The sequence below is a fragment of the Rhipicephalus sanguineus genome, chromosome 3 (assembly GCF_013339695.2).
Source record: "Rhipicephalus sanguineus isolate Rsan-2018 chromosome 3, BIME_Rsan_1.4, whole genome shotgun sequence".
In the NCBI taxonomy this organism is placed as follows: Eukaryota; Metazoa; Arthropoda; class Arachnida; order Ixodida; family Ixodidae; genus Rhipicephalus; species Rhipicephalus sanguineus.
The window spans coordinates 27814011-27886099 of NC_051178.1; the positions used below are offsets into that span (position 1 = coordinate 27814011).

General features: G+C 46.4%; 1 protein-coding gene across 1 annotated transcript; it reads left to right on the top strand.

The window, feature by feature from the left end:
- Nucleotides 1-28931: 28931 nt before the first annotated feature.
- On the top strand, nt 28932-43439 carry LOC119385342 (cuticle protein 10.9). Its single transcript, XM_049413959.1, has 2 exons — nt 28932-29039; nt 43080-43439. The coding sequence occupies exons 1-2, from the start codon at nt 28932-28934 to the stop codon at nt 43437-43439; spliced, it is 468 nt and encodes a 155-aa protein (XP_049269916.1).
- Nucleotides 43440-72089: the final 28650 nt, after the last annotated feature.

Below are 72089 nucleotides of genomic sequence, written 5' to 3' on the forward strand. Positions count from 1 at the left end.
GCACACAACTGCCGCGGCACATCGGGGAGAAGCTTTGTGCCAGTGCTCACCGTCTTGCATGCGTATTCATTCAAACCGCAATTAACCTTTGCAGCAGGATATCTTGCGGCACTGACATGCTAGAAGAATTCTTAGAAGTGGAAGTGTGGAGAAACGTGACTGCCTCCAACTTTTCAATACAAACATGCCCGCTTGCAGCACTCACTAAGAAGTTCATTATTCAATCTTAGTTAATTCGACGATTGACAGCGATAATAATTGTCTCACTTTGTGTCCGTCTGGATACATAACTTATCTGCAAAGGTGGTTTTCACGTTCTTCTCAGTGCTGAATTTTAAAAAAACCATAAAGCTTAATTTTGAACACCCTGTACAACGTTTTTTTTTTTCTAACGGATCACCTGTCTCTGCCGTAAAATTCATCTTGCGTGCTCCTCCACGAGGCAGGTAATCTGCCGGCTATGTAATGCTTTCGTGCCTTGGGCGCCAGCACCATGGAGGAGGCCACAACTGAGCTGGGACTCTAAAGCGTTGAAATATTTCGTTCTATCTTTATTCTGTTTGACCTGACGTCAAACTTACACGTCCGGCCACGCTAGCCTGTGTGGTAACCAGCAACCTATTTTTTTAACTTTTCAGTCAAACAAACACTGTACCTATTTACGTAATGTTGCTTTTCTTTCTTTCCTCGAAAGCGAGCAGCTTGCTGATCATCTCTCCGGATGCCCTCGGTCGATCAGCGCGTAGAAGTTCCGAGTGTTTCAGTTTGGCGAAATCGTAGAGCTACAGCTTAGAACCAGACGGCGAACGTCAATCTTGCGTCACCAATTAATCGGCGTTAAAAGAACGCTTTTTTGGCAAAGAATGGTTGACAGAGAGTTGCCGTATATGCGCACAAAAATTAAAAACATCGACCTACTGCTGAAATTATCTATTATATGTTGCTGACAGTCTTTCTGGGCGAAAACCGAATACAGCAATAGCGATAATAAAAAAAGGCACGTGGCAATATTCTAACTTGATGGTATTAGAAACAAGTGCATGTGTTAATCTCATTGCGTTCCCAACATCAAACTCAAACTGGAACGATTGCACGTGACTGCTCAGACGAGACACCATTTAATTGTGGGGCCTCCATATGAGCTTTTCGGGATCTTTTCTGTCACTACGTGTCTTAATATAAATACGTGTCATAGTATAATAGTGCAACAAAAACATTGGGGGACGCTTAGGCTTCGCCTTTAAGAGAGGAACGCGACAGCGATATCTGGCCCATCCTCATCGTCCTGTGTTTGCTTGTCATTATGTTCAGTCGCCCGGTCTCCAAGACACGCACATACACACACACACACACACACACTCGACATACCTATAGTAAAGGTAAAGGTCTCGCCCTCTTCAACAGCACTTTTATCACAACAGTGTACCCGCTACGTGTGTGTAAGAGAATGCGCGCACGAGAATGCGCGAGAATGCACATGCCCTTTGTAATGGGTGGCATGCTTTAAACCAGCAGCAATTACGCGCGTGATACTTTTTCGAAGTTGCGATGCACCCACTACGTGTTCGTAAGGGAATACGCGCAGTAATGTGTGTGCCTTTTGTATTTTTGGCTGGCCGGCTTTAAACCAGCAACTCGTTATTCAATTCACATGGTGTGACGCCCGATGGCAGTATACGCTTGTGCCCCGTTTTACTGCGATATTACATCTCGTACTGTGACACCTGAACGCAGGACGCGTATGTTTGTGAAGCATTAATGTTACTTTCAGTGCATTTTCAAGCAATGGAGTCGCTCTGTGGTAGAACACCTGATTGCCACGCAGACGGCCTAGGTTCGATATTAGGTTAGATTCTCACTCGAACCTAATAATTTTTTATTATTTATTTTATACACGATGATGATTTTTCGCTCACTACCAACGACGCCGACGCCGACACCGACGCCAACACCAGAATTTCTACGCAACGAGCTCTTGAACGCTATCTCGGTAAACCTATATTTCAGAATGAGCGTCCAGATTTCAGTCATATTGTAGATCAGTGTCGATATGTTGCTCGAAACCTGAAGATTCCAATCCCGTTCAGAAATGACACGCATAAGAGATCAAGGAAAGGCCTTTCGCAAATGGTGACGTTAGCTCACATTTTGTTCAAATTCCCCCAACAAACTCCCCTGCAACATTTGTCACTGCACCGGCAGAAGGCGTATCTACCGGTGGGGCAAGGGGGCGCTAGCACACCACTGAGGAAATACAGGGGGGCCGAGGCTCCCCGCTTTCGACAATGGTCACTGTTGGCTGCACACTGGGAAATGAACCACTGTGACGAAGTGTTCCTTCAACACAGCAATCACGTCATTATATAAAGAAATTTGTGCCACACTTCTGCTGTGAAGATTGTCTTCCGCGTCTTAGGACCACGCACTGTACGCTCTGTGCGGTGCAGGCCGCCTATCCGACGCTTTCTCGCCTTGCGCGAAAGCGTCGCATAGGCGTTCTAAAGCATAGGCATTATAAAGGAGGCTACCGCTGAGCCGGGGCACTATAAAGTTAGAACACTTTGTCATTCATTTAATCTGCTTTACCTGGCCTGAAATTTACATAATCGACGACGGCAATACAGGCGGGCACCAGTAAACGCATTATGGCCCTATGAAATGCTCTTCCTGTTTCAGAATATTCATCTTCTTTCATCGAAAAGGAATAGCATGACCGCTGTTCTATATCAAAGCTGCTGTGGGTCGATCAGAGCGCAGAAGTGTTCAATGTTTTAGTTGGACCGATCTGGGAGAGCTAAAAAAAGGTTTCCGCTTTACTCTCCAATCAACCTGACTCGCCTTGCTTTTCATATGGCAGCTTTCAGCGATCACGGCTGCTAGCGAAAATGCGACGAATAAGGCAGTGGACTTCAGCACATTGGGAAGCCCAGTTGTGAAGCTTGCCCCGCACTTTGTTCTACTGGACCAGAAAGATCGTCAAGGTCCAAGTTTTTCTGGACTAAGGAGACTGAATTTACAGCCGGGCTACTTGGCCTTTATTCATCGTAAATTGACTTGTACAACAAAAATACAACTCGGGTGGCAAAAAAGCGCACATGACCAGCGCTGTTTATCTCTCTCTCTTCCCCTCTCTCAGCAAAGCTGCCTGCACAGAATTGTATATGCACAGAAACAGCTCAACATCGTTTACTACAACGGAAAATATTTATTATACTGATATGAATTCTTCTCGCCAGCTGCTATAATTAGCCTCTGCCTGTGTGAGCGGCGGGCAGCTTTCCTGAATTGCGTTCAGAATTAGACACTATCCCGCTATTCCGAAAAGTTTAGGTGTAGTTGAGCATAGTAATGCGATGTTTAATGTGCGCACGTGATTTTAACGCCGCGAGATTTCGCAGATTTATGACGCGCCGTAAGAAGCAGGCGACGTTATGGCACACTGAAACCTTTTTGACGAATGGCGAAGAACCAATGGTCAAAAAATATGCTGCATTGAATTTAGTGCATGTGTTCTCTTATTTCTTTACGCAATCGTGGATAAGTGGTCACTACGCGAGTGATCATTTTCGCGTCATTTGTTGCATCGTATTACGAGCAGGTGTTGCGTCCATGAGCCAGAAAATGTCGACCAATCATAAATAGCTAACGACCAATGCGGAAGAAAACAATGCGGGGTATTTTAACATTATATTCGCCCACATTTGTTCAAAGATTCGCGCTTACACTGTTAGCATAGATGCATTTACTTGGAGGGGCCATAAGGGCGTCCAAGAAAAGTCGCAAATGCAAATACGTTCAGTATAAAGAATGTACTGCGCCTCTAGTGTCACAAGTTCTTACACTTTAACAGAAACTTGTAGTTGACAAGTTAACAACAATGGTGATATAATAATAGTATCATTTAATAATAACAACGTGCTAGAAATACCATTTAGACGAAGAGGAAACAAGGCAAAAAATAATATACGCAAACCTGAATATGCGCAAGAAAGTGCAGTATGGAATAATGAAAAGAAACGGTGCACTCATTACTACCTACATTTAAAACGCAAATATTAGTGAACAGCTTTTAGACATTAGCGGAATTTTCTTGAATGATACGAGTCTATACTATATACTGGGAAGGCCGCCATGATCATAATTGTATTCATGCGTAAAGTTGTGTCGTATAAAATGTGTTGCTTGTAATACTATATAACGCGCATAGCATATGTATGGTTGTGCCAGTGTATGCTACGTAAAACTTACTTTACTTCGTCTATAACGTTATTAAACACGGCTAAACAAATTCTCGTTGTATGTCCGAAATCACATCAAAATGAGAGCTAATGAAGATGTTCTTCATCTCCCTCCGTATATATAAGTATATATATATATACACGCACGGCCGATGGAGTGGGCGATGCCTGCCCCACCACTCGCGGACAAGTTGTTGCGCTACTGGCACCGGCCCTGGCGGGAGAAAAAATTTCGTGACTGCGGCCCGCTAGCTTAAGTGCGTTTGAGACGCCTGATTTACATAAGCTTGATGAGAGACATTGAGAGCAACGCTATATGTATAGGCAATGAATACTAGGCGAGTTCATTTTCTGTAGGCAAAATACGTAGATTTAGAAAAATCATCGCACTGATTGAACATTATTGCATTATTGTCCGGTATATAGTCGCCAGTCACCTACCTTTTCCTCATTCCTCTCCCTTCTGTTTCCTCTTACCACATTTGCGTGTAGCAAGCCAAACGTAGTGACGCCAACCTGTCCACCTTTGTTTTATGCAGTTGCGGTCTTCCTCGTCGTCGCTTGTGAAGCTTACACACCTAGACGGCATTTCTGGCGACGGGGTATATTCAGTTTACCCTCCTAGTGCTATTTTATTAAGGCAAGAAATCAAAATTAATTATTCCTTGTATATTGGCCCGCTAGAAATTTCAGGTTGAGAAGTATGTTGGTTATTCGGTGGTTCAATCGATTGCGCCCCTGGTATTAAAGCGGCCTCAAAATGAATTCATTGTTGTAATAGCCATATGACGCATCTACACGATCAAACCAGTAAATTATCCGTGAATAGGTTGAATTCGCGCTATAGTAAAGACGCATTGTTATTCCACTGTAAAGGGGGACAGAGCCTGCTTGTGCGCCACACGGCAGAGTGGCGGCGGCGCTGTACTTCCTTATGGGTGTGCGAAAGCGACGACCGTGAATGATTGCCGAATGCTATGCCTGCGGCTAACACAGGCGAAAGATACGCATACATTCCTGCTCCCCATTCTTTTCTCGGTTGGATATCGAGGCTGTCATCAGATGACCAACGTTATATGTGCTGTTGCGGTACGCACACGGAAGTCAGAAGCCGTGACGACGTCTTGTTAGCCATGGCGCTGCTAGAATTGAAGCACAACGATAGACCAAAATAAACTTTCAGTACAACCTGGCACTGAGGACTATCCAACATGTCTTGAAGCGTGGCTCCCCGATCGCGTTCATCGTTTTATTATTCCTGTTGTCGCCATCTGCTTTGAATATAATTATTGTTTATTACTAATGTATCAGACGTGGTATAGGGTAACGTATAAGATTGGGATACATATAATCAAAGTAAACAAATCATTTTTTAAATTGCAGCTGTTCTCTCTGTGTAAGTAAGAAAAAACCCGTTCTCAAATGAAATTCGATAGAATTGCTTTGATAAACGAGAGAAGAAAGTGGCGTTTTGAGACATTAGAGTGCACTGCTATAGTCCCTGTATAAACCAAACGTAAGAAATTGCAACAGATTTTTTCGAAGAGATTTAACTACATTTTGCAAGTACTTAATTATGAAAAGCATGAGGTTTCAAACAATAGGAACTTTTCTGCGCATATGCACGTGATCGATCACCGCATCATTGGCGGACAACACTGACATAATAAATCACTACAGGCAAGTATTTTTTTTTTCAGTAAGTAAGTTCCCTCTGTGTGTTTCAGCAGCATATACGCATTACTAAATTTCCGAGTATCTCAAACTATAGATGCGAATATAAGCGGGCAGAAATTCTACAACTAGGCCACGTGTATGATCGAAAACCCTACTATGGTATATTTCAAAGTGATTACGGTCACTTTCACATGAATCAAGCTATTGCGAAAAGACATGATACATGTTGACATAGTGCATTTATAGAGGACTTAAGTGTTCTCGTCGAAACATGACATTGTGGGAAACTCCGCAAGCAAATCACAGTATAGAGTATAGAGTTATAGAGAAATAACAGTAAAGAGTTACGCCGTCACCGTAGTAAGGGACTCCGGATTTAGTCTGACATCGCGCAGTTATTTAACGTACAACAATTTCACACCGGCGTTTAATTCATTTTCCACACTCGAGATGATGCAGTCATGACCAAGCCTAGAAACCCAATGCTTAGCAGTGCAATGCCGTAGCCCCCACGCCACCGTAGCCGGATATGTCCTGGATTGCATATATGAAGAGGCGCACGATTAATAAAAAAAAGAATGCGTTACTAACAATGCGGAGCGGGTGGAGCAGATTTCATCAGAGTGAGTACGATTATAGGACGCCTTCCTCTTAAAACATTGAACGCGGCAGGGATGCAGTCTTGGGTACACGTAGAAGGACACGTTGGGGCCATGTGACAGGCTGCCAATGAGTAACGAGACCGGACTGTGGCCTATAAGGTATCTCAAAGGCAGAACCGCTCCCACCCCCGAGGTTAATTTTGCACGGTGGTACCAGGAAGCCCTTTTGCATCCCCGCTGCAACCAGTAAGCGCATAAACCAGTAGTCCGTTGCACCGTGCACTGCAGCGTGCACGGTGCACGGTATTATGCATATTGTTACGGAGATGAAGTGAAGGAAGACGAAGTGCTGGACAGCCCGACTGGCGCGCGAGTGTGCTGGTCAGCCAGCTTGACTCGTCTACCAATTCTTCTTTGTAAATATACATTGTATATACCAAAACAACCCCGTATCATATTGGTGGAAGTGCGGGGTACTCCAGCAGGCAACGGAGCTCCGCAGCGGACGTCGCATCGCCCTCCCAACCATGGCTAACGTTGAGGCTTCCGCATCAACGTCGCTGTCTCCATCAACGTCGCCGTCCCCACCACTTGTTTTCGTACCACCTAAGGATCCGGGTACGTTCTGTGGGACCGATGGCGTCGACGTTGAAGACTGGTTGGCCATGTTTGAACGCGTGAGTGTACCGAACAGATGGGACCCCACACTTCAGCTGGCCAATGTGTTGTTTTACTTGAGAGGCACCGCAAAGGTGTGGTTCGAAAACAACGAAGAAGAACTTACTAGCTGGGACCGATGCAAAGAAAAGTTGCGAGAGGTATTTGGCAAACCCGCCGGCCGTAAGATCGCCGCCAAAAAGGAATTGGCCTGCCGTGCCCAATCTTCCACGGAATCATACCTCTCCTATATTCAGGACGTGCTGGCTCTCTGCCGAAAGGCCGACAATGACATGACGGAAGGTGAGAAGGTCGGGCATGTGCTGAAGGGGATCGCCGACGACGCATTCAACCTCCTGATGTGCAAGGGCTGTTCTACCGTGGATTCGATCATCAGGGAGTGTCGTCAGTTCGAACAAGCAAAAAGCCGCCGCATTCTCCAACCGTTCGCCAGACTTCCAAACACCGCTGCCACGTCGACGTGTGAAGACAAAGTCGACACCGCAACATTCTTCGCCGCCGGAAGACCTTACACGAATTGTTCGTCGTGAACTGGAAGTGATGGCGCCCTCAGCATTCTATTCACGCAGCTCCGATGCCCCTGTTACCGTTCCTCTCGTTCAAGCCATCGTTCGTCAGGAGCTGGAAAATATCGGAGTGCATTCCGTGTGTTCTGTTGCCACGCCCAGAGTCAGCGAGCGCCCTTCTGCTATGTCCTTCTCAAACCGACGATTCTCTGCACGTTCTCGCAACCCGGCTGAGTGGCGAACTGCAGATGACCGCCCAATATGTTTCACCTGCCACCGCGTTGGACATATTGCTCGTTACTGCCGCAACACATGGTCCTCGGTGCCTCGTGCAACGACCAATATTACCCGTTTTGACGGTAATGCTCACCATTTTTCTCCCGCTCCCGAGTCCAACGCCGCTGACAATGCCGCTAGGAACACTTGGTACAGCCGCTCGCCTTCGCCACGTGGACACCAATCTCGTTCGCCGCACACACGTCGCCCATCGTCCCGTTCGCCACAGCCACGACGTCTCTCGTCCCCCGTGCCTTTCGGCCGCACCATGTCGGAAAACTAAGAAGTGCAGACCCCGGAGGTGGTGCTGCATTGACGACTAAGGCAGCAAATCCTCTCTCTGTACCCACTAGACGAAGTGTCATTGACGTTAAAGTAGACGGCGTACCTGTCCAAGCACTTGTCGACACTGGAGCGAACATATCGGTAATGAGTTCAAGCCTACGCAAACGTTTAAAGAAAGTACTCACACCAGCAGCTACGCAGGTGCTCCGTGTGGCCGATGGCGGCACGCCGTTGGTTCTTGGTCTGTGCACTGCCCGCTTAAGTATAGTCGACCAACCTACTTCATTCATCTTCGCCGTGATTGACCGCTGCCCTTATGACGTTATCCTTGGACTGGACTTTTTATCGGATCATTCTGCTCTCATCGATTGCGCTACCGGCGTCCTTCAGCTAGAACTGCCTCAGATCGTCGCTGCTCCTAACACTACACCACCGCGACTGTGCTCTCTGCAAGATGTGCGTCTATCACCTCAGGCAGTCACCTACGTCGTTTTGACCGCAGAGTCGCAGGTTCCCCACGGTGAATACGTCCTCTATCCCCTCGTTGACGTTCTTTTGAGCCGGAACGTCGCCGTTCCACATACACTCGTGACTGTCACCGCCAACCGTACTTCGCTACCACTTCTAAACTTCAGCTTGTGCCCTCAAGTACTTCCCCGTGGCATGTTCTTGGCCAACATTTCTGATGCTGACGAATTTGAAATTGCGACTCTCAGCACCGAGACTGATTTACTTACGCCTACTGCGACTAACAGCTCATCTTCCTTCCCGGATGATTTCTCGAAGATGATTGCACCAGACCTCAACCCTGCACAGGCCAATGACATCCGTCGCCTTCTCGCGTCGTACAGTGACATTTTTGATCTTGACGACAGACCTCTAGGCCAAACGTCCGTCGTTCAGCACCGTATAAACACCGGTGATGCGAGTCCTATTCGTCGGCGCCCCTATCGTGTCTCCCACACTGAGCGCAGAGTGATCCAAACGGAAGTCGAAAAAATGCTCAGCAAAGGTGTCATCGAACCTTCCGACAGTCCTTGGGCCTCCCCTGTCGTCCTTGTAAAGAAAAAAGATGGTAGCTGGCGCTTCTGCGTTGACTATCGCCACTTGAACAAGATCACACGAAAAGACGTATACCCGCTACCACGCATCGATGACGCGTTGGACTGTCTGCACGGAGCTACATACTTCTCGTCTATTGATCTTCGGTCCGGCTACTGGCAGATTTCTGTCGATGCAATGGACCGCGAGAAGACTGCCTTCATAACACCTGATGGCCTTTACCAGTTCAAGGTCATGCCCTTTGGCCTATGCAATGCCCCCGCGACATTCGAACGGATGATGGACTCTCTACTGCGCGGCTACAAGTGGTCTACTTGTGTTTGTTACCTTGACGATGTGATTGTCTTTTCTTCCACCTTCGACAGCCACCTCACGCGTCTCGCCGCAATTCTCGCAGTCTTCAGAACGGCCGGGCTTCAACTGAATTCCAAGAAATGCCAGTTTGGCCGCCGTCAGATTACCGTACTGGGCCATCTTGTGAACGCTGACGGCGTGCAACCAGATCCTGAAAAGATTCGCGCCGTTCGCAGCTTTCCTGTGCCTCGCTCTACTTCTGACGTGCGGAGCTTCATCGGCCTCTGCTCTTACTTTCGCCGTTTCGTGAACAACTTCGCCGATGTTGCTAGGCCGCTAACAGATCTGCTGAAGAAGGATATCACATTCTCATGAGGCCCTGAGCAGGCTCAAGCGTTCACCGCTCTCATCGGCTTCTTGACTACTCCCCCCATACTTGCCCACTTTGATCCATCTGCTCCAACAGAAGTCCGAACCGACGCAAGCGGGCACGGTATCGGCGCAGTTCTCGTTCAACGGCAGCACGGTAGACAGTGCGTGATAGCGTACGCCAGTCGCCTGCTCTCTGCCCCCGAGAGAAATTATTCCATCACCGAAAGAGAGTGCTTGGCTTTAGTCTGGGCTGTCGCCAAGTTCCGCCCATACTTATTCGGCCGCATGTTTACCGTCGTTACGGACCACCACGCTCTCTGCTGGCTCACTTCTCTGAAGGACCCGACCGGAGGTCTTGGTCGCTGGGCTTTGCGGCTCCAGGAATTTTCGTTTACAGTCACGTACAAGTCTGGACGTTTGCACAAGGATGCAGACTGTCTTTCACGTCATCCGGTGGATCCTCCTGACCCCGCTGCACATGATCCGGACAGCTGCGTAATGGCTTTTACTGACGTGAGCGATATGCGCACCAAACAACGTCGATGAGTCATTGCGCGCTATCATCGACGCCGTCCAGTCTGGCAGCACCAACGCCACATTCCGTATGTTCGTGCTGTATGACGGCATCCTCTACCGCCGCAACGTCAGCACTGAAGGCCCTGAGCTCCTGCTTGTCGTTCCTCGCCATCTGCGGCCTGTCATCCTTGAACAACTTCACGACGCACCGACGGCGGGACATCTCGGAGTTACGCGCACATACGACCGCGTGCGACGTCGGTTCTTCTGGCCTGGACTATACCGCTCTGTGCGTCGTTATGTTGCTACTTGCGACCTCTGCCAACGCCGGAAAATGCCTCCTCTGCCGCCTGCTGGATTTCTCCAACCAATTGAAGTTCCCTCTGAACCATTCTATCGCGTCGGCCTTGACCTGCTTGGCCCTTTTCCGACGACGACTCTGGGAAATAAGTGGATCGCCGTCGCTACAGATTATGCGACACGTTACGCCATCACGAAGGCCATGCCAACTAGTTGCGCCACTGACGTCGCGGATTTTCGTCTTCACGACGTCATCCTCCTCCATGGTGCGCCCCGCCAGCTCCTGATGGACCGCGGCCGCTCTTTCTTGTCCAGAGTTGTCGACGACCTCCTTCAATCTTGCGCCACAGAGCACAAGCTGTCTACTGCCTACCACTCGCAAACTAATGGTCTTACTGAACGTCTTAACCGCACACTCACGGAGATGCTTTCGATGTACGTCTCACAAGATCATCGCGACTGGGACGCCACGTTGGCCTATGTGACTTTTGCGTATAATTCCTCTCGACATGACACCACGGGATTTCCCCCTTTTTATCGTTTGTATGGTCGCCACCCCATATTGCCGTTTGACACCGTCTTGCCTTCCGCGCCATGTACTACAATGTACGCTCACGACGCCATTGACCGGGCTCACATGGCTCGTCAAGTCGCCCGATCTCGTCTCGCCACGTCGCAGGATATTCAAAAAGCCCGCTATGACCAACGTCATCGTCATATGAAGTTTGCCCCAGGTGATTGGGTGCTCCTTTGGTCACCATGTCGCCGTGTAGGGCTGTCCGAGATACTCCTGTCCCGCTACTCAGGACCTTACCAAGTTCTGCGTCAAGTTAGCGACGTGAATTACGAGCTTGCGCCGTCGCACTTCAATTCGTCAAGTCCGCCACCTGTTGACATTGTGCATGTTTCGCGGATGAAGCCGTACTTCTCTCGCACTTCATCGCCGGACTTGCGCCGAGACGGCGCTACAACGCCCGGGGGTCCTGTTACGGAGATGAAGTGAAGGAAGACGAAGTGCTGGACAGCCCGACTGGCGCGCGAGTGTGCTGGTCAGCCAGCTTGACTCGTCTACCAATTCTTCTTTGTAAATATACATTGTATATATACCAAAACAACCCCGTATCAATATTGAGGTTCGATAAATACAAGTGGTTCAATAAACGAATGCACCGCTGCATGCAGTGCCCAACTGAATTTAATGCTGGGGGAGAAACTGCCAGAAATGTTTTGCTATGGTAGTTTATCGATCTTTGGTCTATTGAAAGGAAGACGTCATAATTAATAATAGATGAGATGAGTGAAAATAACACAACAATAAAAATTGGGGGACGCTTATGCTTCGCCTTATGAGTTGAACGCGATAGCGATATCCAGCCCCATTCGCATCGTGCTCTATTTCGCTTGTCATTATGTTCAGTTGCCCGGTCTCATGCACGCAAACACGCGCGCACACACACACACACACACACACACACACACACACACACACACACACACACACACACACACACACACACACACACACACACACACACACACACACACACACACACACACACACACACACACACACACACACACACACGCACGCACGCACACACACACACACACACACACACACACACGCACACACACACACGCACACACACACACACACACACACACGCTAGACAAACCTATAGTAAAGGTAAAGGTTTCCGCCCTGTTCAACGGCACTTTTATGACAGCAGTGTACCCAATACGTGTGTGTAAGAGAATGTGCGCACTAATGTGTATGCCCTTTGTAATGGGTGACAGCCTTAAACCAGCAGCAATTACACGCGTGATACTTTTTCGAAGTTGCGATGCACCCACTACGTGTTCCTAAGGGAATACGCGCAAAAATGTGTGTGCTTTTGTGATGGTTGGCCGGCTTTAAATCACCGACTCGTTATACAGTTCACATGGTGTGACGCTCGATGGCAATATACACTTGTACCCCGCTTTACTGCGATATTACATCTCGTACTGCCCCGCCACGGTGGTCTAGTGGTTATGGCGCTAGGCTACTGACCCGAAGGTCACGGGATCGAATCCCGGCAGCGGCGGCTGCATTTTCGATAGAGGCGAGCATGTTTGAGGTCCGTGTACTTAGACTTAAGTGCACGTTAAAAAAACCCAGGTGGTCGAAATTTCCGGAGTCCTTCACTACGACGCCTCTCATAATCATGTCGTCTTTTTGGGATGTTAAACCCCAGATATTATTATTATTATTACATCTCGTACTGTGACACCTGTACACAGGACGCGTATGTTCGTGAAGAATTAAAGTTAATTTCAGTGCAGTTCGAAGAAATGGAGTAGCTCGCTGGTAGAACACCTACTTGCCACGCAGACGGCCGGAGTTCGATTGTCACTCAAACCTAGGACTTTTTATTATTTAGTTATTTGGTCCCGGACAAGATAACGATTTTTACTCAAAACCAGCGGCGCCACACCGACACTGGATCTTCTGCGGAACAAGCTCTTTATTGCTATCGCAATAAAATATTTGTAGTTACGGAAGAACGTTTGTCGTGGCAGCAGTTCAAGTAGGACATCATCATAACGAAGGAGCAATGACCTTATTATGCTTATTGAGGCATAGTTTCCATAGAGATTTGCTTCTTGGCGCACACCTTGCGAGATTAGTCTAATTATTTTTTTGCAATGTCTCTAAGGTTGAAGGCTCGCCTATGGACCACAAGCGGGGGTAAATTAAGGACTGTCATGCCGTAACCTTTCGCTGTAATGGAGCTATGTGTGATCATTACAGAGAGAATGATTTATTTTAGGGCCGCCGGCTTGTTATTGAGTTCACGAAGGTCAAGTTTATCTGCGCATAGCTGAATAGAGAAGGAGGATACCGGTGGTGTATTCGATGCTTACGAAGTTGTTCACACTTCAAAGCAAAGTCTTCATTTTTAGTTCATACCCCCTTGAAATACAGAACTTGTATGTATGTAATTCCTGTTTTGCAGTGATTTACGTGTCTACTATAACAATGTAAATATCGATGCTGACTCGTTTGTTTTGCGTAAACTGCTGTTGTGCGCATTCTGCTGTACAAATTTATGTTAACGTCAAGAAAAGTAATGGTAGCGACTGAGCACTATCTGAGACTTGGCTTCGGGTAATTAAGGATTTAGAAAAGGCGTCGCTTTTTTTCTGTAAAAAGATCAGTGACGGTAATTCGGACGACATCCTTAAAGTAGGAAGTGAAGTCTGTGTCAACCTGTGTCAGCCTCGTGTTTTCGATATAGAGTTCGGCGTTGCTTATACGGCCACTGGTGTTCATGGTTTAAGTGATGCCACTTTGTCCGCGGGATCTTTAAGCATGTGTGGTATAGCCCATGTTCCCCAGTGCCGCAGCTTCGCTTCTAGTGAGGTGTCCGAGGAAGTGATATTCATCTCGGAACTTGCATTACACATCTTAAGTTTGAACTTGAGTGTATATGTCTAGGAATCTATCAGCCTGAGTCGTAGGAATCCAATTCCTGGCTGACGGCAGCTGATAACTTTTGTCTGGCGTTTGAACATTGCTGTGACAGTATTGCTTGTTTCTTAATTGCCATGCAATTTTGTCCGAATCATTGTATAGCTAGAGCTCATCATATTATCGCTGGCGGGAAAAAAGTTTAAGTCATTAGGCAGATATTGACACTCGCAGCCAGGAGGTGTTATATCAGACAAATTCACTAGGATTGATTTAGTGTGTGCCTTCTCGTGACAAACGTTGCTGCTGGACGGAATGTTGCGTGTTTGGGTGCGACTGGAGAGAGCAGGGGCGTTATCACGTCCCAGCTGCCGTTCTTTACATACGCGCACGTATTATGTTTGACAATCCAGCCCAGATTATCCTTTAAAGCTGCACGATGGATTACATTGGGCAATTTTGATACTGTTTTTCATCAGGGACATCCCTGTCAACTCTTATATTTTTGCCCGTTACCAATAAAAATATTTCTAGGATCTACTCCTGACACCATGCTGAGCGCCGATGAACGACTATAAATCCCTGACATTTATAGAACACGAACAACAAAATCCTTAAAACTTTATTCATAAAGAAACTCAGCCAACCAACTATATCTACTGAAAGTTTCAAGTTGCTATGAGGTTTAACCTACTAACCCGCGCTAAGCGTTTCGTCGATGGAGCGGTTGCCTTGCACACAAGTTCGCAAAACTATTTCACGCGTGCGAACAAAATGCAAGGCCAGAACAGCAGAGCAAGCGAGTCAGAGCGTGGTAAATACGTCTGCTGCAGGGGCACAGCCACACACCGAGGTCGTGCCTCCGAGTGAGGCTGGCGTGAAAAAGGACACGGAGATTGAAAAGCTGCGAGCGGTTGCGTCTGCCGGCGTGCTGGTTGTTTACCTAATGCGATTTGAAGCGGGTAGGAAGAACGCGTGAAAAATCGAGCGCGCCGTAAAGCAGCAACGATGTCGACAGCCACAGCAGAAGCAGTAGAAAGGGAAAAGCCGGCAGCAACAATGCGAGTACCGGCACTTGGTCAAGCCGCTGGGTCACGCTGGGTCGGACGCACGTCACTGGCCTCCTTGCAGCGGAGGCGTTACATTATAAAATGCTTCCTGCAGCCGCAAGTCGGCGCAGTTGAAACCGACACTGAGTTCTAGTCTTCATACACACTCGGGATATTAATACAGACCTCAGCAGACGAGGGATCCTCCACACGCCACCCAAAACATTTGCTGCTCACAAAGGGACATTCCGCTGCCGCTATGCTCGTTCAGGTGAGTGCACCGCATTGAACGTAGAAAATATGAACGTAGAAAATAATGAATCGATTCGTACGCTTTCTCTGTCACCCCACTGACATGGAGGTTAGGTTATCGATACCAGCAAATGTCCTAGTTTTTGGCGCCTCTCTTAAGCACCGAAGAATTAAGCGTAGTATGATGTAGTACTCATTGCAAACCCAGCAGTATAAATTATGTTGTGAAGTATGGTAATCGACTTATGGAGCAGTACAGCACGTCTTCCCTCAGGTATCACGTAGATACACGGAACACGGAATCTCACACTTCCTTAGAAGCTTCCAGCTAGTACGATATAATAACAGTATGCGAGGCTTAACGTCCCAAAACCAAGATATGGTTATCAGAGATGCCATAGCGGAAGGCTTTGGAAATTTAGGCCACCTGGGGTTCTTTAACGTGCACCTAAATCCAAGCACATGGGCCTCAAACATTTTCGCCTCCATCGAAAATGCAGCCACCGCGGCCGGGATTCGATCCCGGGACGTTCGGGTCAGCAGTCGAGCGCCATAACCACTAGACCACCGTGGCGGGGCCTGCTAGTACGAAGTAGCAGATTCTTTATTTTGGGATGCGTGTTCCATGCTTTCAGACATATATATATATATATATATATATATATATATATATATATATATATATATATATATATATATATATATATATATATATATATGTATATATATGTCGTATATAGCCATGTACGACATTGCAAGACCCGCCATTCCCTATAGTCAGGCCCATCGCTTTAAACGACGGTGCTCCAACCGCGAGGACTTCATAGCTAATTGCGAACAACTTACAACATCTCTCACTAAACGGCAATATCCATCGGCTTTAATGGATGACGCAATAGGTCGAGCAGATAAGTTAAATAGAGCGGAAATTCTGAGGAGGAATCGTTTGCCCGAAAAACAGAATAGCACCAACCTCGTACTAACACACTCAGCATCAGCACCAAAGGTACACTCTATATTAAAACGCCAAACGCCACTACACTATCCTTGCCCAAAGCGAACATCTCAAAAGTATTTTTCCTGAACCACCTCGCGTTGTGTACCGACGGTCTAAAAATCTCCGAGATTTATTAACGTCATCGAAAATAAATAAGCCCGAAATAACTGGCTGTGCACCCTGCAACAAATCACGTTGCAAGGTGTGCGTACATATGCAAACGACACAGAAAGCCAAGAGCACGTTTTCAGACTTCTCCCTTAACATTCGAGGTTCATTTAATTGCGATAGTTCTAACGTTATATACATGCTTGAGTGTACCGTCTGCAAAAAAGAGTACATTGGCCAAACGGAAACTTCATTTAGAATACGCTTTAACAACCATAGATCGCATTCCAATAAGCTTCCTAGCCTACCATTATCAAAACACATTCGTTTACCTAGACATTCTTTTGAAAATATTCGGGCCACTATACTTGTGTCAGGCTTTCGCTCTCATCATGATCGTGAAGCCCGCGAGTCTTACCTAATCTATAAGTTTAACACCGTCTCATCCGGTATCAACGAAAGCACAGGCACACTTACAAGCGTTCCCACTAAGCACTATTAATCATAACCGGGTCTTCAACGGGATAGGCAGCTCTGTTTCCAATATCGCTCGTGTTTCTTCTACGGTTACGTTGGTAATCACCCACTATTTTTCAGCTTTCATACCAGACTCCGTGCATACGTACTGAGTTGTGTGCATCATGTACGGTGTCTGTGCCGATTTTTTAGTTTTTTTTAGTTGTTTTAGTTTCTTCTCGTATTGACCTTGATGTGTTTGAAGCGTACGTCAGGAGAAGTTAAAAAGTAAAAATTGGTCTTAGTGCTGCGTAGATTTTCTGTTTGCGATCTCAAACTGTTTGCAGTTTAATGCTAGCGTGTGACTACGTTCCCGCGAAAAAAATAGATAAAGCGCAGATCTGATGTCATCCCCCCCGGCCTTTTCTTCCATGTGACGTGCAATCCAATAATTCTGTCATATCACTAGTGTGTAGTGCCATATCAACTGCGTGTGCAATCTATCTTACTCTGTGTAACCTGTCTTCGCTGCCACGAGTACCAAATGTGCGCGCATGAATCTATGTCGACTGCGTGTGACCGCTATCTTATGTTGCCATTCTTATATATATATATATATATATATATATATATATATATATATATATATATATATATATATATATATATATATATATATATATATATATATATATATATATATATATATATATATATATATATATATATTTATTTATTTATTGTACCCTCAAGGCCCGAAGGCATTACAGAGGGGAGTGGTAAACGGGAAATTGTACAAAAGTTGGGTAGTAATATAACACAACAAGAAAATAATACAGTAACGCAATAAAACAACAGACTAGTAATAGCAGTACAGACAATGTAGTAAGGAAATGCTTCGCAGGTACTAACATGAACAAAACAAGGTAACATGGCATTAATGGCTGCTTATACAATGTTAGCTAATTATTTATTAGTTACTTAACAGTCATAACGATAAAAGAACATGATGCAATTTTCAAGTTAAGCAATGTTAGCAACAGCCTTGCGAAAAAGTTATCATTGATGGCGACTATGTCGTAGGGAAGGTGGTTCCATTGCCGAGATGTTCTGGGGAAAAAAGAATGACTGAACATGTTAGTATTACATGTTTGAATTCTGACTTTGAAGCGATGGTCGACACGGTGCGATAAGTAATGCGGCTGCGAAATGAAGTCATTTTGAAGAAATGGATGATGGTATAACTTGAGAAACAAAGTTAAGCGAGCTATATACCTCCGAGATGCTAGCGATTGAAGACATAGGTTAGCTTTCATTGAAGATATGCTGGAAGTACGGTTATAATTAGAATAAATGAATCGAACTGAATTGTTTTGAACGAGCTCTAGAGAAAAGATGAGGTTTTCATTGTGTGGGTCCCAAACTGCTGCAGCATACTCTAATTTGGGGCGCACTAATGACTGATAAAGTAGTAATTTTAGGGATGATGGGGCGTTAGAAAAGTTGTGACGTAAGTAACCAAGCGTGCTGTTAGCTTTACCGATTATGTATTCAATGTGAAGAGACCAGGTTAGATTTGAAGTTATATGAACGCCTAAGTATTTGTATGAGTTCACGGAATCTAAGGGTATATTATTCAAATGGTAAAATGGAAGGGTAGTGGAATTTCTATGAACGCGCAAAATTTTACATTTGTTAATGTTTAGTTCCATTCGCCAGGTATTACACCAATCACTTATGTAGTTTAAGTCTGATTGAAGAGCGTTAGTATCGTCAGTGCAGGTTATTTCACGATAAATTACGCAATCGTCAGCGAACAAGTGAACGTGAGAAGTCAATGCAGATGGTAGATCGTTAATATAGATTAGAAAAAGGAGTGGTCCTAATACTGATCCCTGAGGCACACCGGAGCGAACTTCGGTTAAAGGTGAGTCATGATTATTAGCAGTAACAAACTGATAGCGGTTACAAAGAAAGTATTCAACCCATTTCAGTATTTTACTATCGAGTTTTAAAAGACTTAGTTTAAAAAGAAGTAGTTGATGGCAAACCTTGTCAAATGCTTTACTAAAATCTAAAAAAACACAGTCAGCAGTTGAGGCGCGATCTAAAATACAGTGTAGTCCATGAGTAAATGATATTAGTTGCGTTTCGCATGAGTATGTTTTACGGAAACCATGCTGAGATGTGGTGAAAAATGAGTTAGAATCGAGAAAGGTAACCAGGTTGGTAAAAATTACGTGTTCCAGAAGTTTGCAACAGGTGCTGGTTAGCGAGATCGGGCGGTAATTCATGGGTGAGTTTTTGCTGCCGGATTTATGTAGTGGGACCACGTTCCCTATTTTCCATTGCGAAGGCAGAGTGGACGTGTTTATGGATTGTTCAAAGATTTTGGTCAATATGATGGAGCTGAACACGCTAGTGCTTTTTAGAAACTTGCTGTTAATGCCATCGAAGCCTGGGGCTGAGTTGAAGGGTAATTTATCAATGAGTTTAGCAATGCCAGATGAATGAACAATTACAGGATCCATGATAAGATAGTCGCATGAATTAGTGCCCGGTAGGTGAATATTGCTCAAAACCGAAAAATTATTTGAAAACGTGTCGTTAAGAGCGATCGCGCAAGCGTCACTTGAGATTACTTCACCTTCTGTGTCTTTTAGGATGATAGTGCTATCGCATGGGGGGTTAATGACACGCCAGAACTTACGAATGTCTGTTTTGATCATTTCGGGTATATATATGTTGTACGTAAATAAAAAAAATACATCACAGTCCTTTTCTACTACGTATGTCATACAGATAGTTTGTGAGATATTGTTAATTATTTATTAGGACGTATACGTAATCCAGTCTGGGAAACACGGCCGCATGCAGCAATCCCTTTGTGCTTACACGGGTGAGAAAATGCGCACATTTGGCGCAAAGTCCGTAAATCGCTATGCATATGGTGTAATCAGTGCTGCGAGTGTGGCGTGCTAACGTGCATAGGCCATTATCTGTGAAAGTTTAGTGTGCTGGAGCCTAAGGTAACTATGATTAGAACTTGGCTGATGTTTTCTCAGTGCTCCGTTGCTACAGGATCGCAGGGGTGGTGCGAAAGGGTTCTGCTGGTGGTCTTTTGTTGCGTTTGTATTTCTGAGGCATTTTCATTAGACACTGAGAAGTACGAGATGTCATGGGAGGACAAGTGAATAAGCTGATATGCGCTCCATTTCCAACTTCCACCTCACACCAGCCAACGCGAGATTCAGGAAGTCGAAGTTAACATACTTGAACACCTAGTAATTATAACACCTTATGCGGTTCTTACGTACTCTCCCTGACGCAGTTCGGTGCGAGGGTAAAAGGAAACGCACGTGAAGTACATTGCGCCAGTCATTGATAACACGCTTGACGATACCTTCTTGAGCTAGGGAACCAAACATTTAGAAGAGAGGTCACTGACACTAATGAGAGCGCCATGTCGTTTTTAGGAAGCACCGCATTTTATCGCCGTTAACGCTCTAGGTGCGCTTGCACGCTGCTTCATTTGTTAGAGGTTCATATTGCGCGGTATGCGAGTATGCATAGATTAGATATGTTCTATTGTCATTATTATGTTTCATGAGAGAGCACATCATATCGCCTACAGCTCTTAAGTTGAATATTTACTTGCGCTGTCACGGCACCTGTGTCATTCAACATCAATGAATTGTTTATGTAAAACGTATTATGATACCCGTGTCACACGGGCACTAAAGTAGTACTTTGTAGTGTATCGATATAAAACTTGATAAAGAAGTTCCGTGGCGACGGATCTGTAACCATGTCACACGGATGATTTACGGCCTCTGGAAAGTAGCCGAAGGGGCACATCAGGCGTTCCTGTGCCTACTTTCAGCTGCCGTGAATTTCCCTCCAACTACATTAAAAAAATTACCACATCTTACTTGCTGTTATATAAATCGCATACCTTATTTAGGCGAAAAGAAATGTTTTAGCTGTTACCATCAAAACGCACCTGTAAAATGTTGACAGCGACGCAGACAACACTGCACATTGGTTTTTCATGCGTGAGCTGAAACATGCGTGCTAATCGATCGAAGTGGGACACGCCTGAAGCTGGCGATGTAATTCAAGTCTTACTGTCGGCTCAATCACGTTGTCCTTCCGGCATTGGATGAGCACAAGTCTCATATTAAGTCTCTTTATCACCTACTGCGAGGTGGGGGGGGGGGGGCACAACTGCTCGCATGTGCTGCCGGCACGACTGTCGGGGACGGCGAATCCTTTAGGTCGTTCACCGCTGTGAATTTCAATAATGTTGAACTAGAATAACGCTATAACGAAAACAGGACGAGTTGCAGAGACGTAAACACAGCGGCCCGCATTGAGATAGCTCTTGGAAATCGCCAAAGCACCGTTTTTGGGAGACAGAGTGTAGGAGCACGTTCACTCATAAGCGTGTAGCGTTATTAAAATAGCATTTGATAAATAGATTGTTCCAAAAGACTTTTTTAATGGTGCTAAAATTCATTACTGTGTTTAGTGCGGTAATGTCGTGGCCACAGTTTTTTTTTTTCGCAACTACAGCTTACTCCGGGAGAGAGCACTTCTTTCAGCGCCAAGAGAGATTGGTGATCTTCTTTCGCCAAATGTTCCCATGAACTTCCTTAGCGGAAGGGCGCTCATGTGACAGAAAGTGCATATCGATTGACCTAAAATCGAAGGAGTTCAATTCACTTCACGGCTGTCAGTTTGGCAGGCTCCAAAAAGCTACTAAACCCTGCGCGGGACATATCGGACGTGACCTTAATGCACGCCGTTTGCCATATCACTCTAAGCACGGTATCGTCTACTCAAGGTGCACATTTTCACAAATTTGTGTACCTATAAAATAGAAGTTAGCTAGTAACCTTTGCAATATCAACCTTTACTAAAATGCACGAATTTACGTTTAAAATATAAGTTACGGGAATAACCTTTAGTACCGGTTTACAATATTGAGCGTTCTCACGTAAAAATAGAGGTTACGTTATACAGCACACGCTACACTGCTTACACAAAACGGCTTGCAGGAGATTTTATACGGTGACCGCTTTACGCCTCTTCTTTCCTTCGCTCTTTTTTCTTCGACGCATTGCCGGAGGTCACGCTCATCGCATGCTTTGATCAGCCAGGTGTGCCGCAGCAACGGAAGCACGGCTGTCCACTCGTCCCCACTTCTTGCTGCGCGTGCCTCGTGTTTTTTGAGCTTCTTTGTGCGGTTTTCATGCACCACCTATATACTTACGCTAAGGAATGCGAACTTTTGCGAAAAACGTCACATGGAAGGTGTTTCTCGGAAAACACGCGATGGCACTTTGCAATAATTCAAGCACATGGCTCTTATAAAACGCGACAATTGCGGTGACCGAGGCCAAACGTGTCGCCTTCGCTCATTGAAAGAGGGAGTGAAAAAAAAAAATAAACATTCGCATATTCAAGGTGACTTGGTGTTAGCATGCACTACAGTAATGATATCTCAGCCGCGAGTATTAATAAAATGAGGTCGTCCCATCAGCATCAATGCAGACCAGAGATTTTATACCAATATCGTGATATACGTGTCAGGCTATCCTTTCTTGGTCTAACTTTTATGCAGTGTAAGCATTAGGTGGGCGTGATTATAACACTTGAATTATTTTCATCCTGCTCGTGCACTTTCAGTGACTGAGTCATTTGTGCTTATCAAACCATATGTTGTCAGATAGTAAATGATATTCATCTATTTGCCATTTTCTTCACCTACAAATGTGGGATCAGCAATGGAATCGTGGATGCTGAGAAAACGTGAAGTTGGCGAAGCAGAGAAGCTGCTGAAGGCGGTAAAGAAGGGCGCGGAGAATTGGCATTGCTCCTCGCGGCGAAGAGTAAACAAAATAGACACCAAAACCGCTCGCCATACTTCATAGGTAAAAACAGCACAAACGAAACGAAAGGTGGGCTATCGCGCAGGTGTACAAGTCCTTTTTTCCGTGCCCCAGAAACTGTTTGGGATATGCAAGGTAGTAAAGCTGCTGAAACCGCACCTAGATGCACGACGAAACACTGTTCACGATTCGTGCAATGCGTGGATGAAGTGGCATACTCCGTTCCCCTGACCTGTGAAAAAAGATATATCGGCCAGATGGGCAGGTGCCTGAATGAGAGGCTAAAGGAGCATCACTACAACGTGACGAGACTGCTGTCAGAGCATTTGACACTACACTGCCGGAGTTGTGGCTGTAACCCTATCTTTTAGCGGGCTTCTGTTGTGCGCAGATGCCGGGATAAGAAAGCGCGCGAAATAATTGAGGCTCGCGAAATTGACAAGACAGGATCCTTGTGCGTAAGCGCTCCTTCGACCTTATTAACAAAAAAAACAACTTGAATTTTTGTCATCACGTTGGGGATGAATTTTATGTTCTGGAGAAAGAGATTCTTTATTTGGGAAAATTAGGTGAATAGTGGGGGTGAGGGACGCAGTAACTGTCTCTCAGGCGAGGACACCACAACCGCGACACCTGGGGGAAAGGGGAGAAAAGTATAGGAGAAGTTAGAGTTATAGTGGAGGAGGAGGCCTGGGGGAGTTAAACACATCACTGGGGGGAGAGGGGGAAAAAGAAAAAAAAAAGGGGGGGGGGGGGGACACACACACGCGATAAACACATGACTGGGAAAAAAAAAAAAAAAAACACGGAAGTTCCGTTTGTTGGGGGCTTGGTCGGCGTGGTTCAGAGAAGACGGTCGGCCAGTTGCGCGGCTTCGATGTAGTTGAGGACCGCGCGCAGGGCAGGGCGCACGCGATGGGCTGATCCTACCGGGTGCAGAATGTCATCTACCGTGGCAGACGGAAGTCCCAGCTGCTTGAAGGCACGAGCGAGCGCTTCGCGGTGGGTGGAGAGGGCGGAGCAGGAAAGGAAGAGATGCGCCACGGTTTCTCTCTCTCCGCAGTCACTGCAGAGGGGCGAGGGCGCACCGCGGAGGCGGTGCCGGCGCTCAGCAGGCCAGACGGAACCTGTCCGCAGTGCGAGGAGGAGGGACCGCTCTTTCCTGGTCAGCACGTTTTCCGATAGAATGCGTGGTGGAGAGCCGGCGGCCGTGCGCTTGTCGGGGTGGTTTCGCACGAGCTCTCGCCAAAGGTTTCGGCGCGCTGAGTCCACGGAGTCCGCGCACGTTGTCAGTGGAACAGCTGGGTCGTGTGCTGTCTTTGCCAGGTCATCGGCAGCCTCGTTCCCTGCGATGCCAACGTGCGACGGTATCCACTGGAGAGCCACGTCGCATCCGTGTTCGCGCAGACTGTGGAGTGACCACGCCACACGTTGTGCGAGTGGGGGGGCGCGTTCCTCTTTGGCGAGCTGGCGGAGGGCTGACCTCGAGTCAGTGTAGATTGTCGCGCGTGTGACTTGCGGCGTTTCGCGGATGAGGTCGGCAGCAAGGTGTATTCCTACCAGCTCAGCCGTGGTGGAGGAGGCGCGGTAGGCGAGCCGGCATTGGCGCTTCAATGCCAGCTGTGGTGCCGCGCAGGCAGCGGCCGCAGAGTGGTCCCGAAGCACGGAGGCATCAGTGAAAAACTGTGTCCTTCCATCAAGGTCCTGGTCCATTCTGGCTGCGGCTTCCTGCGCGATAGCACAGGCCGGTGTGTTGCGCTTCGAGCGCACGCCTGAGAGCTCGAAGCCGATGGGGAGCGGCACTCTTTGGTGAGGGGGAGGCCACGGGGGAATCTCGGGTGCGGAGTCCACGACGATAGAGTCGAACGTGTCGAATAGTGTTCCGACACGCGAGTTGGGCAGTGCCCGCAACTGGGACAGGATGGCGGCCCCATCCGGTGCACGTTGGAGGCGCTCGAGGTGGTAGAGCGCGCGCAGTTCGCCTGTGAGTGACGCCGGCCAGGCGCCTGTCTCCGCGAGCGTGGCAGCCACTCTCGAACCGCGCGGGAGTCCGTGACACATGCGGAGAACTCGGCGATGGTCAGCGTCGATGGCACTCCACTGTATGGGGCGAAGGCTGCACAGAGGAAGCGCGTAATGCACTTTGGACATTGCCATGGCCTCGTAGATGTTCATCGCGAAGGAGGCCGGGCATCCGGCTCCTCGTGCGAGAATCCGTCGGACCGCACCCTCGACACGGCGTGCTTCACGTCTCACACGGCTCACCTCCAAGTTCCACTTTAGTCTATGGTCTATGGTGATACCAAGATAGCGGACGTGGGTTTTCCATGTTCTGGAGAGGATGACGCGGTGGCGCACGTGTTTGTGGTAAGGGCCTCATAGTTTTTCTTGTTCTGTTTTTTGGGGAGTTATCTTGTCTGATTTTGATGGTTTTTCATAAATAGGCAACCTCACCCAAGAATAAACCGTTAGTTGAAATCAGCACTCTGTCCCGTGTCTTCCTTGTGTTTCGTTTCGTTTGTGCTGTTTTTACCCACGAACTATGGATCACCAAGTAGCCTGCCAGCAAATGTTATTGAAGTTCATATCCAGTTCTGCAGGCTGTCCGTCCTGTCGCCTGCGTGACCCGCTCCGCATGGTTCCCGTGATCGCCATACGCCGTTTTAAGTCAGTTCTACGTACTTTTCGCAACAGCCAAAGAAATGTATGAAATCATAGCGTAATACGTAGCTGAACGTTGCGTATGTCCATATTACATACGAATGCTGAATGATATCAGAAAATCACGCAATAAATGTGAATGTATGCATGCGCACAAATACAATACCAACAGCGCATATCAGGAGCCGGAACGCTGTTTTCGAAAGATGCAAACCTTTCGAGAGATGCGAACGGCCCGAGAGTCAGGCAACACTGGTGCACTTGCGAGCCGTGACGTAACAAGCAGCTAGCTGTGCAAGCCTATGCATTGCGGCGAACGATATTGTTCAGTGTTGAGCTGCACGTGATCTCGAGATAATTGAGCTTTCTTCAGCTTGGCTCTGAAATTGAACGATTTGCAGCGGCTGAAACTTCGGTAGAAGACGACGGCTCCATTCCGTGCTGCACGTGACGTCACACGCGCCATAGCAAAATGGCGGTCGGCGGCGGTGGGCGGGCTTTACAGCCGGCGACTTCTAGGTCTTGTTTTGCACTGAAGTAGTCTTTTACGGCCCACTTTTGAGATCTGTATAAGCATAATAGACCCTCTACTTCTAGTTTTCGCTGAAAACCACAAATCTTTGGGCGACTGTGTCATGGCCCCTTTAAACATCTATGTAATTGGATCAAGAGAGGATACTCCTCTGACACAGACGGCACAACTCAAAATAAGAATATCTGTCAATCCCAAACATTCATATTGTAAAATCTAACGCAGAGCAAGTACTGCCGCTAATAATGTATTGGATAAAAGCCTGACATGATATATTTTTGTGACACGACCCATCTCTTACAGCAGCATAAGCATGAGGAAGAATTCAAGCAAACAAGCAGCGTAAACACATATACACAAGCAAAGAACGTGCTGAAGAGAAAATATTGCTTACCTGTAGATCACATTTACTGCTGTCTTCGGCCAACGTAACAACGGATGCAACACGCTCGACAATAGCCAGTCTCACGCAAGCGAATAATCGGCAATGCAGCTCGTTGCAACGGCCGCGCGGCGCCCCGAACATCCCTCTTGCATTGCCTCGTGGCTGATTTGCGTCGGATCGCTCACGTTTACGAGTGTCCTTGCTTACTGCATCACCAGTTCCACGCCACTCACGTCCAAAACACGATTAGACTACGCTTGTCACCAAGCACGGAGCGTAAAACCTGGTTTAATCAATGAAACAAAGAGCAGCACAAGCGCGACTTCAACAACCGCACGAACTGCCTCGCATTCGAAAGCTCTTCCCGGCATACAGCTCAAGATGCGCAACACCTAGAAGAGATGACGCCGTCCCTGGTTCGACGAAGTTGAAGCGGCGCGTGGAGGCCACCACATTTGTGACTCACCGCTAGCTGACACATCTCTCCATGCGCCGTCACTGTAGCGGCTGTCGCGCGCTCTTTTGTGAACTTAATTAGCTATATCTTTTTTTCCTGTGTTGTCAAACTGATTAAGGTTAGGCGTGTTTGGTGCTATGTTGTGGCCTAACGTTTGCTGTATTTCACGTCACTTAATTTTAACGCGAAAAAAAGAAGAAAGAAACTAGACAAGACGACAAGGAAATTCGGATAAATTATGTTGTTAGGCTTTGAAAATATTTTTCTCGCGCCACGGAGTGGGTCTTCGATCGCATCGTTAGCGTAATTTTCTTGGTTGTCGTGTGCTCCCAGTACTTTACTGTGTCGCCATTTACCGTGCGAGGTATCCTTTTCTCCGACATCAGCGAAGCTTCACGGGGGCAAATGAAAGCAAAAAATATATAGGAGCAAATTAAGAAGTTTTTTAGCACAAATATTTTACCAATAAAAGAAGGTATTTCGTTCTCGTGCTTCTGCCCTGTCTGTGCGGATTTTATGCCACATGTTAAATTACGTCTTTTGAAAGGGGGCTCACTTTATTGAGCTGCAGTTTTAATTCATACCCCACCATCACATGCCACAGTATCCCACAATGTAAAATCGCTGCTTCTATGATTTGCTTCGCTGCTGCCAAGACGTGTTCTGTAATACATTATCCGCTGCTCAATTCCTAAGGCCAGCCTTGAACAAGACAGACCGCGATGTGACACAATGATCAATAAAGCTCCAGTTCATACTGTAGGTTCCCTGAAGGGTGAATCACTGCGCTTTTATAAGTTACAATTTAAAGGGACCGACAACTGGACGGAGCGTGTGATTAGATCCTGGTAGAAATGAAAAGACCATGAAATATAGTGACAGATTCTAGCATCCTTTTCGCGTTGTGAGCGGGATTTATATTTTTAATTCGTGCTTAAAAGTAACAAAAACCGGTATGTCGCGCAGCCTAGCGGAAGCGCCTTGAAGCAGGATTATGAAGACGGTCACTTTGCTGTATGTAGTCTGATGCTGTCATGCACGCCATAATTGTTCCTCAAAGTTAGAGTATGTATATTATTATCTATTCCCACTCTGTTCTGTGTTGCCTTCGAGGTGAAATGAGTTGCACGGTGAGAAGCGGCACTGCCTTCGCGGCTGCCAGTGGCCCATGTAGAGCCGCGGCGCATGCGCGCGGAGTGCCCGCATGCGCAGTAAACCGCCGCGCTCGAACCCGAACAGCTCTCGCGTTCACTGTTTGCAGCATGTTTTGTCAAGTGTCTGTAAGACTTCATATTCGCCGCAGATAGAAAAATTCTGATTAAGAATGTTTCACGGCATTTTCCACGTTATCATTCCGTGGCTAGACACTCTGACCAGTTAACCTTCCAATGCGCTAAAGAAAACAGGTGCCCTAAAAATTAGTTGTCAGTCCCTTTAAAGGTTACAACGCATATCGCGGTGCTTTAGTATTTAAAATGACATGCTACTGTCAATGTAACCTCAGTGCTAGAGGGAAACTAAGAAAACACAAAGATAAAGTTGTAATAGCCATGTAACTTTTAAATTATATGTTACTTGCCGTGTGATGCTGTCGTAAACGTTACCGTGATTAGAGTGTACCTGCGAAAATTTTCGTTGGTGGTGGTCTTTGTTATCTTGACCTACACAATCTTATCAAGGCTGTTTTTAAGGATGTCATACAGCTTCCGTCAAAGAATTCCGAAAATTATTTCTCGCAGCGGCGCTTTAGTGCTTAAACATCGATTTTTTACCACTCAATAAATTATTTCTGCAATTACTAAGAACAAGTGCTCTACTTTTGTAAACGAATGAAAATCACCCGGTTACTGAAAATGTTTGTGCAGGCTTTCTTGATCTCAATGGTTCCTGCTGCCTTGGCTGGCGGTCAGTTCGGCTTCGGCGGTGGAGCGTTTGGGCCATCGTATGCTGCCGCAACACAGTCATTTGCTCGGCAGGAGCAGTATTACGTGAGTGAAATTTTTTTGTGGTCACACGCGATATTCGAAAAAGTGTTCGAGTGAGCTCTTTGTCGAACTGTAGGTGCCCTGTTTATACATTATTGTAGTCTTACAGGGGTGATACAGAATCAAGGATGCGGGCAGGGTCGAGAGAAAGCTTTCTGTCTCAACCTGAGTTCTTCTCGAAGCGATTGGGTCAAGGGGGTTACCTTAGTACTCTTTGAGAAGGTTTGCTGGCGGGTGCATATAAGTCTTTGCCGTGCGTGTTGCATCTTAGGAGGTTCAAAAATCACGCCGTGTGTGCTAGTGTCACCCCAAAAATAAAAAAAAAACAATAAAAAGAATGACCTATGACTGATGTAAAGCTTGGTACAAATTCCCCTGCAGATCGAGCAATCAGCATGCTGTACCGCTTATATTCTTTTATTTATTATCTCAAGGTCCGCCGCCGTGGAGCAGCGATTAAGGCTATCGGCTGCTGACCCGAAGGTCGCGGCTTCGATCCCGTCCGGGCTGTTCGCATTTCGATAGAGGGGAAATGCTAGAGGCCCGTGTACTGTTCGATGTCAGTGCCAGTTAAAGAACGCCAGATGGTCGAAGTTTCCGGAGCCCTCAACTACGGCGTCTCTCATATTCATATCTTGGTTCTCAATCAATCAATCAAATTTCATTTTTCTTTCCTTTGAGAGAGAAGGAGGCGGCACTAAAAGCCGCGATTACGGCTTGACAGAGGTCCCTGCACCCTTCTGGGACGTAAAACCCCAGATAATATTATTAATCTGATTGTAAGCATGTATCGCTGTGACATATGCAATAACACTTTATAAGGGACAGAAACGTTCTTTATCTGGACAATTCTACTCTAAAATTTGCGCAGCCGGTACTGAGTAGCGCTATGCTGGGGCAGAGCAGAGCTGCTCGGCACTCGGCTGGTCCTGGCTTGACTGGGCACAAGTGCAGTCACACGCCGATAACGAAGTGATCACATTGCAAATCAGGAGTATTGGCTAGGTATCGATTGGGTTCAATTTGGAGTCGCTTGGCAATCACACCACTTAATTGCGTTATTCATATAATTAACATCATTAGGCAATTTGACATAATTTGCCTAATTTGCATATCCGATGCTTGGTCTCGACGAGCTTGCATCCCAAGTCAGTCTTATTTACGCCTTCGTTAGCATTATTAGTATTAACCAGGCTGAGTTTTAGTTTTAATTAGGCTCAGCTCGGGAAATATTGCCGCGTGCGACATGACTGAGAACACCAGCATTTGACAACAGCGTAATTAGACCACCTTAGGCTTTAGCATAATTAGCCTTATTATGCTTCGCTAATCGGTATTATCATGCTGTACCGGGCCTAATTATGTCCTATGTTTAAGGCAGGACACCACTTTCGAGTAAAACATTTACGCTTTCATTCCATTGTTATAATTTACAGTTTTGGCTTGTAGGGCTCAGCTAAATTTAGACATTAAAATGATTAAATTGTAAACAAAAAAAAATAAAATTTAACAAGATAAGAACTGCCAAAATTTACATGTTGCGTCAACGTCAACGTCAAGGTCAAACGTGACTTGGCAGGTATGTAGTGAGGACAATATCCTGTGCATCTAACTTCAACCACCTCCACATCTCTAAGCTGTGGTGCGTTATCATAAAAATACTGACATAAAGTTGATATTCGGCGGGTTTGTTTCGCCACGGCCGCTAGTTTCGCACACGATTGGTGATTGTACAAAAAGTTGCCGCTCGTTTTCGGCGCGAATGCACTTTTTTCTGCTTCAATGCGCAGTTCCAACTGCGCATTGAAGCAGAAAAATATTTATTACAAAGAAAGTTATCACTGTTCTCTTGACAGTAGAATGCAAGAAATCATGTTTTGAGTAAAATGGTTTTAAAGATTTGAACCGAATGTCCATGTGGTAAAGGAAATTTAATAAGTCTAAAATTCACGAAGCTCATAGCTTGGCACCTCCTTTGAAGTAGATTAATTTGCTTTTGAGTAGGCTGAAGCAGGTGTTGTTTCTCTAAATTGTTATGCGTCTCCATCTGACTCTCATCCATGTCCTCCACAGCGGGTGCACGCTTCGTATATTGATTCCCTAACTTTCGTTGAAGCGTCTTTTTCGTCCTATACTGCGCTATATTTCCTGGAGTACTATAACATGATCCTTGAAAGGCCAGAGCTGCATCCAAGAGGCCGAAATGGCGTAAGAAATAAAGTGCGCCGCTTAAACTAATCGCGAAACGCTGGAACCTTCAGCGGAACTAGTTTTCGACCCAGCAAAGTTTTGCTGTAATGTAATGCCGAGCTTTTGCTAGATATGCTATGTTTTTGATAGTACTACCAAGTATCGTTGGACTTGGCTAGACAATCACGTGACCAGTGTGTCGGAAGGGAACGAAAACCGAAAACGAAAAACGAAAAAAAAAAACGATATTTTTGAACGGAAGGGAAACGTAACCGAAACTTTATCTATTATTTCATTCCGGAGTGAAACCGAAATTTTTTCAATCGTTTTTCAGTTCACGAGATAACTTCGCAATCCGGAACAACTGAGCACATGCAGTGTAAGCATATTTCAGGATACACTATTAGCGCATACCTCAGGCAGGAATTCCAAAGCAAAGATATGTTGAAATAGTGCGAAAAACCAAAGCAGTGCCAACCAGAGATGTTTGTATTGTCACGTGGCCGTGACGTCGACGAAGGCAGCAGTCAGCGCGTCAGAGATGAAACTCTTTATTTGGCCGAACTTGTGGCTGGGATACTGAAAGTCAAACTACGGCAATACACTGATAGCGGTGAACAGAGCGTCGACCGTTGATCAACTAACAAGCGGTCAAGCGCGTCGGCTTTGATACAGGCGCTATCGAACTTTCCAGCGATATCGCTGGTGGCGGCGTTACCCCTCGACAAAGCTGGAACATTCGCGTGCGGCGCGCAATCTTAACAAAAATGATCTACTACACTCGCGAAGCTTCTCGAACAGTGCTTCGCGGACAGCGTCGAGCGTTGATAACCGTCCTTGCTGGTCAAAAACGAATTCATATAAATAAAACAAGAAGTGGGCGTGGCAATATTAACGCAAGTGGACGTTTGCACACCTGTCATGCAGGCCAAAGTGGAGAGGATGTTGTCGGTGCTGAAGTTTGTTACAGCGAAAGCTGTTATTTATTTATTTATTTATTTATTTATTTATTTATTTATTTATTTATTTATTTAGTACATACTGCAGACCACATTGTGGTCCTTGCAGGACGGGCATACATGATTGTACGCAAAACTAAATATATAAACATATGTATATACATACACATACACATACAAATATATACACACATATATACACATATATAAATGCCTATACATACATATTCAAAAGAGCGTAACAGAACTGCGATAGAATGCACATAAAAAGGTACAGAAAAGTACATGTCATCCAGATCGTCACAAGTTCTACGGTGCGGGCAGAGAATTCCATTCTGAAATGGTCCGTGGAAAAAAGGAAAACTTATACGTGTCTGTCCTAGTATAGATAGGTGTTAATGCATCAGAGCGATGGTGCCGTGTTTGCCTTGTGGAAAGAGGGCTTACATAAAGGGAAGGATCGAGGGTGAACTTGTGGTCAATTAGATTATGTAAAAAATCCAAGCGGTACTTCTGTCTTCTTGATTCAAGAGAAGGAATCTCATTAGCCAACATTAGCTGTGGCGGGGAGTCCGAACGTTTGTATTTCGAATAAATAAAACGAACCGATTTTCTTTGTATTCTCTCAAGTTTGTTGATATTGAGCTTAGTGTACGGGTCCCATGCTACGCAGGCATATTCTAGTTTTGGGCGGATATAGGTTAGGTAGGCGAGTAACTTAACGTTACTGAGACCACAACAGCTGATTTTGGCGCCATAGTTTCCGCTGCCGCCGGTGTACGTGACCGCTATTGCGTGATATAATAGAAAAGTTATGAGAAACAAATTTCTAGAATCGGATGGGATTTTAACCCGCGCCCTCTGCGTGGCAGTCGGGTCTTCCTCCACAGTGCCACGCTGGTGCTTGTAACTCCTTCGCAAAAATACTCTATACAGGCGTCATGTCGGGCGAGGAATCGTGTTAACATATGTAACATGCGTGGCAGAAGGGCAAAATAACAACCAGTCACCACACACTGCTAATAACGCAAAGAGTGTGTGGTTTAATGCTTCCCACCAGTGTTTCAGAGTTGCCCCACCAGAACTGGAATGACTCCGGAATCAATCCACATTTTCGCGACCCCGGAATGAAATGGGGACAACGCTTGAAGGAATGGAATGGGAATGGAATTCCGTCTTTTTCTGAGCACGTTTTCGTGTACGTGCTGTTTTTCAAACTTCAAACATTATTAAGTCAGAGCCTCAACGTTAACAATAACGCAGTATTTTTAAAATGGGTTGGCTAATTACAAGCATGGTACGCTTAAAAGCGACGCGCCTACTACAAACCGATTCATAATTTAGTGTACAAACAAATGCCTTATCCCAGCAGATACTGGGGAGAGAAACAAATTATCCCTGCGCGTTGGATCCCATTGATACCCCCACACGAAAGGGGCGAATACTCTATGCACAGCCTGACCTTTATCTCACGAGCAGTTTAGTACCTGACCCACGTAAATAACCTTTGCGACAAGGAAGACATTGCGTACCGCCGCACAGGGGAACGCAGAAAGTTCTCCTCATCCCATCCATGCGTGCGAGGCGTGTTTGACAAGCGTGAGTGCTGACGAGCAGTGCGGCCCACTGTTCTGTTCTCGATGCAAAGGCACAAGGTGCCCGAGCGCTGCACTGTTCCAGCTACTACCAGCAGATCTAGAGGATTTTGTTCCCCATTACCCAAACCTTAGTTTCCTCCATATTCAGGACCGGTCCAGACGCGTGGCAAAACTGCTTAGTCTTCTTCAATACTACTTTTGCCAGCATAAAAATACGCTAGGTAGTCATTGTAGCATTACACATTTAAGCTTAAACCTAATACACCACCATTCGTTCAAACACGTTGCGCATGCAAATAGCGCGAGAATAGCTGGAGAACTGCCCCTATGGGAATTAGTAGTGTGGTTGTACTGCCCGAGTTATGTCACCAAGCTATTATCCCTCGACCTTGGTAACGTGTTTTGCGTGCTTTTGCAGTTCCTAATGCATCTCATGACGTCAGCTTGTGGGGCGTTAATTCTTAACTCGATAAAAATATCAAGATGCCTTTCCTACGTTGAGGAATTACAGGAATGGACAACCCGGCCATTCCCAGAGCGGGAATAGGCTAAATTTTACAGCGAAAGCTGTTATGAGATCATTTCAGTGGCCGTTTTTGGCACCGTAGTTGCCCGCCACCGCCGCCGCCGCCGGTGTCCGTAACCACTATCGCTCGAAATAAGAAAAAAAAAACTAAATAGGAAAAAAATTCCAGGTTGGAACGAGGTTAGAACTTGGGCCCTCTGCGTGGGAGCCCAGCATTCAACCTCTGGGACATTCCGGTGCTTGACACTGCTCTGCAAAAAGACCCTATACAGGCTTCATATCGGGAAGGAACCACATTAACATGTGCAATATAGCGTGGTAGAAGAGTAAAATAAGCACCAAGCGTCGCACAACGCGAATTCTGTAAGCAGGCGTCACACAATGCGAATTGCGCAACGAGTAGGTTGTTGAATGCTTCCAACCCATTACAAAGGGCTCCGCCATAAATCTTCATCGTCATCAGGCACAGCATCAACAAACTGTGCATATTGCCTTACATGCGTTTAGCAGGTATCACTGCTCTCCGTAGAATGACGAAAAACGGCATAGTGCCTGCTTTCCTACTTCTCAAAAATTAATTATTTATAGCGTAGTGGGTTCCTCGCAAGTGCACTTGTGATGGTTGCCAAGGAAGCCCATAAACGCATGATCCATTTCCTCGGGGTCTCAGTAAAGTTCTTCGCCCCCCCCCCTCTCTCTCTCCCACGTCAACGTATGTTATACAGCATGGCGGGAGAGGGAAATAGCGACCGGGCGTCACCCAATGCAAATTACGTAACTGGCGGACCGTTTAAAGCTTCCAACCCATTACAAAGGGCTTAGCCATAATTCTTCATCGTCATCAGTCGTCGCGTCAACAAAGTGCACATAATGCCTTACAGACGTGTAGCTGGTGCCTCGCTTCTCCGCAGAATGACAAATAATGGCTTAGTAGGTTCTTCCCAACTTCACAAAAATTGTGATTTATGGCGTAGTGGGTACCTTGCTAGTGTACTTGTATTAGTAGCCCCAAGAGAGCTTACAACGGGCTCTAGAAACGCCGCTCTTCCAGCTTTCGCTGTGACTGTGCTGCGATTTCAGCGCAGGCCTGGCGTTTTTTTTTTCATTCCGAGAAATTGAAAGGAATGGAATTGCGGCAAGTTCTAATTCCCCGCAATGGAATGGGAATGGAGTGGAGGCAAGTTCTAATTCCCCGCAATGGAATGGGAATGGAATGGAGGCAAGTTCTAATTCCCCGCAATGGAATGGGAATCGAATGGAGGCGCCCACTCCGCAACACTGCTTTCCACCCACTGCAAAGTGCTGAGCCATAATACTTCATCATCATCAGCAACAGCACAAAGTGCACATGCCTTACAGATGTGTAGCAGGTACCACGATTCTGCGAAGGATGACGAAAAATGGCATAATTGGAACTTCACTACTTCAAAAAAATTGCGATGATTTATGACGTAGTGGGTACCTTGGATGTGGACTTGTATTAGTTGCCCCAAGAGACTCTACAGCAGACTGTACAAAGTCCGCTCTTCGAACTTTCGCCGGGACTGTGCTACGTGTTCCGCGCCGGCCTGGCGATCTTTTTATCAGAAAAGCGGTCTCGCACATCAGAGAGTACACTCAATGACGTGCTGCTTCTGAGATCGTGCTCACTCCCTTGACACTAAGCATTGAGCCCACTAAAAAAATTCGTATTTGCATTTCGAGAACATAAATACTATGACTGAAATTAATACTGGTTTGTGGTACAGTTACTCCCGCTCCTCTGAATAACGTGTTTACCCTTGTCCCATTTTCTTAAGTGGAGGGCAAGTAACTACATCAGAAATCCAATGCTTTTTATGATTACCTTAACTTCAATTTTTCGCATACAAAAGAAAAAAAACCGTTACGAACCGTCACGGAGCATTTTATTTTCGTTCCGGAACAGAAACTGAACGGCACTTTGCGCGGTGGAACGAAACTATAAACCCGAAACGAAAAACATTTCGTTCCGACACCCTGCACGTGGCTACCGGTTATGTGGTAATGTGATTTTAGTCTTGTGGCTGTCTGTTACGTGGTTCATGGCGGGGACCTGTCACGTGGCTAGCTATTACGCGATGTTGAGTGATTTTAGTCCCATAACTAAATGTTACATTGTTTGTGGTCACGTCACGATACGTTGCGTGATACGTGATTTTTAGTCACGCGAGTAGTTACGCGAGTTTGGTGATTCTAGTCACGTGACTAGTTACGTGATGTTAAGTGATTTTGAGTCACGTGAGTGTTGTTACGTGAGTTTTAGTCACGTGACTAGTAATTACGTGATGCTATGGGATTTTAGTCACGTGACTAGTTATTACGTGACGTTACGTCATCTTTAGTCGCGTTACTAGCGTTCACCTGATTTTACGTGATTTTACTCCATTTCAGTCCAGTGACTAGTTGTTACGTGAGGTTACGTGATTTTTAGTCACGTAACAGACTCACCCGTTCTATTTTTGAGCAGAAACGACGCATCGGTGGCAGCATACAAAAAGCCTTTATTTTACAAAAAGCCTTTATTAGTACAAAAAGCTGCATGCCGGTCAAGCACACGTCATCGCTGGTGTAATCTTATCGGACCGCGTGGCGGATACAGAACATTCCTTCCTCCTTAATTTAAAGCTATACGCGTTTCCGCGATCGTAATTGGAGGCTTGATAGCGGTCGGGCGGACGTCTTGTGCGATTACTTCTTCGCAAAGGGGCCCCTTCGGGTGATGCCGTGGTCGAAGTTGTTGTGATGCTTGAAGGCTCCGCTGCCGAGTGTTCTGCCTCAGGCTGCGATTCCGGTTGCTCTGTTGAAGCGGCGTCGTCTAAGCGTACAGGCTCACGCTGACCTGCAGTAGCATCACTAATCATGGAGTCACCAGGGGGAGCCTCTCCTGGGGGAGTTGATGGAAAGTCCTGATTACAGGCACCTGGAGTGGACTCAGGATGAGCCTTTGCGATGGCCGGATGGAGTGATGTTTTTGAACCCGAAGTCCAGCTGGGTCTCACGTGGTCTATATGCACGAAACGAAAATGGTCTCCGACTTTGACTACAAACGTGGAGTCGCTTACTCGTTGTACCAGTACAGCTTCTTCCCACGGCAGTGGTTCCCCTCTCGTAGTCTTCACGAAAACTGCATCACCAGCTTCCATATGCGGGTCCCTTCCTCGGCCCTCATTGCGATGCGTGGCATCTCGGTCTTGACGACTCCTCATATCGTGTACAAAACTTGGCTTCAGGAGCGAAAGCTTTACTCGAGGTTGTCGTTTCAGGAACAGCTCAGCCGGCGTTCTTCCTGTTACAGAATTTGGGGTGTTCCTGTAAGCAAGCAAGAAGTCGTTAAGTCGTTGATGCAGAGTTCTATGTGGACCTGTCAGGTTATTGTGAAGGACTTGCTTGAGGAAAATTGATTTGGTTGTTTGAACGAGTTGTTCTGCTGCCCCATTCGATGAAGCATGGTACGGTGGCGTACGCGTATGCTGAATCCCGTAGGAAGAGGTAAAATCGGAGAATTCCTGTGCAGTAAACTGAGGTCCGTTGTCACTGATAATTTCCTCCGGGTAGCCATACGCTGCAAATATCTCTTTCAGACAGTCGATTGTTTTTGACGTCGTTGTATTGCGGAGACATTTTACTTCTACCCACATTGAATACGAGTCGACAAGGAGAAATAAGTTGGCGCCATCCTTCATGGCGAAATCGACATGGACTCTCTGCCAAACACGAGTTGGATAAGTCCATGGATGCAATGGCCCTGGTGCTTTCGCAGGCATGGTCGTTTGGCACACTTGACATTGACGGACAGTGGCTTCAATGTCCTTGTCAAGTAACGGCCACCAAACAAACGACCTAGCAAGCATCTTCATTCTTTGCATTCCTGGGTGCTTTGCTCTTCATGCAGCAACGTTAGCACCGCTTCTCGAAGTTCGTCCGGAATGATGACTCGCTGGCCCCACGTGACACAGCCTTGCTCGTATGAAAGTGCGTTTCGACGAACGTAAAAGGGTTGAAATTGATCATCATAGTGCGCGGGCCAGCCAGATAAGGTGAACTACACGACTCTGGAAAGAATGCGGTCCCGTTTAGTCGCACTAGCCACCTGGCTGGCGGTGAGAGGCGTTGAATCAAAAACTGCCAGGCATTCTTGTGTGTCTTCTTTATGTTTGACTGGAAGTGGCAGCCTAGAAAGGGCGTCGGCAACTTCCATGTTCTTGCCGTTTCTGTACCGCAGTGCGTACTGATAAGCTGCTAACGTGATAGCCCAACGCTGAATCCTTGCTACGGCCAGAGAAGGAATTGGTTTATCAGATGCCAAGATGCCTAACAGCGGTTGGTGGTTGGTATACAGCGTGAATTTCCGTCCGTACAGGTATCTGTGAAACCTGCTTAGACCGAAAATTATGGCCAGGGCTTCCTTCTCACCTTGCGCATAGTTGCGCTCCGCTGCGTTCAAAGTTCTGGAGGCGAAAGCGATGGGTCTTTCTGAACCATCAGGCATAATGTGGAAAATTACGGCTCCAAGACCGTAGGCCGAAGTGTCGCAGCTCAACCCGATTGGCTTCTTCACGTCGTAAAAAGTCAGAACATGGCTGTCGATAAGGCGCTGCTTGGATTCCACGAACGGTCTTGAACATTCGTCCGTCCACATCCAGCTCTTATCCTTCTTGAGCAGGTCATACATCGGTGCAGCGACTGTAGCCAAGTATTTGATGAACCTTCCGTAGAAGTTCAAGAGGCCTAAGAAAGCTCGCAGTTCGGTCGTGTTACTTGGCTGAGGTGCTTCCAAGATGGCCTTTATCTTTGTTGCTGTTGGAAAAATACCATCTGCTGTCACTTTGTGCCCAAGATAAACAACGGACTGCTTGAAAAATTCACACGTGTGATCTTTTACGGTGATATTATGCTGTGCAAATCGTTGAAGCACCTTTTCCACGGTTTCTTGACAGTCGTCTACGTTATCACCTACGACGATGACGTCATCGATATAGCACCCCACTTTTGGAATACCTTTTAGGACTTCGTCTATTAATGACTGAAAGGTAGCACGGGCGCTAGAGATGCCGTATGGAAGACGCTGAAACTGATACAATCCCAGATGCGTGTTCACCGTTAACAACGCTTTGCTTTCCTCAGCAAGCGGCACCTGTAGATAGGCTTGCGATAGATCTGGGATGCAGAATATCTTGCCTCCGGCGAGCGTGGAATACAAATCTTCTGGCAGTGGCAAAGGATAATGGTCCGTTTTCAGAACAGGGTTAACCGTGACTTTGTAGTCGCCGCATAACCTTAATCCTGCGCCGCCTTTCTTTGCGACCACCACCAGAGGCGTTGCCCAGTCGCTTTTCGTGACCCTCTTCAATATTCCGGCTTGCTCGAGCTTGTCTAACTCCTTTGATACTTCATGCTTGATAGCAAACGGTACGGGCCGTGCTTTTGAGTACACTGGTTGAGCCCCTTCCTTTACGAGGATGCGAGCTTCGAAGTTTTTGACGATGCCCGGGGCGCTCTTGGATACCTCGGAAAACTTCTTCCGTAGAGCTTCTACCCTCTGCTCAATTGGTGTGTCCGCGGACAGGCTGTATACTGCTCTCCAGTTTATCTTTAGTTTTTCCAGCCAGTCTCTTCCCAAGAGAGCAGGCATCGCCGCTCCGTTCTCTTTCACGACCACTACAGGTAAAGTGATCGCGTTTCCTTCCTGGTCCACGGAGACGCTTGCTTTTCCAAATACTTGGAGATGTTCTCCTGTGTATTTGCGCAATGGGACGTTTGTTTTCACGCACTTGACATGCGGAAAATACTGTTTGTACAAACGCTCTGGTATGATCGTCACTGCCGCACCCGTGTCGATTATCATCGAAACAGCCTTGCCTTCAATGTTAAGGTCTATGCTGTAGCCACTGGAACTTCTACCAGAGTAGAACACCGTTTGACAGCTGAATTCTTCAGATTCGTCCTCCGTGGTGTCTACATATCTAACAATCTTTGTTTTGGCGGCTTGCAAGTGCCCCTTTCTGTTACAATTTCGGCAGATGTGGTTCCGATACCAACAATTTTCTGCCTCATGATTCTTTCCGGAATGCCAACAAGCACTTCGTTGCTCGTTATCATGCCCATCTTTAGACCGTGCAGCTGGCCTTGGTCTGGTTCCCTTATCACGGTCTCGGTTGCCGCGAATGACGTTGACGCTGCATGATGGTTTTCCGTCAAACTGATGCATTTGCTGTGCCTGTTGCGCAGCTAGCTCTTTTTCTAGCGCCATTTTGCATGCCAGCTCGAACGTTAGCCCGGCCTGTGCAAAAAGAGCCCATTGCGTTTCTTCGTCACGCAACCCAGCTACCAGTCTGTCCCTTAAGGCATCATTTAGAAACGTGCCGAAATTGCAGTCTCTTGCAAGATGATTCAGTTCAGTGATGAAATCTTTGACACTTTCGTGTTCTCTTTGCATTCGGCGATTAAATTTACAACGTTTTGCGATGATTGAGTGGGCTGGGCTGAAATGAGCTTCTAGGAGCAGTTTAATGTCCTCAAAACTTTTCTCAGAAGGCAAATCAGGCACGACTATCTTCTTTAGCTCTTCATAAGCTTCCGCTCCGAGTACGTTCAGAAACAACTTCAGTTTCTTGTTTTCAGGGACATCATTTATGTCTACGTAGTTCTCGAAGCGTTCAAAATACGACCGTATGTTGTCTACCTTCGAGTTGAATTCTGTCATCCTGCCAAGCTTAGGACCATGACCTTCTCGACCATTGCCTGCTTCTGCCATAATGAGCAAGGTTCACTTATCTGCAGAGTTGAGTTACTCGATGTGCGTCCGTATCGATGTGCGTCCGTTCGTTGGCTCCAGCCCGCCACCGAAGTCAATGCGAGGGCTCCGTGCCGCCTCGCTTCCCCGTGACGTTCTTGCGCTGCTCCACGCAGTCGGTGAAATCCTGGCTGCAAGGGCTCCGTGTCGCCTTGTTCCGTCAGCTGTTCAGTATCGTTCCTGCTGCTGGCCGGTGGCGGTTAAACTGCCCGCCGATCCCACCCTCGTCGCCAGATGTTCTATTCTTGAGCAGAAACGACGCATCGGTGGCAGCATACAAAAAGCCTTTATTTCATGCAGCAGCGCGTTTTATGGATAACGCTGCATGCCGGTCAAGCACACGTCATCGCTGGTGTAATCTTATCGGACCGCGTGGCGAATACAGAACAACCCATCCGTTTTTGATGGAGGTGATAATTCTTAAGGCCTGGTACTCAGATTTAGGTGCACGTTAAAGAACACCAGGTGGTCTAAATTTCCGGAGCCCTCCACTACGGCGTCTCTTATAACCAAGTCGTGGTTTTGGGACGTTAAACCCGAAGAATTAATATTATTAATGATAGACTCGCCCATCATAGTCTTTGTATTCCAAGCCGGTCAAATCGTCGCATGTGTTGTGGGAGTGAAGTAAAAGTTGAAGACGACGAAGTGGGCGCGTACCGGTTCATGATGATGATAATTCCAGTTCGCGCTACCCGGCACAACGAAAAGCTGAAAGAGCTCCGCTCTTAAAAGCTGAAACTGCCGAACGAAAGCCCGTGTAACTTAAGAGAGTGCTGCAGCCGTGTGATTGACATTTTTTAAATAAATCTACAACATCATGCCCAACAAGCTTTAGAACATACTTTAACTGATGAGGTTGTGTTGGAGCCTTGGCCTGACGCCCACAGTGCAACTGTGGTCGTAAGAGCGGTCATAACCTTCCTACAAGCCACAGGACTGGATGCGCGGCTATAGCACTGCCCCAACTTCAGGGGACTGTATATACTCACCTCCGTAACCTACCATCGCCATTCATTACTCTTTTTCCTCCTCTTTCACCTCCCCCGGTGTAACAGTAGCAGGCTAGAGCATGCTATCAATGAGGCCGGCCTCTCTGCCTTTCTGTAAATAAACCCCCACTGTGTATATATATATATATATATATATATATATATATATATATATATATATATATATATATATATAGAAAGCTGAGCCCCACGTATTATGTACACCAAAATACATCTATGACGGGATGGCAGGTGTTGTTGAATCGAAAACCTTCAGTTTGGTTCGAAAACTGGTCCTAACTTTAATAATAGTTGCCAAGGTTTAACATATCAAAGCCACGATTTGATGGTGAGAGACACCGTAGTGGATGGCTCAGGAAATTTTGACTATCTGGTGTTCCTTAACGCGCACCTAAGTCTAAGTACACGAGCGTCAAGCATTTTCGCCTCCACCAAAAACGCGGCCGCCGCGGCCGGGATTCGATACCGCGACCTGCGGGTCTACAGTTGAGCACCATAATCCGTACACCAGCGTAGCGGGTCTTAACTTTCCAACGGTCCAAGATAGCTGTTTGCTAAATCTTCTTGAATAGACAGGGAATTTAAAAATGGTAAATCCAAAGAAATCATTTTTAATGAGGTTTAAGGTGATGACCTACCTTAACTTGGCGTGACGTGGCCGCGCCGGCACGACGGTGATAATGTCTTGTCTACATTGCGACCCGGGCAAACGGCGAGCATAATTACTGCTCTGCTGTAAAAGCCCGCTCTCTGGTTTGTGCGAACACGTCTTAATATGGTGTTAGCGCCATATTGTAAAGTACGCAAATGCATATTTCTCATACTAAGGATGCTGGTCAACTAGTGTATTACCACAGCTCTCAACTGAGATTGCCACTATAGCCTTCCTTCATGGTACCTGTGAAAAAAATTGCTTTACTTGTCATTTCTTTTTCTGATTCAGCCACCTCAGCCGTACAGTTTCGGCTACGACAACGCTGACGAGTACGGAACGAAGTCGTTCCACAAGGAGCAGGGCGACGCCTCAAACACAAAGACAGGCACGTACGGATACTCGGACGCCAACGGAATATTCCGCCAGGTGAAATACATCGCTGACGCCGGTGGATTTCGTGCCAAGGTGGACACCAACGAGCCTGGCACCGAGCCCGGAGCCAGCGCTGACGCAACCTACAACGCGAGGCCACTTCCTGCTGGTCCGCAATACCGTGTCATCGGTGGCTCTTCGCGCCTATCGGCTCCCTACACGAGCGCCTCCACTTACGGCTCCGGATACGGTGGCCAAGGGCCGTGGGCTGGCTAAACGAATGGCTATATTAGAATAGTCACTGAGTTCTCTTGTAAACATAGAAGCGGTGTTCCTTCCCACTCTGTTCTGTGAAGAACAGGCGCGGATAGTTTCTTCGATGCTGCCCATGGAGGTGAAGAATATGAAGCCCTTTCGGAATTGAATAAATTATATTTGCTTTCAGTATGGTTTGTTCCTGCGAGGCCGTTGTTTTTGATGATACGGTTTTCAGTCGAGCTGTGGAAAATTTGAGTAATCACCACCGCGTACTGCTCATTCGAAGAAAGTTCTTACATATGCTCTCAATTGTTATTGTCAGGTAAGAGACTCCCTGCACTGTTATAAGTGGAGGAAAAACGAGATTTAAGCTTTTTCAATGTACAGCTCTAAAGTACCTTGGAGCGCAATTCCGAGGTGTGAACTAGTTGCGAAACTTCCGTAGAGACGTTGATATGTTAAGAAAATGGCAGCTCGTTGTAACTGTCGCCATCTGTGTGTCGTGGAGACGATTGACAGCAAGCAAAAAATGAAAAATACAGAATGGCGCAAACACCGGAAGCGGAAAAAACTTCGCGATTTTACGCTACATGGAACGAAGTTCTGATGTTTTTTAATATTCAGCTAATTCAATTGCTTTAGATACCTACGCCATCTTTTTTGCTTCTTTACGGCCCGCTGAAAGCCGTATGAGAGGGTACGGGAAGACGAACAAAGAAGACTTGAGAGGCAAGGTTACTTTATGAGCCAAAAAACGTACTTCTACCGGACACCAAAAGACATTAACGATAAAACAATATAAGTAGAACCCCGCTGTTATGTTCTTGACTGCTACGTTTTCCTGGCTGTTACGTCGTTTTTCTCCGGTTCCGGCATAGCTCCCGTAGGATTCAATATATTGGGAACCCCGCTTTGACGTCGCAACTGCGGGACCGTTCCCGTATGACACGTCGCGAAGTGCGCTCCGAGGCGGCCGAGCGAGCACGGAAGAGAGCGACCATGTTGACATTATACGAGGCTTGGCCTGTCCTAGCCGTAAGATTATCTACATAAGTGGCGCAAGCGACAGGCATAACGTTTTTTGGTTGCCGCTTACAAAAGCGTAGCCTTCGAGATTCGTATGGTAAAGATGGTGTGCATGACCTAATTAGTTTTCAACTTGTTTTTAGCGCTTGTGAAACTAAGGATTTCGAGATTGCCGTTTGTTTCCGCTATCGCATTTTTCCGCCATCGAGAGAGAGAGAGAGATACGAAGAGGAAAGGTACCTCACTCCACTACGAATGCCGTACTGAGCGAGGTACTGGATCATGACACTAACGAGCGCAGACAGGGAGCGCTTGGGTAGTCTTAGCGCAACGGATGCGGAAGGTGCAATATTGCGGGAAACCCTACGGCCGGTGCAACGCGGCGTAGGCGGCGATTCAATTCGTGTTAGCATGCGACACGTCGTCGCCATTGTAGTGCATTTTCTACATGCACTAATGATATTTCTCTGCTGCCTACTGCTTCGAGTGCCATGGCACCGACTCACAAAATTGCTGCATTAAGTGCCGCAGAAAGAGACGGACGTCGACGGGCGATTGTCGCACAAGTGAGTGCTTTGGTGCAGCGGCAAGCGGGAAGCGGAACGCCTTCACCCATTCATAGCTAAAGCTACGATGTCTACCTCTCGCGTTCCTGAAGCCGTTTCACTATTACACGTTCGCTGCCAATGGTCTCTTAGTTGGTTGCGCAAGAAAGGCTTGAGGTCTAAAGCAGGAACTACTACCAAAGAGCTGGTGGATTTCGTTGCGTTTGATGTTACAATTTCATCTGCAAGCATGTTCCATTCAATGCATCCGCGACGTAGCACCCAGCAGGAGGTAATATACTGGTTTCTAGTACACGTTGTACATAGAACAGAATAAAGCTCGTTCAGTTACGATTGGTATGCTTAGTAATTGACTATATAACCCTTATTGCACTTAAAAGTCTGGAAATATAACAGATCTGGGTAGGTTGTTTTATGTGTTGGATAGCTGATAGCATTGCAAAGGCATCTGCAGTAAATATACTGGTTTGTGGATGCAGGATGTCAGGTTCCAGAAAATACGCGCCTACAGCTACGTAAAACACTTCAGCACGTGATTTCGACGCATCTGTGTAAAATTGATGGCACGCATACATTGGCTGCAACTATAACAATTGCATGCGTACATGGATTTCAGCAACGTGCTCAGTGACCTCTACAAAGGATGTGTCAAAATCTATGAGCTGCCACAGCAATGGCGGCAGGGGTAGCCATCAACTGGTGTTCAAACAGGGCTTAGTTGCGAGTAGCGCCTGTCCTGTATATCAATGTTCCTTCTTAGTCCTTGTCGATTTCGCGCTAGCCAATTTTGAAAAAAAAACAGTGATACGCCCATTTATTTCTCAAGTCTCCTCACAGGAAGTGAGAACGGATGTCTAACTAAAGGTCTGTTATGAAACAGTCGGTCGCATGAGGTATCATGCATATAACTGTACAGGGGGTGTTCGTGATTTGCACGCGCACTGAGAAAGCATCTAAAGCTAGAGTATGAACGTCGAAGGTGAAGCGAAACCTCATTCGACTCAACATAGAGGCTCTGTACCGGACTTGTTCGGAAAGCCCCAGTAGCTAAACGTGCGTCGAGAAGATGGACTGTGTCGATTGTTTTTAATGCGCTTGGGGTTGTAGAATGGTATACAATGGCGCCATAGTCAAATCGTGAGCAGACTAGACTCGTTTGGCATGGAGCACCATCTGGCGTGGATGCACCCTTGTTGACGCCTAGTTCGTAGAGGATCGTAGCTTGAGCCCGAAAGGCGCGCGTGCTGTTGGCCTCTGTCTCGTTCCACCAAGGCACGACATTCGCCAGTCGAAATTGTGTTCTTTCTGCAACGCGTATTGCAGCAGTTTTTTTTAGTCGGTGCTCTTGTAATCGAAGTAGTCGGCGGCAGAGACATTCCGTTCGTGCATGTGGAAGCTTCACCACTGCGATGAGCCGGCGCACGCTAACGCGAAGCGAAAGGCAAAGAACGTTACTGCGTGCGACGCCAGCGCGGCCACTGCCCCTCGCTGGTATCGAGACGCTTTAACCACGGCCTCCGATATCGTGCGCAATTTCGGAGTAAGCGCTAGTAATCGTCGATCGTGACGCTTTACTTCTTTTCACCTCTCGCAGACGGCGGCATCGCCCCGCTCCGCCTACCTGCACCACCAACAGAGCGAACACCTTGTCAATGTAGCTTGTTGGTTTAGCGTCGGGCGCTTACCGTCGTGGCCGCGATGACGTGGTTTCGATTCCCAGCGGCGGATCATTTTCTTGCTTTTTTTTCCTCACCCGTTGGCGTTCATTTTGTCAACGTCATATTCGTAACGGATATATGTACTTGGTGGACCACGGCATAAAAAAAAAACTTTCGTGTTAAAAAGAAATAGCTTACTACGTGCTCCTTCAGTTCGAAATCATCCATTCTGACGCAAGGAACGTGTTTAAGCCAGGCGCGTTTTCGAGGTGTCCTGGCTGAACGTTACCAATCCGAGCCAAGTCTGAGCTCACATATGCCAGCTGTTGGCGTTTTTGAGAAACACTCAGCTTAACCAAAGCCTGTGAAGGACTCTTCTTATGTATATATGTGTGTTTGTGACTGTATGTACTATATGTGTGTATATGGTGTATATGTGATCATTGTATATACCATAATCACCCGACACCTGGAGTAGCAAGCCAGGCGACAAACCAGACTAACCTCTCCGGGCATTTCATTAAACAATCTATCTCTCTCTTTCCCATGCGTCCAACAGCTCGCAGAGCCAGTTTTCCCTCTAGGTAAATGTAAGAAACTCCATAAGTTGCCCCAACAGAGTCTACTACAGGCTCTGGAAAGGCCGCTCTCCCAGCTTTCACTGTGAGTGTGCTGTGTGTTGTGCACAGGCCTCGCGATTTTAGAGGCGACGCATCTCTTGCTCGGGGGTATGTAAGTGGCGTGGTAATCCGCACGCGCCGTTGTAGTCCGCACTCACACTACGCATGCGCACGTCTCCTCCTTCCCTCTCTCCGACCGCTGCGCGTTACTCTCTCGACTTCTCTACCACCAGCGCACGCTGGTGGTAGAGCGCGCGCTTCTCCTGCGTTCTCGCTTTTGCTTTCGCGGCACATGCGCTACTCTCTGCGCTACTCTCCTCCTCTAAGCGGTTATAGCGCAGCGCGCGTTCAGTGCAGCGCTTGCTTTGGTTGACTCCGCTTGACTCCATTGGTGCTTCCGATGAAGCGTGATGGAGGCAACAGTCCCGTCAGTGAGTGGGCTGACGCAGGCACGCATCAGCGTCAGCCCAATTGCGTCCACTTAAGACAAAGCTGCGAAGCGAAGGGCAGCGAACTACAATTCACGGCGCATGAATTGATCACGTCTTCACCAATTTCACGATTCACCCACAGCACCAAGATCCCCTCACGGTTCACTTCAGCGACCACAAAGCCATCCTCATCAAAGCAATGTGCACACCTCAAGTACTAGACGCTGCCCAATAAAGACCTTCGTTAACCGTTTCACCTTCGCCTACAACGTTAATAACACCGTTAATAACAATTTGAGGTCGGTAACATGCCCAACGAACGCCAACGGAAAGCGATCGTGCAAGTGCTCCGGCTTCGCATTGCCTCATGGTCCCTTTTAGCGGGAGGAGGAGGAATAAACTTTATAATCAACCAGCAATTTAAGTTCCTTGGCCTAGGCCTCCCACGTGGGGAAGTCGAGGTCTTGCCTCTTCGCCCCTCCTTACGCCTGCTAGAAACAAACTCCTACCCGTCACTTTCCCGATATCACAAGATTTACCCTTTAGCGGGAGATGGTGTAATTTTTTGTTTGCCTAATATTCATTGAGTGAATCTGGTTGAAATCGTGAGTGCTCAGATGGACGGTGTTTGCAATTTCCTTTTCTTGTAAAAAGAATCAAGCACACATGCAAGAGAAGAAGTTCGTATAACTTGGTCTGAGCTAAGCTGTCTGAGCCAGAAGAAATGAGCACAAAGCTGAATGCCGCTCTGCGTCATTTAAACAATATCTCTTTCGTCCAGTAGATCTTATTGCTTGTTCTTTGACGGTGGGTAGAAGTGTTTTTTAAAGCGTGTGCACGTTGTAATTCAGCCATATAAATTGAAGTTTTAATGAAAGCATAACGGTTCAGCCCACCATTCTACGACAGGATCAGTGTAAGTGTTAGCGAGAACACGCGGTTTTAAGCTATCGTGGATGATGAAAAGATCCTAAATAATGTTTTATTAGAACCCATTTTGTTTTCGCTATACTGCCTTCTTAGGCGTATTACTGAGCACGCGATATTAATCCTACTAATCGGTGAGACTCGTAGTATGATCGAAAAAGAGCAGCAGAATGCAATTGGCCCTTCAAAACGTCTAAGTTTTATTATTCTCTATGCATTCATTTGCTAAAGGAAGGCACGCTTAAGCTGAAAGCTGTAATGAACAACCTTTACAATAAAATCAATAGCTGGTGTACATCGGTCATGCTTCTTTCTGAACGATGACGATCAAAATGGGTACTAATAACAATAATCGTTTGGGTTTAACGTCCCAAAACCACGATATGACTATCAGAGACGCCGTAGTGGAGCATTCCGGAAATTTCGACCACCTGCGGTTCTTTAACGTGCACCCAACTCTAAGTACACGGGCGTCAAGCATTTTCGCCTCCATCGAAAATGCGGCCGCGATTCGATCCCGCGACCTGCGGGTCAGCCGTCGAGCACCATAACCACTAGACCACCGTGGTGGATCGTCGAAATGGATAGATAAAATTATTTCAAAGGGAAGTGAGAGTGAGGAGAAGGGATGTGAAGTTTAGTAGGAAGGAATTGAGGAGGGGGAGAGTATAGCATAAAATAGCCTTGGAGAGTATAGTTTAGCAATGAGATGGGAAAGGCAAGCTAGGGTGAGAGGGCTGATGTAGTGGTGAAGAGGAGGGAAATGAGGAGGATAAGGGGTGGTCAGAGAGTAAACCTTATGATAGCCATGTGCACTATAGTGTAGCAAGGGGTGAAAAAGATAAGTTAGGGCAAGGAGAAAGGACAGGAGCAGAGAGGGGAATATAAAAAGAGATAAAGATGTGTTAGCCAGGTGGTGGCGCTGGCTTGACAGGTCAGCTGTTTACTCAAATTTCAGAGACGTGGTACTGGCTTTAACTTTTTCTACAGATACATACGTAAAACAAGCAAGTTTTCATTTCTTTAGAATATACTATTTTTATTCTATACAATACTTTGTTAATGAAAAATTTAGACTGAGGTTGCACGATCCATTTTTTATTTACTGTCGTAGACAAATGTTGCGGCGATGGTTGGAATTGAAGCACCTAAAGTGCCTAACTATTAATATTGCAATTGCATTGTGGTCTCGTAACACAACAGTGTCGCAAGAAATTATGTGTTATAAAGGATATTTCGTAGGCTGAAGCTTCAAAATATGGCAGTTCGCAACCAGCGGATACACTGTAGGGCCACGTCAATGCTATCAGGTATCAGATTGTTTCTCAGGAGGCATTTCTGAAAAAAAAACAGTGAACGATAAGAGAGCTGCACATGGGTTACCGATCGTCCATATATAAACACTCAAAACTGCTTGTAATTCAATGATCTGGAAGGTAAACTTACTTTAGAATTCCTTAATGAACTTGCTGAGTTTTCAAAAAGGTTCGCTGTTCAATGTTTACTCGCATCGGTGCTGCTGTGTTAATTTTTAAGTGCCTTATAAACCTCTGCTTATGTCATATTTTATTGGGAGTGAGTATAGGCACGTTCTAAAGAAGAGAATTAGGTATCAAGAAATAGTGAACTATCAAATCTATTCCTTTGTAGATTCCTCACGAACAATAATAACGAGAAATACCGCCGTGGTCATAACGCGAATCAGATTTTAAAAAAGCACCATGACTTACTGTCACACCTACATTTGTAGTAACTTTGCGAGATGTGTAAAGAATATAGATATTAGCGCTGTTCAAAATACCATGTCTTCAGAGCGAGGAGGCGTCATAAACGTTTGGGAGTCTTTTATTATAGTGTACGTATAGCCACTCTGCTTTAGTCATTGTTGGTCATCAACTGGCAGCACTAGTAATAAATAGAACGTGGCTAGAATGCTTCCTCGTTAATTGCTGTACTAATAAGAAGGCCTTTTAGAGCAGGAAGAAAGGTAGGCGCACGGCAAGCATTTGCAGAGAACGACGGTTTAGTCGGAACTAAAGCTAACAATGTGTGCCGACCACTCAGGGCATCAGGCACAAACATTTTTGTGGCTTTCATGCACTACATCAGAACAACAAATTGACAGTGTTTATAAAAACGCCTGTTCATTGCAGTGCGACAACGAAAATATCTCTATAATACACCACTTTTAGTTTTCTATGACATAGCAAAATCACTACTTATCGTGCAATCGCGTGTGTATGAACTCCCATGAAAACGAATATTCGAAAGTCTGACATGCACAGTAATGGCAGCCTGTCTATAAAGTTGTTGCGCATCTCTTCAAGTGACACTCATAGATACGTTCCCAATTCTTTATAAAAGAAAAGATCGGCTGCACATCGGCATATTTACGTATACGTGACATTTTGATAACAACTTTGTTGGCGCTCATAATACTGGGTGACGTAAGTTATGCTTTATGGTTTTCCTAAAATTAGGCGATCGGAGGTACGTGAGGAGCACCGTTGTGTTTATGTCTTCTTTCTCGGTCTCTGTCCTGTTGCGCTGCTCCGTGTAATGTTGTTAGGACATTATGTATTCAAGGGGACCCAACGTGAAACGATTATTATCCCTGTCAGCCACCCAACTAACTAAGACTGAATAATGACGTTTTTAGTGACAGTATTGAAAAGTTAGAGGCCATCTCGTTTGTACACTGTTACACTCAAAATAATTATTGTGCACGTCCGTTCACCGAGATGGGCGGCAGCGAAATTTGCCGCGCCATCTGGCACTATGCCGCGCCATCTGACAGCGGGTCGAAAGCATAGACAAACATTATAACAGATCTCGTACGACGATTTGTTATCAGACAGCGACGTCTTAAACAGTCGAGGTAGCACCAGCAGAACACGAAGATCGCGTGCACAGCAACAACAGGCGCGGAAACTCTTCCTTCTCTTCCTCACTACAATGGCCCCCGGCAGTGCAGAGGAGCCATCCTGGCGACTAAGGCACAGGTAGAATCAATGGGTCGTAATATGGCTTGACTCGGCTGAGATGCACCGTGCCACGACCGTCATGTCTGAAGTCGCGGGATGGCGTCACATGTTGAATGACCTAGTTGGCAGACGATGTGCGGGTAAGTATACGGTACGGGCATCATAACGGGCAAGAAACTTCATTGAAAGTCGAGGACTGTGAGGTGGGACCGATAACCAAACGAGTGAACCAGTGGCAAAATGCTTTGTAGACAATTCGTTGTCATGCCGCAGCTTTTCGCCACCTTAAGCGGTGGTCGTAAGTGTACGTGCGAGCTGCCTACATTCATCTGCGTATTGGGCCGCTTCAGACACCGTTGTGCACTCGAAAGGGCCGGGTGCACTTCCGAGTGCACCCGGCACTTCCAAAAGCAATGTTTCCATTGTGCAAGAGCGCTATCGTTCATATAATAGAAAGAACGGCGAAAAGCCAGTGGTAGCTTGCGTGGCAGTGTTATAGGCATATGTTACGAAGGGCAAAAGAGTGTCCCAGTTGTTATGATCCTAGGCGACGAACATAACCAACATATCGCCGAGAGTACGTTTGAACATCTCCGTCAAGCCATTCGTTTGCGGACTGTAGGCTATGGACTTGTTGTGGACGGTTTTGCATGCCGCGAGAAGGGTTTGTTTTACTTCAGAAAGGAACACGCGGCCTCTGTCACTGAGCAGTTTGCGTGGTGCGTCACGTCGAAGAATGAAGTTCCGCAAAATGAAGAATACGACGCAGTAGCGACTGGAAGTGCTGCAGTCTCGGCGTAGCACGTGAGGTGATCGACTCCTACAATTATCCATCGGTTACCCGAGGAGTTGCAGGGAGAGGGCCATATGAGTCTATGCCGACGCGGTCAAAGGGACGAGCCGGACAGGGCAGCGGTTGTCACTCGCCAGTAGGCCTTTGGAGAATTTTCGTCGTTGAGGAGAAGCATGAAAATATTCGAATATATCAGAACGCATGTGCCGGGGAATCACTAGTAGCCACTTGCGACCGTCAGGGAAAACGTTTCGCTGGTAAAGGATGCTGTGATGCACAGCAAAGTGAGCGGCTTGGCGACGAAACGTTCGCTAAGAGGGTGTGGTCATTCGATCGTCGAGTATAGGTGAAAGGGACAGATCCCTACGCTGCTCGGTCGGCATGTTAGCTAATGTTAGCTACGTTGATGGGTGACGCGGATGACTCGGGCTGCAGAAATTAGGCGCCTTTTCCTCTTCAAACCACTACCACCCACCACGCGGATGCAAAGGTCATTGAGTCGGAGGCCACATCGACAGGTACCGGCGATCGGGAAAGTGCATCGGCGTCAGAGTCCTCGGTCGGTGGACAACGCGGACGTCGTGTTCATGTAAGCGAAGCGCCAACGCCCGAGCCGTCCTAACGGATCTTTTAACTAGGACGGCCAGCAAAGGTCGTGGTGATCGGTAGCAACGTCGAAAGGGTGACTATAGAGGTATGGAAGAAATTTGACGAGAGCCAGCATGATGGCTAAATATTCCTTTTCTGTGACGGAGTACTTTCTTTCTGCCTTCGTTAAAGCGCGACTGGCAAAAGCCACAACGTACCGTCAGCATTGTAGCGACATCTTCGACGAACAGGCGAAAAATGTGGACTTGGGAAAACCGCAACTTGCGCAGTTCTTGCCTCGGGAACTGCGTCGTCTAGTTTCCCTCTTCCTTAGGTGCGGGCCATCGACGCATAGGGGAAAGCGAGCGGCGGCGCGGAAAGGGCGAACGAAGATGTTCCAACCTAGGGCGGCAATCAGACTGGTAGCGAGCTTGGGCTGCAGCGGAGGGATCGTAATGCGCGTTTGAGTCTAGCGGGAAGTGTGACTCTCGGTGGTTGTCATCGTTGGCTTGCACCAGGCGGCGGCAATACCATGCGACGTGTCCGGGGTATCTACATGTGGAGCATATCGAGGGATTAGTGAGGGGTGACGTCGTAGCCATGGCGCGCACAGCTATTCTCCTTCGCTGTGCAGTCGCCGTCTGACAATGCGCTGGTGCCGCTCGATAGCGCCTCTGACTGGCGTTTGTAGGTGGGTAACTCCATGGAGAAGGAGAGCGCAAATTTATTTATTTATTTATTTATTTATTTATTTATTTATTTATAATACCCTCAGGGCCAAATGGCATTGAAGAGGGGAGTGGATACAATACATGAAAAATACAAAATAAAACAGTGCAATTAATACAGGTAACAGAACATTTCTCCAGGTTATACAAATAATAGTAGTTATTTCAAAGAAAAAAAAATAAAAATAAACAAACAGGAGCAGTGAGTACAGGTAACAGATTTTCCTTGTTATACAATATTATGTAATGTTTCGTGAAAAAGTTTGCAGTCAGTGATGGTTGCGACGCTTGAGGGAAGATGGTTCCAATCCTGAGATGTACGGGGAATAAACGACTGAAAGAAAGACTTAGTGTGGCATGACGCGATTCCTACCTTATTACGATGATCAACGCGGTTTGAAATGTACACAGGCCGGAGTATGAGGTCATTATTAAGTGTTGGATGGTGGAAAATTTTATGAAATAGCGAAAGACGGGCGACTTTGCGTCGGTGAGCCAATGGAATAAGTGATAAGTTATTTTTCATTGAGGTTATACTGGCAGTGCGGTTGTAGTTAGAGAGGATGAATCTAGCAGAGTTATTTTGTACTAGTTCAAGAGAGGTGATAAGGTTAGCATGACTGGGATCCCATATGGCAGATGCATACTCAAGTTTGGAGCGTATGAGAGACTTATAAAGCATTAGTTTTAAGGAAGAGGGTGCTTTGGAAAAGTTACGTCGTAAGTAGCCGAGCATGCGATTAGCATTGTTAATGACGTACTCTACATGAGTTGTCCAACTTAAGTTATTTGTGATGTGTACACCAAGATATTTATAGGAGATGACGGAATCTAAGGGAATGTTGTTTATATGATAGGTGTTAGGATTCGAGTTAGTTCTGGATACGTGCATTCTTTTACATTTACTGATATTAAGTTCCATTAACCAGTTATCGCACCAGTTAGCTATATTATTTAGGTCAGCTTGAAGTGTTTTAGTATCATCAGCATCAGTTATTTCGCGGTATATAACACAGTCATCTGCGAACAGATGTATGTTAGAGGTTATTGAAGTAGTCAGATCATTAATATATATAAGAAATAATAAAGGACCCAATACCGAACCTTGAGGAACGCCTGATTGTACTTCAGTGAGTGGCGAATGATGGTCATTAGCAGTTACGAATTGGAAGCGATTAGAGAGAAAATGTTCTATCCATCTAAGAAGGTTAGTGTCGATATTTAGCAAGCTTAGTTTAAAGAGCAGTAATTTATGGCAAACCTTGTCAAACGCTTTGCTAAAATCTAAAAAAATACTGTCAGCGCAGGATGAGCGATCCAGGATTTGATGCAGATGATGAGTGAAAGAAGCCAGCTGAGTTTCGCAGGAGTAAGATTTTCTAAAACCATGTTGCGCATTAGCAAAGTATGAGTTAGACTCTAGAAAGTTAGCGAGATTCGTGAAGATTACATGTTCTAATAATTTGCAACAATTACTTGTAAGTGATATGGGTCGGTAATTAAGAGGTGAATTTCTGGAGCCGGATTTATAGATTGGAACCACCTTCCCTATTTTCCATTCCTTTGGAAGTTGACAAGAACTCAATGATTGTTCAAAGATTTTAGTTAATATCACAGAACTAGCGACGTTAGTGCTTTTAAGGAATTTACTATTAATACAGTCATAGCCAGGAGCGGAGTGCAATGGTAAGTTATCTATTAACTTTATGATTCCAGGTACATCGATGATCACGGCATTCATTGGCATGAAATTGTATTGGTACGCATGAGGAAGTTTGATGTTACCGGATTTAGAGAACTGGCTAGTAAATGAATCATTGATAACTGAAGCGCACATGTTATCAGGAACACTATTTCCAGATGAATCTTCTAGTGATATAGTGTTGTTAGTGGTTGGGTTGATTATTTGCCAAAACTTTCTAGGATTAGTTTTTAGTGTTTCAGGTAGCGTTCTAGTTAAGTAGTTGTCTTTAGCAGTTTTTAGAGCTCTTAAATAGGTGTTTGAAGCAGATTTGTAGGTTTCCCAGCGCGAAGGTGAAGGTGAGTATTTAGCTAAACGAAAGAAACGCTTTTTTCTGTTAGATAGGCGTTTTAGATGACTGGAGTACCATGGTGCTTGGAGATTGGAAATGAATGTGCGATTAGGGATGTATTTCTCGGTTAGTTTATGGACTGTGCACGCGAACAGGTCCCAGTTGGACTGAACTGAGCGAGATTCGAAATTGGCAATAAAATCATCGTAGAAGTGAGTTAGTTCATTATTTATTGCTTCGAAGTTAGCTTTCCGGTAGTCTCGTATTGTTTTCCGCTGTTTAGTCTTTTTAATAGGACTAATATTGATTTCAAAGTTTAACGAGAGGTGGTCGCTGATTCCTGGTAAGTATGTGATATGGGAGGCGAGGTCAGGATGCGTTGTAAGTACTAAATCGAGAGTGCTAGCTACATTACTTGTAATTCTGGTGGCTTGAGTTACTAATTGCGTGAAGCAAAAAACGGAGCATATATTAAGGAAATCTTCACTCTGCTGTGAAAAAGGGGAAAGACGTATCGGCATTGTGTTCCACGTTATGTTTGGAAAGTTAAAATCTCCTAGTAAAAACATAGGTAAAGAAGGAAAACGAGAGCTAACTAAATTGATAGAGTCATGTAATTCGTTAACAAACGTGGATGGTGAGGCAGGTGATCTGTAGCATGCACCTAGAACCAGTTTACAATTACCCAAGGCTAGTAGAACCCATGTTATCTCTAATGAATTGTTAACTTGGATTGGTGATGACGGTATGTCCTTCGAAACCGCAAGAAGAACGCCTCCTCCTCTATGCTCGGTGCGGTCGCAGCGATAAACCACAAAGTTGTGTGCCTCATGAAATATTTCCGAATCAAGCGTTTGCGCGGACAGCCACGTTTCAGTTAAAGCCACTATTTTCGCATCGCATGTATCTATTATGGATGAGAGGGCACAGCGCTTATTAAGAACACTCCTGGCGTTAGCAAAGAGCACAGACACTTGATGCAATTGTGGATGCGATGATATGCCACTACCCCTCCTTTTTTCCTAGATTGAGGCATTTCTCACAGTGGGGTCTCCATGACTTGGTCGGTTGTCACGCGAGTGTACTTCTTCAACGCGGTCAAGGTCAGAGTTGTAGCGAAAACATTTGTTATTCATGAATAATTTGTTATAGCGCAGTTTAGACTGTGGGCGCCCAGGATAACTGTTGGCAAATTCTATTAGCTTTTTGCGTGAAGTGCGAGTACTGGGGCAAAAATCTTCGGTCACTGAAATGTTCCTTTGTTTCAGCTGGTTACGAAGTGAAAAAATTTTTTCCCTGGTCTTGTAGTTACAAAATTTGGCTATTATGGGGCGGCATTTGGCAGGTGCAAACGTGCCAAGACGATGTGCGCGATCAATCGACTCAGTGCAGAAAGATTCAAACACTTCATTTATCGCTGCTGATAGCTTAGCCTCAGTTTCGCTCCAGGTTTCTTTAGCGTCGGCCATTCCATGAAAGATTAGGTTGTCACGCCTAGATCTGTCCTCAAGTTCATCAAGGCGCGTTTGGTAGGTATCACTTCGGTGCGTTAGAACAGATATAGACTTGTGCATTTCTGATACATCTTTGCCAAGTTGATCAAAGTTCTGTGATTTTTCTTCAAGTTCGTCTAGTCTTTTTTGTATTCCCGTTATTTTTGTTTCTATGCTCTTTTGCCCGCTTTTAATTGCTTTCACATCAGCAGCCAGCTCAATTTGCGTTTTCGAACTTTGAAGCGAACGGGTGTGTATATCTTTGAGTAGTTTGAACATTGCTTTCATCTGTTCGGCGGGATTTTCTGGTAGCGAATCAATATCAAGTAGGTTCTCAGAGCGTGTGTTAGGTCCCGGGTTAGTTTCAACGTCTCCAGATTGTAATAGCAAGAAAAGCATGGAAAAACAATCACATACAATTTCGCACAACACTTTTGGGCACGGAAACAGCAGCAAAAACGGGTCGTCTGATTTTTTAGCGTATAAAGGAAACTTAGTACACACCTGCATGGTGAAAAACCGATGGTTAGGAGCCGTGCAAAGCGCACTGTTTCCGTGCCCACTGAAAGGCAAGTCGATGCGCTGTTTGCTTAAATGGACCACAGGAGCTGTTGGCGATGTCGATGCGGTTGGAAGCCCGAAGAAGAGTCCGTCGGTCGCAGGGAAATTGTAGAAAATTTCATCGCCACTTCCGTCCTCCGGTACTTGCAGGGGCGGCAGCTTCATGGCGATATCCCGTGAACACACGTGTGCCGTCGATGACCACGCAATCAAGAGCGTTAGCAGATTCTGCATGGTGAAAAACCGATGGTTAGGAGCCGTGCAAAGCGCACTGTTTCCGTGCCCACTGAAAGGCAAGTCGATGCGCTGTTTGCTTAAATGGACCACAGGAGCTGTTGGCGATGTCGATGCGGTTGGAAGCCCGAAGAAGAGTCCGTCGGTCGCAGGGAAATTGTAGAAAATTTCATCGCCACTTCCGTCCTCCGGTACTTGCAGGGGCGGCAGCTTCATGGCGATATCCCGTGAACACACGTGTGCCGTCGATGACCACGCAATCAAGAGCGTTAGCAGATTCTGCATGGTGAAAAACCGATGGTTAGGAGCCGTGCAAAGCGCACTGTTTCCGTGCCCACTCTGCTCAAATGCTGCTCAACGGCGAAGAAGAGCCGAGAAGCTTATGTCATCGGATCCTGAAGTAGTTGCCTGGCAATTAGCGGTTCAGCGTACGAAGAATGAAGAAGCAACCTGACGTTGAGGAATAATAAATATGCATGTGCCACATAATACGTATACCGTGTGTGTGTCTTTGGAGCAGCAGCAAGGATGACAATCAAACTAATCCTAGACAATCTGGAAACCTCAGAATAATCACCTGAACCCTTGCCTAACGCTACGTATATCCTGGCATAGCCGAGCTAAGCCACTGCAAATTTTTCTCTTTTGTTCTATTCGCGCATTTGTTATTGACCATCCTTTTTTTCGTATTCTGTTACTATGGTGTGCTTGCATTTTTTATTCGCTCGTGTTCTCACCGATCCAACGGGCACACGTGAGAGGTTTTTCTGCACGATTTCTTTCCGTTACACTGTCACCTTGAGATTAGCAGTGCGTGCATGCGTGTCTACCTTATAGATGCAGTGTTCATGGGATCTTACGGCACCACTCGCAATGTTTTTCACGTCGCGCGCAGTAGTTTTTCATACATGTTTCTGGCCCGTAAGTTATCACAGAAAAAATTGTAATTTTCGCCTAAAGGATAGCGGTAATTCATTTGCCAGTCATATGCTGCGAATGCCCAACGTTTGTGAACCAACCCAATATTTTTTGATGAAGTTAACAGACATCGGGGGGCGGGGGGCCTCCCTGCTAGTAATTAGCCCACGCGTATACATGCACTTCTAGTCTGGTTGCAATCTTAATCTTGCTTTTTCGCCGCCTAACATTATTCTTGCCTGCTTCGGCTCCATCTTTAATACTACTTCAACGCTTCTTTAGTTTACATCTCCATTATTGTTTTCGTGATTCGTCACCGTCACTGCTGAAAAGCGCGATATCGTACGCAAAACACAAGTAGCTAAGAATTCTCCGTTAATCCTGGTTCCTATTTTTTAACCCGTTCCAGTTCTTTAAATATTAACTGTGAATGTGCCGCGAATGCCATTGAATAGATTCTAACTCTTCGCCTGACTTCATTCTCGTTCAGGATTTTCCTGCCTTTCTTGAGGAATACGGTGGCTGTGGGATCGTTTTAGATGTTTCCTTTGGTATCTACAGATGTTTAGGTATTTTTTATGGCATAATTATTCCGAAAATGCTGGCGTGTGTTCATATGTCTCCTTGCAAGTGTGTTGCTCCTTCATTGCCCTTACGCATGCGTAGTTGGTGCCGCAGGCATTTCATCCTTTTAGTTGTGTGGATACAATATAGACTTTCCTTCTCAGCCTTGCACCGTTCCACAGAATTCTGAGTCTCAATATCACACTAAGACCCCAGTGGAGCTGTTGTCGTAATTACGAAGTATTTTCCGAGTACGGCGCCAATGGTAGTCGATGAATGCCGTTGGGCTGCGAATAAACTATTTTAGCACTGCTTACAGTACAGTGATGCAAAAATACCGTGGTCGGCACGCAGCCGTTTTACTTTACAACTTGCGTATCAGCCTTTCTAATCAAGTTATTGTATACGTCGAGAAACTACCACCGGTGTCCCCATCTATGCTAGCGACATGCAGACCACGGCAGTACAGTATTACTGCACGGTAAATCACTACTGCTAAAACACCGTAAAAACGGCTGCAAATGGTCACACCGGCGGCTTTCCGACGTCGGTGGGGCCAACACCAAGCCATTACCGGCTAGCTTACACAGGCCCAATTACGGCTTGCCATCGTCGTCTGAATAAGGGCAGGCCCATCTCGGTCCGATGCCGGCAAGCCCAGATCGGCACCACGCCGGCTAGCCGACATCGGGCCGATGTGGGATAAGTTGGGCCGAGCTCGGTCCAATGCCGGCGTGCTGCCTGGGAATGGGTGACTTCAAAACCAATGTAGGCAAGAAGCAGGCTGAAAACCAGGCATAGGGGGGATATCGGGGGGGGGGGGGGCATCGGCTCTAGATATGCGAAAGGGGAGTAATTATCAGAGTTAGCTGAACGCAATAGTATACGAATCTATACGAAATAGTATAGGAAAACAGGCTAACCGTAAGAGGACGTGGAGGAGCCTTAATGACATAACTAAGAATGAAATGGACTTCATACTGTGCGCAAACTCTGGCATCGTTTAGGATGTGGAAGTGGCTAGGAAGATACGATGCAGTGACCATAGAATGGTAAGGTCTCGAATTCGCCAAGCCAATTGACGAGCTAGCGCTGAGAGGAAAGGTACAGAAACTCAGCGTCTCGTTTCAGAACAGACACTCGGCTATAACCGAGGAAACCGACCTTAGCGTTGACGGGATGAATGATAATCTGACGAGCATCATTATGGAATGTGCAGCGGAAGTCGGGGGTACAGCCATTAGACAGGACGGTGCCAAGCTCTCCCAGGAGTCGAAAAACCTAATCAAGAAACATCAGACATGACAGGCTTACACAGAGCAGACAAAATAGAACTGGCAGAGCTTTCGAAGCTAATCAATAGGCGTGAAGTTGGCGACATAAGAAGATATAACACGGAGAGAATTGAACATACTCCAAAGAACGGGCGCCGCCTCAAAGCGGCGAAGAGGAAACTGGGCACAGGCGAAGACAAGATGTATGCTCTAAGGGAGAAGGAAGGCCATGCCACCAACAATATGGATATGAGAGTTAAAATAGGTAAATTTTAATGAGAACTAACAGACAATAATGCCAAGGAAAGTATAGGAGATGTTATTTGTAATAATTGGGATAAATGTGAAGAAACTAAAGTGGACGAAAAGATAACTTGCCGCCGGCAAGAACCGAACTTAAAATAGGTGAGGAGTTCTACAGTCTGTACAGTAGCCAGGACAACCAGGACGATAATGTAAGAAGTTGTAGTAGCGCAGAGGAAGGAAGTGGACATCCCACCTGTAACGACATCAGAAGTAATGAAAGTCTTAGAGGAAATGCAAATAGACAAAGCCGCTGGTGGGGATTACAAAGACGGTTCAACTTAACCTGAGGACGACGCAGCGAACAGTGGAATGAAAAATAATGGGTGTAACCTTAAGGCACAAGAAGAGAGCAGAGTGTGTCAGGGAATAAACCGATGTAAAGTACATCTTAGTCGACATCAAGAAGAAGAAATGTACATGGGCCGGACATGTAGCGCCTAGGCAGGATAACCGCTGGTCATTTAGAGTACAGTAAAACCTCGGTGGTACGAATCTTACGGGATCACCAAAAATATTTGTATCATTCGAAATTCGTATCACCAGAAACTATGAAAAATGAGCGTGCGACAAAAGAAAGCTGGCGTACACTTTCACGTTGAGGCAAAAACCAGTCAGGAAGACGCAGGACAAGGCACAGAAGTGACACACACATTGACTGGACTAGCAGCACCTCCCAGAAGAACCACGGCACATGCGCTGTTCACAAAAAAAACATGAAGCAAAAAAAAACCAAAACATGAAAAAAGACAAAAAGGCAAAAAAAAAACAATTGGCTGCGTATCTGAGTGCTCCGCTCCAAATGCCGTCTAAAGACGATAGAGGAGGCGCTGTGTGAGATATGGACGCCATCTGGCAACAATACGTCGGGAAACATGAGCTTGTGCAGAGGGTTTCCTTCCTCCGTGGCAGAAGGCGTTCGTCGGCGCGCATAGCATGGCATTTTCAGCGCAGCTTAAGAAACTAGGGTCTTTAGAATTACGTATCTATGTATTATTATCTATTATTACGTATCTAGGTAATATTATCTATTAAAGGAACACACCACCTAATACTTACCTAGTGATGTTGCCCCTCAGATATGCGTAATATTTATTTTTTGATCGACAACGTTCACAAGTATGAACAGTCGTACCACTTCAAGATGGGTGGGCGGTGAGCAAGTGGTTCAACTTTGGCCGGGTGGCTGAATCGGGTGACAGACGACAAACAGAAAGACATACATACAAACAGACAGACAGACAGACGGACATACAGACAGACAGACCAAAATTTCTGCGTTTAAGTTCCCCAAGAAAGACTATCATCTTTACAAACCGGCCTACACGACGGCCAAGATTCTACCGCCAAAGTGGCAAGAACTCGCATTTGTTGTGTAATGTTGAAATGGACGTAGTGCTGACACAATCATGACGGTGCATCTTGCCCCCAACTCCACCCGGAATCCTAACATTGGAAAACAGCGGCACACAACCGCAGAGCCGACAATGGCGGGGAAGATTAGCCCTGTCTAACGTGTTCAACGAATTGTGGTGCTCGCGTAGTCGGTCATTCAAACATCAGCCAGTTTGGCCTATATGTAGTTTTTCACATGTTAGCGTGATTTTTTTGCGTTTTTGCCTTGTTTCATGTTTTGGTTTTTTGGCTTGATGGTTTTTTTCGTGAACAGCGCACGCGCCGTGGTTCTTCTGGGAGGTGCTGTCAGCTAATAAAGCACAGTTGCTAGTCCAGTCGTGCGTGTCACTTCTATCGCTTGTCCGGCGTCTTCTTGACTGGTTTTTGCCTCAGCGTCATGTACCAACTGATCCAGACTTCAACCTTACTACATTTTCATTTAATCTTTTTCAGGGCAGCAACAAAGTCACGAACAGCTCTGAATGATTGACAGCGAAGCGCTTAGACGTCAACAATCATACCTGCACTCGTAAATATACGGCCCGTGCGCGTGTGTGTAATTATTGAACCAGGTGTGTTGTGACCCGCGACAACTAGCAGCCCCTTCTAAACCCAAGTATGCTTTTCTGCTAGACATCGGAGTACTGCGGCAAAAATAACTTAAGGAGCCCTTTGACGCGATAGATGAAGGATAGAAAATTTCACAACCGCGGTCCTACGTTATTATTTCCTTATTGTGGTGGTCTTGGGGATTTTTTTTTTCGAGAGATGTACGGCCGGGCCCACGAAAGTGCGTCCCCAGCAGTCGTGCATGTTGGCATTGTAAGGCCTAGCTCACGACCGTCCTTGTCTTCTTTGGGTCTTCGTCCACCTTTCATTGGGTCTCTGATGCACGAGGACATCGCTTGCATGGTGAACAAGGCTTGTAATGTAAACGCGAAGACACACGGAGAAGTATTAGGGCCTCCAAGATACGCGCACCCAATCTCGGAGGCTACGGCGCGTCACTGAAGGTTTACTCTGATGACTCTGCAAGAATAGTATCTTTCTTACACCGTAATTCTGACCAATGGGCGGCGCGGCGCTCACGCCCCCGCTTGCGCTTTTGCGCCCGCACGTGCTTGGAGCGTCTTCCGGGACAGCGCGGACAGCACGTCTGCGTACCTGCGTGGTAGCGTACGGTCGTATCAAACGTCGCAGGGTGAAAATGTGTTCGAAACAACCATATTCTGTTACATTGCAGGCTAATGGGCCTTGGCCGGCACCACAGAAAAATTCGTATCACCCCAAAAGTTTTATGAGCCGTTATCGTATCATCGATATTTCACTGTAACTGACTGGATTCTAAGAGAAGGCAAACGCGCGAGCGGGAGACAGAAAGTAGGTAGGCAGATGAGATTAAGAACTTTGCGGTCATAGCTTGGAAGCAGGAAGCACAGGACCGGGTTGATTGGCAGAGCATGTGTGAGGCATTTGCCCTGCAGTGGGCGCATTCAGGCCGATGATGATGATGATGATGATGATGATGATGATGAATATTGTCCAAGTGCCACCATTTGCATATAACAGGCTACTTCTCCCGTCAAGCCAATCAAAACGCACGGACTTGGTCGTCACCGCCACATGACGAAACATCACTTCCCATAACAAATATAGCCGTTTTGGGTCACTGTAGTCCGGAATCAAGGCAGTTTATCAGGAGAAATAAAATTATAAAACCATACTTTTCGGCACTGCCACTTGTGCAACGACATCGGCGCATTCCACAGTACCACAAGAAGCGACGAAAACGGCACGCTTATTTTGTGTCGCAGGGCCCCTTCAAGCAGTCCTCAGCAGTAATAGATACGCGGCAGAAGTACACAAGTACATTACCCTTCCGTCAATAAGCAGACCCATAGCATCCTGAAGGTCCTTGCCTCGGTAACTCTGAAAAAGGTGCAGCCATCAACTTACACGAAGATCACTTTATGATTCACACATGGCGATAGAACTAAGTGAATGGCGTGGACGAACAAGAAATTTCATCATAGCAACGTCTTCGCGATATGTGACGATATTTGGGCGATATATGACATCATGATGGTGTCACATATGCACGTCATCAGATGATGATGATTTTTCCCATCTATCGTGTTCATGCTGAAACCGCAGGACGCCGGCGGTCATTTTTCGCGTTTAATGGCACATCTAAGGCTTTCGTCTTTATTGTATTTCGTTTCCCCCAAGTGTTAGCTTTGTAGTCTCTTGTTCCAGGTAACTCGTTGTTAAAGGGCCATTAAAGAGGTTCTAACTTTCTTACACCTCTCAAGCAAGCTTGGTTACACCACTTATTCGCAAAATTCTAGCGGCAGTATGCTCACACACTACAAGTACGCAGTTGCCCCTTCATCACGAATGTTGGACCACGGGGCTGTTTACTGGCCATTTAAGCAGTGTTACTACTAGGTTTCAAAATCTCATTGTCCAGAATTCGGTGGTTCCTTCATCAGAAACGCAATACTTTGGCATACCCAAGTTTGGAGAGACAGAGGTACTGTAGACGCGGGTCCACTACTTGAAATGGCCCACAGCAAATAATTGTGAACGATTTATTCAAGAGCACAGTTCGTGTTCATTAGTTTGGCCTCGTCCGTTGTAACCGAGCGAACGACACGTACTGGTGATGGTGAAAGTGGGCGAACGTTCAACGCAGCAGAAATCCCCTGAGGGTGATAGCGAATTGAGCGCGATTAGAAAAGGAGATCGCAGCACGAGACATTGTTCATCGCGGAGGCCCTGCATGAGACGAAGCCATAGGAGCGTGAGCCACAACCAGCGCTGTCACACCAAGAACCACTGTTTTGCAGGTTCTTTTATTGCGATACCCGTATACGGATACTCTCGGTGAGTTTTTCCCATTGCCGTTGCAGTCACGTTCCGTATAAAGTCCAAATGAATAACAGCCCCCCCTCTCCCCTCACCCGCGGGCACCTTTTGATGTGGACAACTTTCGGTTTCGGTTTCTGGGTGCCGAGGTTGGGCAGTGACGTAGAACTTTAGGAGTCTTGGTCACGTGACCACACAAGGCTGTGAAGCACTTAGCCAGGAAGCGATCGAAACTCGGATAGACATGTAGCAACCGATTCTTTGCCGCTACTATAGTGAACTAGAATATATTCTAGTTCACTACAGCCGGTACGTACGTTGCGGAGGTGGCGGATTTCACTCACGTCACTACAGCAGATCTGGTGTGACGTCACTACAACTTTCGTTGCCCCTCCTATACAGCTACGTCAGAGTTGGCGCACTAGCTATTGGTCTCGGAGAATGGGCATTTTGGTACACTTTGGAAGTGAATTAAAATATATTCTGAACGTTTGCTGTGTCCGACTCTTCGTGTGGAGTGTCCTTGCATACGGATGAAACCCACAACAGGCTTGTTATAGCCTCGAAATTTTGTGGCACCTCCCCTTTACTGTTGTTATAGTCGAAACATATATGTGTGTATGTGAGTGAAAAAAGTTCACAATCGAAGAACATCAATCATAATTGTGACAGAACAATATAAAACACCTACAAGCTCAAACCCTTTATACTAGTCGGCGACTTCAACGTAGATATTATGGGCCGTAGGACCTAGCTTTTTCGTCGACTCTTTATGTCACTTTATATATCACTCAATTAACATGATATGGGTCAACGCTCGGATAACCTACGGTTACTCACCTATACGATACCCGGAGCTTCGCCCCCTCGTCGATTCACTGTGTGGAGATGCGTGGTTTGGTTTAATGCTTTCCTTGCTATTAGATGCGAAGCAGCTTATGACGGAGTTCAATCCCGTGGTGGTGGTGGTGTGCGGCGTGACCACCCTTACTGCGTATGCGCATCCTCCTCCCCCTCCTCTCTTCTCCTACGCTCCTCCCTTCTCCCGCGCCTCAATCTCTCCTGTGCAACGCCGCGATGAGCGCCAGCGCATGCGCGTCCCCTCTACCTCTCCTCTCCTACGCTCACCCCTCTCGCGCGCCTGCCGACCGCGTTACCCGCTCGCCCTGTGAGAATTAACAGCCGGGCTAGAGGGAAGACACAACGCGCGTACAGTTCCTCTTCGCGTTCCACGACGCTTTGAATGAATGGATGCAGCTTACGGCGCGCGGGACTTCGCCACAGCTTTAAAACCTGGCGAGCCAGCTCCCCCCAAAAATTACACCATCTCCCGCTCAAGTGAACCAACTCCCCGCTGCTCCGCATCAACACAAGGTTCCCTGTAGTGGGAGATCGATCGTGTAATTTTATTTGCGCACATTTACTCGTCGTGGTAAAAAACCCTGCCTTTTTCTAGCCCCGATGGACGTCTTTGGCAGCTTGTGAAGCACCGAAATCGCATATGCAATGTCCATTTATTGGGCAATGATGAAAGAAGCTCGATATCACTGCACTCTGCCTATATGTTCCGACACTTTTTTTCTGCGCGCAACGGAAAATGCAACAGCGTCACCCTATGACGAAGCGTTAAAGAAACTCATATCTAAAAGGGGACGCGGCGACTGTCGGAGCCAGCCGCATGGTAGGTCTGTGCATGATGTGGGCTCGGACTTGCTGACCAAGATAGCCCAGGCGGTGGCGTGCCTACACCATGCTCGGCGCCCAGCCTTGCATGTGGACCTTGTTCTCACAATGTGCAATTGGTTCTATAGACAACTGGGAAAATGTGCAGAAATCATCGAACAGAACGAAGGAGTTAGCGAGCGCAAAAAAGCAAGAGCAACGGTACGAAGCAAGACTTTTCTCTTGCTTAGCCCGACCAACTCCCAAAAGAATGGATGCAAAAGTCAAAGGAAGCTCATGGCGTAATAGATAAAAAGAAAACATTTATTTGACCTTAATAATACAAGATCGTGATAAAACTTTGATAACCTGAAGGCGGACGTCTAAGTCGACACTCTTCATCAGAGCAACACACTTGCTAATGAATTCTGAGGGCCTCTTTGCAGACACAGTTTCCTCCCTAACGCCGTAAACATGATTGCCGGAGTAAAGATCATTGCCGTCAGGAATGCTTTTATTTTAAATATCTTTCTAAGTGTTAAGTTCTGCGGAATCCACACAAAAACGCGCGCTTCTCGTTGCGCAGTGTCATTGCAAAGAGCGCCCGCAGCATGTCACGACGTGACCACACGGGCGGTTGCCACTGGTGGCGCTGACTGTGATAGCGCCGCAGCGCCACCATACCAGCTGTCGAAGGCTATATTAGAGATATGTTCGACGGGCAATATTGGCTGGAACCATATTTGAAAACACTGGGCCGTCAATGGCTTTCGGTATTAGACCAACGTACATTTCACTGTATGAAAGCCCCAAAAGCCAATCTAGGACCAATATCTCTTGCAATGTTTGCCGGCGTTGGGCCAAGGCCGGTTCTACGCCGGCGCGCCGCCTGGGCTACATTGCGATGTAGCGATAAATAGCACGAAGGTCGCTTATCTCTCTGCAGCGGCTGCTGCTAGCCTGTGTTCGTATATGTTCCAGTTTGCTGCTCTCGCTTTCGCTGCTTTGTCCTTGCGGCGAAAGTATGTCTTCTTTCGTAAGCGCAAAATGCAAACAAGTCGTACATTGCTATTAGAGCGAAAGCCTTAGATACATCAATTACCGCGAAACGGTAGTTGAAGCATCACACGTCAGTACGAGTGACGCGAAAAATAATCATGTGATGACGTCACCCTATGACGTCAATCACAACGTCACAGGTGGCCAAATTTGTGACTTCATCATGCCGTCACTATGACGTCACATAACAGGCCGTCACATGGTGAAATCATCGCACGAAATGATAGCTTGGTCAAAGGTGGGCCTGTCATGCAGGCACTGCAAACCTACGTGATGAGCAGAAAGCTTCCAATGACTCCGATCCCGGAGGCAGTGGACAGCCACGTTGCGTGGAATAAATTTTCGGGAGGAGGGGGGGACCAATACAATTTACTGAGAAGAAAAAGAAGATAGCTTTCGCCTTCAAGTCGTCTTAGGCGAATGCTTAAGGGACCGTGTGACTTGCTTGCACAAATTAATCAAGAGAATACTGCATAGTTATATTTTAGGCGCTAAGGCATTTTTTTTATTTCTTGCTGAGGCCAGGCCCACCATTTTCGAATACCTTTTGCATAAGAATCGTAGCCTGCGGCCCATCAGCGAAGAGGGACATATCAAATGATCTCAAGAAAGAAATCAGCTTGCGCTTTTTACTTACTGAACTAAATCGGCTCAGTCCCATGATTGTGTTCTTTACCACACACTCCGTCATCACTTCGTTGTAATGCTTCCTGTTCTGTGAAGAAGACAGAAAGCTGTATTTAAAATATCGATTCAGGGTGTAACCATAGGCCAAATTATAAATGGTTGCTTACGTGGTGGGTAACAATTTTCGGCTCAACTTCACAGTCCTTATAATTGTGCGGCGATTACCCAACCCCTATCAAGCTGTGTACCATGTTCGAAGGGCTAAACGCACAATTTTGTAAAACAGGCTGTCAAGTCTGTGGCAAATAACTACGCAATTGCAGAAATCATTACAATCATTTATGAACTAAAGTAACTACTGTGAAGTGTCAGCACGCATATAAGACTGAATTAACACTAATTAATCAAAACAGTTTTCAACACTCGCGATCGCTTTGCAACGCTTTCCAAAGAAACGGAAATAGTTAAGATTATCTAAACATTGCGAATATACGCGACGTAAACCTAGGAGCAACTTATATATTACGCAAGCAGTTTTTCTGCGTACCAGTCAGCTTAAAATACTTTAAAAATAATGTAGATTTTACCTTCGTTTTGACATCACTGTACTTTTTGAAGCAGAAGCGTATAAAGGCGCATATCGCCTTCAGACCCTGTGAGGAAAGCAGAAAAGATGCACACTTCTTAGTTAACCAGCAGACCTTAATTACTGCTGGTGTTTGCAGCACTGCAGGGCCCTAATTAGTAAATCGTGCACTTATCTCTCAAAACAGCGTTCGCATAGTAACAATGATGGTAGCCAAAAAGGCAGGAACATTTTTCGCAAGAAACAAAAGCTTCTAAAAGTATACGTTATTTGTAGCGCTTTACCATCACAAGCAAAAGCTGTCTCTGTTTTAAAACAGCTAAAAGAAATAATGTTTCTTTGGTAGCAAATGTTCTCAAACCAATTTTATCATTGCGTTAAGGTGACACTATTTCACTCTAACTGCAAAGAATTATTTCTGCTGCCTCAAAATCAGCCTAGTGTCGTGACACAATAACAAATTTGAACATACCTCTTGTATTGCACAAGTGCTATGCAAAGCGTAACAAGAATTCTACAGCACTTCAACCGCAGCACTAGGCACAGCCCTAAACTAAAACACAAATTCGAAGGCACAGAAATTTGCTTTGTTTAGGGGTCATCTTAACTTTCTCGGTCATTTTTTTTAGTTCTCTATTTGATAATGGGAGTCTCTATGTGTGCGACTACGTTTTTAGAAAATTAGAATATTAAATGTCTGCAAGCTATAACCAGAAACAACCATGTTTTGAAGGTAATTAAGCGTGCACGTTATTCCATATTTAAAGGGGTTGAGACATCAAGTTTATGGTCTGCGCGTTGCTTCTTTGAAACGCTTCTAATTGCTTCAGGAACCGTGATACACGCTCGAGAAATTCGTACAGTCCCAGTGAATAATTTATACGAACGACGCGGGATCGAGTCCTAGAAGTGGCGGCCGTATTTTCGGCGGAAGCGAAAATGAATAAGTCCCGTGAACTTATATTTAGCTGCACGTCGAAGAACCCCATGTGGTCGAAATTTCCGAGCTCCACTACGGCATCCCCAATAATAATATCGTGCTCTTGGGATGTAAAACCCCAGCAAATATTATTAATATTATAATTATTATTATTTGTTATTATTATTATTATTATTATTATTATTATTATTATTATTATTATTATTATTATTATTATTATTATTATTATTATTATTATTTATGTTAAAGACTATCGGTTCCGATTTCTGAGCCCCGACATGAATATCTTCACTTTCTGGGAAGTTTGGTCACTTGGGTCCACAAAGTTGTGATGCACGGAGTGCTGCATCGTCTGCTCTCGCGCGGCGTGTTAAAAGAGTTGTGGCCGTGGTGGAATGCTACCAACGCAGTTGCAGATGTGATGCATTGAGGAAAAACATGTCGTGTGTAGCCACAATGCTCTCCACGCTGCTGGCGTTCGAGTCCGGTCGTGATTCTAACGTGCGTTTTGAACAATTCGCCGGATACAATGGGACACGGCCGCACTGGAACGTCACCATAGCATTCCAGCACGGCCGTGAATGCGCATATTGTCGCGCCGGCTCGCGTAATAAAAAACCTTTGCGTGCGAGCGCGGCTACACCACTAATGCCAGTATTCAGACACGCGCCTTAACCAGAAATTTCGGCTCCAATTTATCAAGACCGCCTCAAGACAGCTCGCGGAGCCCCGCGTAGTGAGGCGGCCAACACAGAGCTAGGTTCCGCGCTTTTCACATATCACGATGTGACACTGCGTGACATACGTCAACGACAGCGATACCAACCTCCACCAGTGCGCTTCACACGAGAGGTGGCTGTCGCACATCGCCGGCTGCAGACCCGAACTTTTCCAAATGTGCACTTCCTGCATAGAATATACCTGACGACTCGCTATACGGACGCCTGTCCAGGATGTGGCGCCATCCCCACAATCTTTCGCGTCACCGTAGAGCGCACCGCTGCCTTTTTCCTTCCCCCGTACCACTCCTTCGGTCCACCCATACCCCAGAGCAGTAGGAAGGCATCTTTCGCGACGGCGCCAACGAGGTCTGTCAGACGATCGTCCTTGGGCCCGCGCAATCGCAGAGGTTGTCGTAGGTGTCCCGGAAGAGGGACCCAACCAGTTTTCTTTGCACTTAATTAAAGAAAAGTTTCCATCATCATCATCGTAATCGCAGCTACCCACAGACGCTTGCTCTCCGAAGTGGATCCGACGGCCATCTGCAGAGCTAGCAGCGTTGCAGTGCCATTTCGCATAGGGTGCCTTGATGCGCGTTTTGTCCGCTTTAGGATGAGGACATCTGCGGTGCCTACTGTGGCGTGGCTGCCATATTTGAGCCCACGGCGTCTTACCGGCGTCGCACCGCTCTACGGCGGCTGCGCTCAGAGGCGCGAGACGCGGGGAAAAAGATGGCGTCGCGACGGCATCAACCCCTTCAAAGAATGGCAACACCCTAATGGGGACGCACATATTGAGGCACACTAATTTTGCATCATGCCTCACGCATCGTCTACTCAGCAACCATATGCCCGTCGCAGCTTTCGTCAGCCGTGACAGCTGAGAGTCGCCATTCCAACTTTTTCGGTAACATCGACGGCTGCAAAAAGCAAATATTTCACAAGCCATGCCTATAAACATCAAAATAAAGTCAAATTTGACCTATATTAATGGTATCAACCAGACACGTCTTGTTGTCCGCTCGAAAGCGTATTGACATGCCGCCAACCTGCGTTTACCTGCCACGGTGTTACAGTGGTTATGGTGCTCGGCTGCTGACCCGAAGGTTGC

Bases quoted from the DNA above. Each gene is read 5' to 3' on its own strand.
- LOC119385342 (XM_049413959.1), top strand. From the start codon at position 28,932: ATGGTTCCTGCTGCCTTGGCTGGCGGTCAGTTCGGCTTCGGCGGTGGA. The intron at 29,040-43,079 runs GTGAGTGAAATT...TTTCTGATTCAG, and splicing joins CTCGGCAGGAGCAGTATTAC to CCACCTCAGCCGTACAGTTT.